Source organism: Cibotium barometz, chromosome 13 (genome assembly GCF_041138505.1).
Source record: "Cibotium barometz isolate CiBa-2024 chromosome 13, ASM4113850v1, whole genome shotgun sequence".
Taxonomy (NCBI): domain Eukaryota; kingdom Viridiplantae; phylum Streptophyta; class Polypodiopsida; order Cyatheales; family Cibotiaceae; genus Cibotium; species Cibotium barometz.
This window is the reverse complement of record NC_141058.1, coordinates 323,040-395,128: the sequence shown is the minus strand read 5'-3', so window position 1 is coordinate 395,128 and position 72,089 is coordinate 323,040.

The window sequence follows — 72,089 nt, the reverse complement described above, 5'->3', positions numbered from 1 at the left end:
GACCAAAGTAAATGGGGTGAATCTAATTCTTACCTTGTATGCTGTGTGGAATGCCCACAGTGCGGAGTGCAGTATCGCATCCCAGTTTGTTCTATTTTGATTGATTGTCTTTATGAGGATCTGCTTCAGCATAGACTCTACTTGACCGTTTGCCTGCAGATAGTAAACATTTGATTTTTTATGTAGGATCATGTGTTGTTGAGTCAATTTTTTAATCACCTCATTGATGAAGTGTCCTCCTCAATCACTTACCAACTCCACTGGGCATCCAAACCTCATCATGATGTTCTCATACATGAACTTGGCTACTGCTGCAAATGAATTATCTTTGAGGGCCTTTGCTTCCACCCATTTAGTGCAGTAGTCAGTTGCCACACGAGGATGTATTTGTTACTAGTCCTTATTACCAAGGGTTTGAATGGTCCCACAAAATCCATTCTCCACTTCTGAAAGGGTTCAAGTGGTAGGACTGGCTAATGAGGCATCCAATCAGTAGGCTGACGGCTGTCCGATCCGCTAACACACATAACATTGCCTGGTATGGTCCCATGCATCTTTAAGTATGGTGGTCCACCATAAGCCTACTTGAAAGACTTTTCTTCTTGTTCTTTCTCCAGAGTAATATCCGCTTTGATACTCTTAATGTGCTTCCGTGAGGATGACTTTTTGTTCATGGTCTGGAACACATCTATGGAGCACCTGATCAATCCCTTTTTTGTATAGGGCTCCTGCAATCTCAAGGTAATAATTGCTTTGGAGAGCCAATTTCTTCCACTGATCCCTGCTCATGTCAGAGGGCAATGTGCCTTCAGTAAGATGAACTGCAGCATGTCAAAGTACCAATTTCTTTGCATGGGTCTAGACTGAATAATAAACAGGCTTGCATCTGAAAACTAATCAGCCACCCTTTTAGGCTACTGTCGTGTGTCTATTTTACTAAGGAAATCTGCTACTGCATTTTGGTTGTTGGGGGTGTGCATGATGGTGAACTAAAATTCTTGTAGTAGAAGCATCCACAGCTTGCTAGCTTCTTAGTTAGATTTGGCTTATTCATGAGATACAATAGGGCTTGATGATCTACATAGAACACAAAGTGATTTCCCAATAGATAATGACATAATTTATTGACTGAGTAAATCAATCCCAGGACTTCCCTCTTAGTGGTGTTGTAATTTTTCTTGGCATTTGATAGCATTCAGCTAGCATAGTAAATGGGTCTGTACCACCCTTCCTCTGTTCTACTGCATCAACACACTTCTAATTGTTGTATCTGATGCATCCATGAATACATGGAGCGTTTTGTCCAATTCTCACGGTTGGATGATCGGTGCACTAGCAAGAATTATTTTTAGATTTTGGAAGGCATCTTGCACTCTTTAGAGGAATTATGCCCCATTCTTTGTGAGGTTGTACAGTGGCTATGCCACATCAGTGAGGTACTTGAGGAATCAGTTGTTCCATTTGATTTGGCCCAAGAATTTGTTGAGCTCCTTTAGGTTTTGTGGTGGATTTATCTTGCTTATCAACTTGACCTTGTCTGGATCGGACAACAATCCCGTCTTTAGACACTATGTGTCCAAGGAGTGTTCCACCCCTCACCCCGTGAACGCGTACTTCAATGGGTTCGGCTTTAACTTCGTTTGCCTACACCTTTCTAGGCATAGGTGTAGCTAGTGGGAGATGCTCCACACCTCTCTCTAGGCATACCCTTTGGTGACTAAATGAGCCTTATAGAGCGATCAATGGATCTGTCAGGCTTGCATTTCAATTTATACACCCACTTTGTGCCAACAACACGCTTGCCTAAACAAGTCATATAACTCCCATCAATGTAGTATTTTTTTCAATGGAGGCCAACTCTGAACACATGGCTGTAACCCAATTATCATCCTCCAATGCATCAAAATGAGAAAGTGGTTCCTCATTACATGTTATAGCAGTAAGGACTATATCAACAAAATGAGACGCATTTCTAGAGGCAATGCATGTCCGACCTAGCATAAGTATAGGCAACTTGCTGTCACGCAAGGTGGCACGAAGCCAGTGGAAATCTCTATGAGTCACAAATGGCTGCATCCTATTTAATTAATGCATCACCTAGGGCATCCTTGTTAAGCATCCGATAGGAGATGATTGCTAGGACCTGAAGAAATGGCCAGAGGACACATGCCGATAGTAAAAGGCTAGCACACTAACAATCATGCATAGATGGCAGCACACACGTGCGCCCATTGTAATCCTATGTACTTTATTGTAATAGTTTGTTATAACAAAATGAGTCTTGGGATAGTAGAGAAACGACTGGATGGGACAAGAAGAAGGTCCTTACAAGGTAGCAAAGAAGGAGACAGTTAGCAATTAGGAGATAGGTATATATAGAAATAGAAGAGAACAATAGAGACAGAGTTAGTCTCGAGCACATAGCATTGTACAAGTTTAACAGTAATACATAGCCCTTGTGCATTATTTCATTATGTATTGTCTAGCATTGACAATGATGAGACTTTTGCACCTACTTCATGTATGACCACTATCCGTACTATTGTTGCGTTGGCTGTGCATAAAGGTTGGAGTTGGATGTCAAAATTGCATTTCTGAATGGTGATTTGCAAGAAGAGGTTTATGTATCACAGCCTTCTAGCTTTGTTCAGAAAGATGCAGAGTATAAGGTATGCAGATTGCGTAAAGCGAGTATAAGGTATGCAGATTGCGTAAAGCGAGTATAAGGTATGCAGATTGCGTGAAGAACTTTATGGCCTTAAACATGCCCCTCATGCTTGGTATCAAAAGATCCATCCATACTTGATCTCTCATGTTTTTCAGAATAGTCCTATTGAGAGTACCCTCTATGTTTGCAAATAGGGGATGATTTGATAATCTTGAACCTTTATGTGGAAGATTTTCTTGTGATTGGCCCTGATGAGGGGCAAATTTCAGCTTTCATCATTGAATTATAGCATGCCTTTGATGTTACAGACTTGGGGATTTTTGGGTATTCAATTTATACCAGTTAAGGGAGGCATCATGATATCTTAGAGAAGATACATTGAGCAGCTCTTAGAACGGTTCCAAATGACAGATTGCAGACCTATTTCTTCTCTTGTGGAACTAGGCTTACGACTATCACTTGAGGACTCGTCCGAGCCTTTTGATGTTGCCACTTATCAGCAGGCTATCAGATGCCTTATATATCTATGCACTACCCATATTGATATTCAGTATTTATGCATTGCTTTGGTACTCTGCAATGGAGCAGTGAAGTGTGTCTTTCATTACCTTCAAGGAACTCAAGACTTTGCATTGTTTTATAGCAATGTGTCTTCTTTATGCTTGACTGCCTACATTGATAGTGATTGGGCAAGAGGTTATGACACTAGGGTGTCAAATCAGTTGTTGGTAATTGTTTCCTTCTTGGAAGTTCATGTATTTGATAGCTCAGCACAAGAAGCAGCCCAGTAGTGGCCACTTCTAGTTGTGAGATTGAGTAAAGGGTAGCATTCACATCTACTCTGGAGTGTGTATGGCTTTGTCGTCTATTGGCATACCTTGGTATTAGACAGTCATTTATACCACCATTTTCACTGACAGTCAGAGTGCATTAGCAGTCACGTGGAATCCGATTAATCATGCATGGACAAACCCATTGAGGTGCATTATCATTATATTAGCGAGAGGCTCCATGTACGAGAGATAGTCTTAACTTGCATGCCTAGACAGGCCAATGTCACGTAGATGGTTTATCAAGTCTCTTTCTAAAGAAAAGTTTGAAGCTTTTTGCAAAGCTTTAAACTTATTACCTCTACCAAGGTAGTTTGCTACACCTTGTACATGTTCACACCATTCACTTCAGGGATGTTTGTACACTTTCATACCATTCACTTCAGGGAGATTTGTTAGCCTTTGGTCTTCGAGAAGTCTTGGTGTGAACAATCTTACACACAGGCACTTTTTACCCTGTGCTGTGGGTAGGGGTTTTTTCCGTATGTGAACGCACTCTAGTGTGTTGGGAACGTTAGCCCTACAACTATAAGTACTTTGTACTCCACACATTTATCGTCATTCTATTAAGTACTTCTAGCTATCACATCTTGTCTCTCTCACTCTCTAAGCTTGATATGACTATTTGTGTGTGTGTGTGTGTGTGTGTGTCTCTGTGTGCGTGTACAATGCATCTACTCCCCCATCTAACAATAAAATCCCTTTATTAAATCTTGGAAAACAACACTAGAGTTTGTTGAGAGGTAGTAACTCTGCGGTTATGCAATGCTACATTTGTATGGGTGATGGGTGAGTTATAGAACACCTCAATTAAGAGGGGGTGTTGAGAGATGTAATCGCGGTGTATGTGTGTGTGGAATGCACATCGAAGGTGCATGATTTGTGTGGTGTGAGTTGTGGCCACTCATGTGGAGTGTGGTGTGCCATAAGTAAAGTTGAGTTATCTACAAAAAAGAAGCCTCACACATTGTATCTTATGATATTGCAATAGAGCTATTGTTGAGTGTGCAACTCTCTCTCTCTACTCTCTAGCTATGGAATTTCTTGTTTGGTATAATCCACCTTAGTTAAGTACGCTTAATCACTATTCACCATGATCAATCCCATCAACATGGTATTAGAGCTAGGATGGGCTCTTGATTATGGTGCATATCATGTATAGTTCTCTTGTTTATGAAGTTATTTGATTATGCAACATTTTTTATTTTATTATGAAAAAATCTAGCACACTCATTATCATTAGTATTGCATTTGGAGAGAGATTATGTTGGTGATTGGAGAGTCTTGAAGCTGTCCATGGAAGCTAAAAATGGAGATTTCAGTGATATGAAGACTATGAAGTCTTCATCAATATCAAAGAAATTTCCCAAGAGAGTTGCAAATGGGAGTTTTGCAACCTGGAGAGCCTGCTCATCATCAAAGAAGCTAAAATAAGGATTTTTAACAAGTATGAAGGCTATGGAGTCAGCGGTGTCAACAACGAAGTTGCCAAGAAGATTACCAAACAAAGAAGACATTTTGTGATTATTTTGCCTCATAATTTTAGAATTTGGGCATGGCAAGCTGCTCAATTCTTGTGAAGGGTTGTTGCGTGGGGAATTACAATTCCCATGGCTTTTGCATTTGGCAAAGAGCAAGTTTGAAGGTGCAAGCTTGTCAACTTGGTGGCAAGCTATGTGATGGGCTACTTGTAGCTTGTATTGGATCCTATTGAGAGGAGCGAGCTCAAATTTTTTTCCATGGAAGATGGGCATAATTTGGTGGATGCATTTGGGCTGTGTATTAGGTCGCCAAATAAAAGCTTGATTAAAGGTTTTCTCAGAGAAAGCAAGGGAGACGATCACCTCGTGATGCGAGGGCCCAAGGGCCAAGGCAGTCAAGGCAAGCCGTGTGCCGTTTGGCATGCAAATGACAACCAAAAATGCATTTAAATCAGCGTGCTGCAATGCTTTAAAATTGGATTTTTCACCCATTGTATAAGAGGGTAGCCATACCCAAGCACATTGAAAGCTCCAAATGAGATTTGTAATCACCCAGTTGCATGAGGGTTCTCCTATCCGAGCCGTGAAGAGCTCAAAAGCAAATGTGTATGCATGTGTATCTTGCAACTATTTGGTTTGAGACAAGTTGTGCAAGCAAACGGCTTGCCACATGGATTCCCTGCCCAAGAGGTAGTAGTTGAGGTTGTGCAATGCAACATTTGTATGGGTGATGGGTGAGTTGTCGAACACTTCGATTAAGAGGGGGTGTTGAGAGATGTAATCACAGTGTATGTGTGTGTGGAATGCACATCAAAGGTGCATGATCGGAGCATGTTTGGGTACGATGGTATGGGGAAGAGCGGGATTTTCCATGGCCTCTTAAGCACCTCAAGACTTGAAAAATCCATGCTGGGCGCTAATTACAAACCCAAACATACTCCAATGGGGAGAAAACTTTGCAAGAATGTGGGAGTGGGTCCCCCCCACATGCTTGCAAAGTTTGGTCCCCCCATCATCGAAGCATGTTTGGGTACGATGGTATGGGGAAGAGTGGGATTTTCCATGGCCTCTTAAGTACCAAGAGACTTGAAAAATAAGCACTGGGTACTAATTGCCTCTTAAGTTTGGTCCCCATCGAAGCATGTTTGGGTACGATGGTATGGGAAAGAGTGGGATTTTCCATGGCCTCTTAAGTACCAAGAGACTTGAAAAATAAGCACTGTGGGCACTAATTGCTAACCTAAACATGCTCTGATGGTGACCAAACTTTGTAAGCATGTGGGGGTGGGTCCCTCCCATATTCTTGCAAAGTTTGGTCCCCATCGGTGTTGGTTTGGGTATGATGGTATGGGGAAGAGTGGGACTTTCTATGGCCTCTTAAGCACCAAGAGACTTGAAAACTCCGCACTGGTGGGGGCTAATTACTAACCCAAACATGCTTCGATGGAGACCAACCTTTGCAAACAAGTGAGGGTAGGTCCTTCCCTCACCTGCATGCTTGCAAAGTTTAGTCCCCATTGGAGCATGTTTGGGTACGATGGTATGGGGAAGATCGGGATTTTCCATGGCCTCTTAAGCACCAAGAGACTTGAAAAATCCACACTGGGTGCTAATTACTCACCCAAACATACTCCGATGGGGACCAATCTTTGCAAGCAAGCAAGGGTGGGTGCTCCCCACATGCTTGAAAGCAAGCAAGCAAGGGTGGGTGCTCCCCACATGCTTGAAAAGTTTGGTCCCCATCGAAGCATGTTTGGGTACAATGGTATGGGGAAGAGCGGGATTTTCCATGGCCTCTTAAGCACCAAGAGACTTGAAAAATCCGCACTGGACGCTAATTGCTAACCCAAACATACTTCGATGGTGACCAAACTTTGCAAGCATGTGAGGGTGGGTCTCCCTCACATGCTTGCAAAGTGAGCATGTTTGGGGGTACGATGATATGGGGAAGAGCGGGATTTTCCATAAGCACCAAGAGACTTGAAAAATCCACACTGGGCACTAATTGCTAACCCAAACATGCTCCAATGGTGAACAAACTTTGTAGGCATGTGGGGGTGGAGCATGTTTGGGTATGATGGTACGGGGAAGAGCGGGATTTTTCATGGCCTCTTAAGCACCAAGAGACTTGAAAAATCCGCCCTCGACGACGCTAATTACTAACCCAAACATACTCCAATGGGGACCAAAATTTGCAAGCATATGGGGGTGGGTCCCCCCTATATGCTTGCAGAGTTTGGTCCCCCATCGGAGCATGTTTGGGTACGATGGTATGGGGAAGACCCGGATTTTCCATGGCCTCGTAAGCACCAAGAGACTTGAAAATCCGCCCTAGGCGCTAATTACTAACCCAGCATGCTCCGATGGTGGAGACCAAACTTTGCAAGAATATGGGGGTGGGTCCCCCCCACATGCTTGCAAAGTTTGGTCCCCAACCATCGGAGCATGTTTGGGTATGATGGCATGGGAAAGAGCAGGATTTTCCATGGCCTCTTAAGCACCAAGAGACTTGAAAAATCCACACTGGGCGCGCTAATTGGTAACCCAAGCATACTCCAATGGGGTGACCAAACTTTGCAAGCATGTGGGGTTGGGTCCCCCCCACATGCTTGCAAAGTTTGGTCCATCGGAGCATGTTTGGATACGATTCTATGGGGAAGAGCGAATTTTTCCATGCCCTCTTAAGCACCAAGAGACTTGAAAAATCTGCACTGGGCACTAATTGCTAACCCAAACATGCTCCGATAACTTTCAAAGTAAGCTAGTGTTGGTGTACTCGGGAGCTCACGAATCCCATAAACTGCTATAGTCCTCTCCCTCTCTCTACATCGTGCTACTGTAAGACGTCTCTGTCTGTAAACCCAAAATATGTAATTTGCAATGGTACGTACCTACCACTCTATGCGTGTAAGCTCCTCTGCTGTAAGGACATGCTGGCACCATCACCCGAGGTGCCACTAGGACCAGCACCACCCACACGCTTGTATGCTATGATCTGGCTCTTGTGAAGGACTCTCTGATATGCATCAAACTTGTGTGCACTCCACTCAATCTCTAGAGGCACCTCAGGCTCCTGATCTCTGTCATCGACGGCATCGAGTCCTAAGTCAGTAGTAGCTGAGGTAAAATCAAGAGCCTGCTAGTCCTAGCATCTACTCGAGTGAAGCATGGGTGAAGATTGTCAATGCCCAAAACTCTGTATGTCGCTAGGTCGACGCGTGCTCGGTAAGAGGGACATGTCGAGAAGCGTACTAGCTCCTCGGTGATGCAAGACAAATGGAAAAAATATTCACATCCTAGAGCATATCCACCAGTACTGTCAATGTCCTCGGACATAGAACGCAGCAGGCATCACGGAGGAATAGTGGTGCATCCTAAGGGAGAGGTCGTCGAAAACCTCTGTATTGTAACAGGCCGTGGATATAGAGGCAAGTAAGGCACTTTCATGTTTGAGGATCTACGGAACTCCCAAACATGCAGCATCACCTGCTCTACCCTATGCTGTGCAATCTACTCCATAATCATGTGCTGCTCCGCCTCAGCTTTAGAACTCTCTACCTCAGTCTAAGCCTACTCAAAAAGTAAAGCATACAAATAATTGATTAATCTCTCTCATTAGGTATTACTTAAACAAATTATAACTTTGGACCTTAATTATAACTCTTTTATATATAAGAGAAACCTACCTACTGGATGTCAGACTCTCCTGCATGACGTGCCTCTTAGTAGCTGCCTCTGCCATCCGCAATGTAGCTCTAAGGTGGTCAATCTCCACTCTCGCCTCTATCAACTCCTGAGTGAATCTCTTAGTGTGGTAGGTGTGGGACCCTACGTGACACAATCAACCATGCCGCTCATTTTAAAAATATAGAAAATTACATATTAACATGTAAACAAATGACTATGAAAAAACTTAAGTAATAAATGTGTAAATACCTCAACATTTGTTGTCGGTATTGATCATGAGAACAAGCGCACCACGTGCTGGATTCTCTTTGTGGTACTCCGTACATCGATGCCAACCTGGTGCCAAGAGCCTTGACCGTCGACATAGGCACACGCCGAATCTGTAGCAGCTACCCGAAGGGCTGGTGGAGGCTACCTACCTTGGTCCTGGAGATAGTCTCGGCGGCCAGTACCACCACCAAGCTGATGGCTAGTGTAATCCACCTCCTCCCCTAAGACAAACTCCACGTATAATTGCTTTGCGAAGTATATGGGAATCTGGCGGTTGTTCGGCATCCTCCCATATGCGGCAACATATCGACTATAGATATGTGCCGCCATATGAGGATGCGAACACCGCGAAATAATAAGGGGCTTGCCGCGCTCATCCCACGGCTATTTAGGAAAAGATCCAAGTAGGCTCCATCCCTAATCGGCGGACCAAGATCATAGACTTGACGATATGTCAGGCCATGTGACACAGGAGCAGTACGATGGTGGGCTATCCACTCATCTACAAAAACAATATCGTGAAGGCTACGAAGGGACGATAGCATTGCCTCCAAGTCTGACACGATATGTAATGTAGATGGTGTGTCTCTACTAGCAGTCCTACGGATAGCCACTAACTCGCGGTCTATCTCCACGATGAGGTCCACAATAGACGAGCGGCCCTCCTCGTGGCCCTCCTCGCACGACTCCATTCTAAAACCTAAGCCTAACACAAACGGGCAGGTCAATGTGAAAGGTCCAATGCTTAGTGCTAAGTAGCACTAATGAAGATATATAACAATGCTAATGAGCCCACTAATGCTAATCCAAATCAAGAGAGCAAGGAGAGTGAAAATGACATGTGACAATAAGGCGAAAAAAAACTTCTGGTTTTATAACCTCGATCGAGGTTCGGTGGCATGCATTTTAGGGTTTGCAAGATGTGCGCTTCCGCCGATGTACACACGATTTTAGGGTTAGTGAGACAAACGGCCAAGATACGCATTTGATTTTAGGGTTGGTGAAGGATCGACGGCTATGATTTGAATTAAGTATCTCGTTCGAGGTACATGGATGGCTTAGAGTTTGGGTCATTATCACGATCAAGGTATGTTTGAATGATCGAGATTCACTTCATACCTCAATCGAGATATTTAAACGGGCTAGGATTGCATCTTCAAATGTGCGCGAATGGGCAGGTCGAATTGTGTAGATGTATCTCGTTCGAGGTTTTTGAACGGCTTAGATTTCATCTTGTTATCTCGAACGAGATATGTGGACGGATGAGATTACATATCTATACCTTAAACAACGAGCTATTTCAATGGTCGAGATTATATTTCAATATCTCGTTCGAGAAATGTGGACAGTGGAGATGGCTTGATTGAATATGCTAAATGTACATCTGAGTGGGATGTCGAGGGGAATCCACCATGGCATTGACATGGATCCGAGTGGCATGCATATCTCGATCGAGATAGTGTGGTGGCGGTGACTTGTACTGGTGACATGGATGGTGACTTGAAACCCGGACCTGCTGGCATGGCATTAGTTGGTATCTCATTCAAGATATGTCGCTTTAGGTTTAGGAGGTACGTGTCGTGTTTTAATTGATGGCGATATCACGATTGAGGTACTCCACCCGAGTTGCGTGTTGATGTCCCAATTTCAGAGAGAGTGAACGAAAGTGAGTACCCTCATCTTGCAACCACCCATAATTGTCTTATGGCAAATTTGTCTCGATTTATTTACAAGGCATAAACTTGCTTGTATTATGTTTTTTGTGGGCTTATATGTATGAAATAGTAATCATTGGTTGATCTTTGATTCTCTTTGTTTTGATGGATTAGGATAAGTTTACAAAGAAGTACGAAGAAGAGATGTGCAAAGTAAATCGAGATGCCTTAAACACATGAGGAGTTTGAGGAGGCACATGGGCCAGAAATAAAGAAAGCGGAGGAAATAGTAAAAATAAAAGCATATAAGGTTGTTGCTTTGCAGATCCTATCCATGGTGAATGATTTTTTTCAAGTGCTATTCTCCATAAAACAAGTTACCAAAGATAAACTCGAGTACCTATGTGCAAGCAAGATTGGACCTAAGAAGTATATATAGTTCATTTACCCTTAACCCAAGTGAAGTCCTTTGTTTTGCAATTAACATGTTTATTGTATTATAATACTATGGTCACTATTTTGCATGTAACAACACTTGTTTAATAAATTAAATAGGAGAAACAGGTGTTGAATCTCCTTCTTTTGGATTCAGGCACACAAAAAGCTCATGGTATGAAGGTTGACAATAAAGCATTCCACAAGTATATCTCTAAGGAGAAATATTGGAGTCAAATGATTGATATTGTAATGGACATGATTGTTAGTATGATCCTTGATATTAGAGAGGATCAAGTGCAGTTTCTCATGATGTCCTTCTCTATTTTCAAAGCTATCAAATAGCTACATTTCAAGGATGAATTCTTCAACATTGAGGATGACATGAGACACCATGTTCTTGTAGACAAACAACCATATATGAATATATATGTCCCTCGTTTTGTTCATAGGTGACTTGTTTAGATGACTCTTTAATAAGTTCAATAATATGTATATCTTATGTATGATTAGGTAAAACTAAAGCTGAATTATATGTGGGTTATGCACCTACTCCAAGGTCAATATATTGTAAATATTTTGATGGAGTGTCATGATTGGTGGGTTATTAGGGATGGCTCCTCTACCATGTCTTTGCCAAGTCTTGTGGCTCAAATTGACATAAAAGGGGAGTTGAACATGTGTCCTTGGTGGATTGATTATCCATCAAGAAAGAGATACCCTTCAAAAGCTGACTTACTTAAAGGTAAAAACCATCTCTTGCCTATGGTGTCCACTTTACTATACATTCTTGATGAGATAGATGCTTTGCATGGTTGAGGTGGAAAAAGCAAAGTATGAAGGCTCTCAAGATCAAGGATTAGCTTCCATCCAAAAGGAGTTAAGATTCAAGAAAAAAACATGATGCCTTGACCAATAATAAGAACCTCTTTGATTTAGTACCTTATGACACAGATGAGCGTGGGGATGATGTGGAAGTCGTACATGACTATGAAAATGAGACTAGTGAAATGTAAGGCAAGTATCTTGAACCTTGGTCTAAAATGAAGTTGAATACTTGGTAAGGATATGTGTATTAATCCCTAACAATGTTCTTAGGTGATGGAGGAGGTTCTTTGTCAAGATTTATGTATCATCGCATCATAAAAGAAGACATACTAAAGGTTGTGAATGCCATTGAAAAAGTAGATGGCCATAGGTTAGTAGCTCTATGTGAACATCATCATGAAATGTATAAACCACTCTATTCTACATTACATGTACATGTGATTCTATATTCACAGGGTGCTTCGTAAAGTGTCAAACTTTTTGATTTTAAATAGCCCCCAAGAATTGTCATTTGCAAAGTGCAAGTAGTGATGAAGTGGCTATGTCGATGTAGGCGGACTTTCCGACATCCCTTCTAGTTGCACGGTGTGGAATGGGCCAAAGGCTTTTCAAATGGGATATATTTAGTAAAGCACTAGTAATTGCTACTTTTAACTTTGTAATCAAATTTGTAAAAAATGAGGGATGGATGATCACATCTTTACTAGAACATCTTCTTGTGATTCTCACAAGGCGGCCCACTACTCATGGATTTACTTTCTATCATGCATTGATGGTCTACATTCACTTGAGCTACATGTATAGGGATCCAAAAGAGACAGTAAGTCCAATGTTATTAAGAGGGATACTATTTCTTTGAAAGTTTTATATATTTATGAGCTAGAATATGTTTCATGCATAACTTTGGTGGGTTTCCATTCATGAAGGTTGAATGGCTAGTGTTGTAAGATCCCTGTCCCCACCGTGCAACGAATTCTGGGGTGCTAACAGCAAAAGTAGCACTTCTTGCGCGGGGCTAGGTCCCACACTTGGGCCCTCGCCCCCACAGATATCCGGACAAGAGACTAATCCATCGGTTCTTCCAAAATCGAACCCGGAAAAAACTTTCCTTGCCTGGAAAGCACGGGCGAGTCCTCCAGGATAACTTTTCTCTAACATAGTCAAAAGCCTTATCTAACAGAACTGATCCGACCGAACCCGTAAGTCCCATAGTCAGATCAGGGAAAAGATTGCACTTGGATCATAGAGACCAACGCTTTTTTCCTCAGACATATCAGGGAAAAGATTGCACTTGGATCATAGAGACCAACGCTTTTTTCCTCATTGAGAGGCACAGCCGTTGATTCTTTTCCATAGAACAATTTTTGTCTGGGATTTACTTCATCTATCGTACTGTAACAGAATTGAGTCTCAATTTAGGAATCCATCAGTCTAGCCTAACCCCAGTCCCATGGATTCGCCAACCGCCCAACCACTGTAGTGATGGGATCCAATTAGGAATTTGGTTAGGTTTTGTCCCGAGTACCAGGGAAAAGAGTTCCCAGGCCCCCTAGCCGGATATTCATGCAAACTTAAATTAGTCACACCACTTACACACCCAATATGAAATTGCCTTTTATACAGAATCAACTATCTTTAAAAACAATCATTTAATGAAACCATGGTGTCACTTGATCATAATCCTCAAAATCTCTGGTTAAATCCTTATTTCCAATCATTCCTTCATCGGTGTACCTATGGCATCATTGGCAACCAGAACACTCACCACCTGTCCACTCAGGGGCCTTTTCGATAGTTCCTAGCTCATAGTAACCGACAATATATTCACATATCAAAATGGAATCTCCGTTGAAGATCGGCAAGATCAACGACCGGATCCATATAAAAGAGCCATGGACTCATCCGTTGAGGACCAGCAAGGTCAATCAACCAGATCCATGCCCAAATTCAGAAAACAACTCTTACTCCTTATTCAATATCTTCCCCGACGTACTTGTGGGTATCTTCGGCGACCCAGAGCAGCCCGAGCACCGTATGGTCAGCACCCTCTAGGATCCTTCGCAGCAGCAGGTAACCTAGTGCTTCACTCATAGCCCGCTTCCTTGGTCTCTCATCCACAGTACTGAAAGCTCACCATTTAAATCGAACCGAGGTTGGTCAAGACCTCCGCCGACCTTGCTACGCGAGACATCCTCCGTTGACTCTCCGTCAGCTATTGCAACTTTATCAGCTAGGTCTCCACGACCTCATTCACAAGACGGTCAAAATGCTTCCCGAGCATTCTTGACATAAAACAGTCATTTAAAAACAGGTCATAAATACAATTTCTATAACAAACTCTCGTCTTTCCACATTAATCAACATTACTTAATCCTCATTCATTTCATATAAATTCCCATTCTCATAAATTCTTTCCTCAAATATCCTCATCAGATCTCATCCACTTGCATTTACCCATATCCACATCTTATCACATCACATTCATTCCACATCTCATCCATTCAGATCACATCACATTCACTCACATCACATCTCATTCAGATCACATTACATTCACTCATATCACATCTTATTCAGACCACATCACATTCACTCACATCACATCGCATTCAGACCACATCACATTCATTCACAACACATCTCATTTCAGACCACATCACATTCATTCACATCTATCCCAATTCACATCCCATCACATCCCATATCATTCATACACATCCTGATTCACATGACATCACATCCATTCACATCCATTCACATCCCATACCATTCATTCACATCGCGATTCATAGGCTATCACATTCATTTACATCCCTTATCATTCATTCACATCCTGACTCACATGCCATCACATTCATTCACATCCCATATCATTCATTCACATCCCAATTCATAGGCTATCACATTCATTCACATCCCTTATCATTCATTCACATTCCGATTCACAGGCTATCACATTCATTCACATCCCTTATCATTCATTCACATCCTAACTCACATGCCATCACATTCATTCACATCCCTTATCACTCATATCTATACAATTTACATCACATCTCATCGCCTCTATTCTCATTCATATTCATCACATTCACATCCACATCTATCCTTTCACCTACATCTACATCCATCCTTTCACATACATACATCCACATCCATTCTTTCACATACATCCACATCCATCCCATATCATTCATTTACATCCTGATTCACATGACATCTCATCACTTCTATTCACATCACATCTATCCATCCATCCATTCACATTTATCTGATTCACATCACATCTATCCATCCATCCATTCACATTTATCTGATTCACATTACATCTATCCATTGATTCATTATTTTATCAATTTCAGTGGGAATAACACTTTTATAAAAATCCTTTTATACATCTATTTATGCATAAATTGATTTTTAAGGAAAATAACACTTTCGAAATAAAAATAAATCCTTTATGTATCTTTCTATGCATAAAATAAAATTTAATGAGAATAACTCTTTTGAAATAAAAATAAATTTCCTTATGCATCTTTCTATGCATAAAATCAAAATTAATGAAAATAACTCTTTTGAAATAAAAGTAATTTCCTTTATGCATCTTTCTATGCATAAAATAAAAATTAATGAGAATAACTCTTTTTGAAATAAAAATAAATTTCTTTATGCATGTTTCTATGCATAAAATCAAAATTAATGAGAATAACTCTTTTGAAATAAAATTAAATTCCTTTATGCATCTTTCTATGCGTAAAATCAAAATTAATAAGAATAACTCTTTTGAAATAAAAATAAATTCCTTTATGCATCTTTCTAGGTAAAAATTCAAAATTAAATGAAAACAACACTTTTATAATAAAAAGAATTTTCAATAAGCATTTTTCTATGTATAGAAATTAATTCTAATGAAAATAACGCTTTTATAAAATATTTCCAATATGCATCTTTCTATGCATAGAAATTAATTCTAATAAAAATAACGCTTTTACAATAAAAATATTTCCAATATGCATCTTTCTATGCATAGAAATTAATTCTAATGAAAATAACGCTTTTACAATCAAAATATTTCCAATATGCATCTTTCTATGTATAGAAATTAATTCTAATGAAAATAACACTTTTACAATAAAAATATTTCCAATATGCATCTTTCTACGCATAGAAATAAATTCTAATGAAAATAGCGCTTTTACAATAAAAATATTTCCAATATGCATCTTTCTATGCGTAGAATGAAAATAACACTTTTAGAATACACAAACGGAGGGGATTACTCTTTTTGAATAACATAAAGATAAAACTTATTTCCACAAAATTTAAGAAAATTTTGCCATAACCTCCTTTATATGGCTGACCATTTTTCAATTTTTACACTCTAAATCTACTTAGATTTTACCCCAAGATGAATTTAGCATTCTAATTTAATCAATTCCCATTTTTTTAAGAGAAAACAATACGAAAAGTTTAACTCTATTTATTTGATTACACATCTTGGATAAAGAAGGGCTGAATTCAATGAAGAGAAGGGGAAAGCCTTTCCATCAAGGCATAACATCCAATTTCAATTTAAAAGAAGCAAGAAATCATAAAACCATAGAATAGAATTAGAAAAAAGTAGAATTTCTAACTTACATGGGGTTTTGTGAGCTATCCTTTGGCTTGAGGGATTGAGGGTTCTACTCTTGCTTGGATCAAGAGTGGCCACCAATTCTTTGTAGAGAAAAAAGTCAAAAACAAGTGAATTATCAATGAATTCAATGCTTTTGGCTCTTGGGAGGAGTAGAGTAATAGTGCATAAAACACTATTAACCTTTACAAAGGGGGAGGCTTCTATTTATAGGAAAAAGTTAGCCTCTAACCAAGCAAACTGATTCTAGAATTTTTCAGATTAGTTTGGTCACTTTTTGACCATTTTTAGGTCAGGTCAGTTTAGCTTACTTTTGGATCTAGTTGAAACAGGAGAGATGAAAATATCTCATTATTTGTGAGTTTAAAACTCATCCACACATGTGAAATAGGTGCCTCCTTCATGAGGGGAATTCCCCACACCACTAAGGTATCAAAAATGCATCATTTCCTCTAAATATCTCTTCTTTTTTAACTAATAACCTTGTCCTTAGTCAACTCTTCATCTTATGTGAGTATTTAGTCATTTTTGGGGGTTTTTCTATTGTTCTTCAATTTATCTCCTCCCTACATTTGGATTAATCTTATTGGTCCATAGGAATCTTAATCCAATTTTTTCTCAAAAAATCTGGACCCTCATCAGGGCTAAGGTCCTTTTTACCTATTTTCAATTTATTCCAATTGCACACTGGAAAGTTCTTTTTGAATTTCTGTTTCAGGGGAAATCATTTTAAGAAGGGATATTTTTCCATCCAAAGATATCTAGAAACTAAATTACCTCTCTCTAGAATATTTTCTCTCTCTAGGTCAAAACAGATAGAAACAAGATCTGTTATTATTCTGAAAAGGGGATTGATTATAGAGAGAGAAATTGGACATTTTGAGGGTCTGGGGGAGGAATCTTACATCCTACCCCACTTAAAAAATGCGAGATGTCCTCATCTCGCAGGTGGAGTATGATCTCTCTCATCTTCTTCTTCTTCTTCAATCACTTCCAGCATTACTGCCTTGGAAGTGGACGGTCGATTTGGGAACAACTCACTTTGACTTCCCCTATTTTGAGGCAGAGGTCTTGCATTACTTTGGTTTGAAACTGCAGGTTGGTTAGAGGGTCTACCTCTGGGATTTCCCTGATTTTGGCGGATAGAAACCTGATTACTCTGGAAGGAAGGAGCTGGAGTCTGGAATCTTGATCCCTGATTTTCCTGCCTTGAAAACTGATCCAAAAGGAGTTGGACAATCCATGCTGAGATGTCCAAATCCTTGACAGTTATAGCATTTCACTCCCTTGATTAAGGGTGGAACTTCTGTAGTTGAATTCCAGGGGATTGAGTTTCGGGAAAAGGATATTTTTTCCATTCTGGAACTTCCCATATCTTGGGCTTGACCCTGATATCTCTTAGGCGGTGGAAGGTTAGAATCACCTTCTAGAACTAAAAACCTTTTGAAAGGTGAAGATGCTGGCTTTGGTGGGACCTTGACATCAAAGGCCTTGGAGAAATCCTTCGCCATCCGCACTGCTTCGGCCATGGAAACTGGCTTGGCATTCTTCACCAAAATATTCAAAGGTTCGTTCAGTCCCCGAATAAACATGGCCATCAGCTGTTCTTCATTCAGCTGGCGAGTATTTGAGGAGGAGGAGAGCGAATGCTTGGTGATATACTTTAATAGTTCTGCTCCCCTGGGTTAACTCTAAGAATTTGTTCATCTTTGTTTCCAAAAAGCCGGGAGGACAGAACCTCATCCTTAGGTAAATTTTGAGATCATTCCATGTCTGGGTATTCTGATCCAGACGGTTTGTCTCGCAGTGGTTTCTCCATGCCACTTTGGCTGTTTCTACTATCTTCAGGCTTGCAAGAGCCATTTTGCTCTTCTCATTGTACCCGGTGACATCAAAGTACTCTTCCATTGCTTCGATCCACTTCTCCACAGCCTCGCCCAAGTTTTCTCCTTCACCCTTGAAAGGCCCAGGCTGCGACCTATGAAGAGTTTTACGAACATCCAAGTCGAGATCTTCCTCATCGAGTTGGGGGTTATCATTTCTACTAGGACGACCTCGATCGATGTTCCTATCAATACGAAACATCTTGTTAAGTCACTTTATTTATGATTCAAATCCGATTTTTGATTCATCTGATTCTTGGGTTCTTTAGATATGTCGGCTCCCCACAGAATCGTGGGATAAAGATACTCGCATTATCAGATAACAATTCATTCAGAACATATCAGTCATATCTTTAACACAATAATGATCTATTAGACCGAAATTTCCATCTGAACAGTACTCCATGGGGGATTTCAATTTTATAGATTTTTAATTTGCCATTGCTTAACTTGATCCACTGGATCAAGAGTTAACAGTAGCAATCTGTCAACACAATCCACTAATCGCATAGTGATTTGCTGAAGTCATTATCGTCATTCTAGTTTTACGAACATCAACACAAGGACTCGTCCCATTCATCCTCATTGTGGTTTTTGCTCAGTCTATCGCTTTTCAACCAAAAATTCAAGAATCATCATTTTTCAATCAGAATCCAATTAAACTCATGAGTTCTCAATCAAAATTTCAAAATCATATCAACCACATTCGAATTCAACATCTGGATAGCATTTTAGCTTATAATTTCAAGATCTTAGATTTACTCGTATATACTACTAGTAAGAGCTGCAGTTGTACCCTCGGTATATATGGGTAGTCACGGTTCTTGGAACTATAAGGTAAATACCATCATATCTAGGCCTCAAGTAAGTCAGGGATTCCATATAATTGCAGTACTTCCATCTGAAGTCCCAATTATTAATTTATGAATTTCAGTCTGAATAACAATTTGTATGAATTTCATCACACAATTACAACCTTTTACTGCTTCCTCATAAATTTTTGACATTTTTTCTTCTTGGTTGATCCACATTAGCTAAATTTGCTCTGATACTAGCTGTAAGATCCCTATCCCCACCGCACAACGAATTCAGGGGTGCTAGCAGCGGAAGTAGCACTTCTTGCGTGGGGCAGGGTCCCACACTCAGAGCCTCGCCCACCACCACGGATATCCGGACAAGAGACTAATCCATCCGTTCTTCCAAAACCGAACCCGAAAAAAACTTTCCCTCCCCGGAAAGCACGACGATTCCTCTAGGATAACTTTTCTCTAACGTAGTCAAAAGCCTTATCTAACAGAACTAATCTGACCAAACCCGTAAGTCCCATAGTCAGATCAAGGAAAAGATTGCACTTGGATCATAGAGACCAACGCTTTTGTCCTCATTGAGAGGCACAACCGTCGATTCTTTTCCATAGAACAATTTTTGTCCGGGATTTACCTCATCTATCGTACCATAACAGAATTGAGTCTCAATTTAGGGATCCATCAGTCCAGCCTAACCTTATCCAGTCCCATGGGTTAGCCAACCGCCCAACCACTGTAGTGATGGGATCCAATTAGGAATTTGGTTAGGTTTTGTCCCGGGTACCAGGGAAAAGAGTTCCCAGGCTCCCTAGCCGGATATTCATGCAAACTTAAACTAGTCACACCACTTACACACCCAATATTCATGCAAACTTAAACTAGTCACACCACTTACACACCCAATATGAAATTGCCTTTTTTACAGAATCGGCTATCTTTAAAAATAATCATTTAATGAAACCATGGTGTCACTGATCATAATCCTCAAAATCTCTGGTTAAATCCTTATTTCCGATCATTCCTTCATCGGTGTACCTATGGCATCATTGGCAACCAGAACGCTCACCACCTGTCCACTTAGGGGCCTTTTCGATAGTTCTTCCTAGCTCATAGTAACCGATAATATATTCACATATCAAAATGGAATCTCTATTGAAGATCAACAAGATCAACCAACGGATCCATATAAAAGAGCCATGGACTCATCCGTTGAGGACCAACAAGGTCAATCAACCAGATCCATGCCCGAATTCAAAAAACAACTCTTATTCCTTATTCAATATCTTCCCCGACGTACTTGTGGGTATCTTCGGCGAACCAGAGCCCGAGCACTGTATGGTTAGCACCCTCTAGGATCCTTCTTTCGCAGGTCACCTAGCGCTTCACTCATAGGCTGCTTCCTTGGTCCCTCATCCACCGTACCAGAAGCTCACCATTTAAATCAAACCGAGGCTGGTCAAGACCTCGGCCGACCTTGCTACACGCGACGTCTTCATCAACTGTTGCAGCTTTATCAACTAGGTCCCCACGACCTCATTCACAAGACGGTCAAAATGCTTTCCCAGCATTCTTGCCCCAGCATTCTTGACATAAAACAGTCATTTAAAAACAGGTCATAAATACAATTTCTATAACGAACTCTCGTCTTTCCACATTAATCAGCATTACTTAATCCACATTCATTTCATATAAATTCCCATTCTCATCCAATCACATCATTTTTCATCTCATCACTTCTTTCCTCAAATATCCTCATCAGATCTCATCCACTCGCATTTACCCATATCCACATCAAATCTCATCCACTCGCATTTACCCATATCCACATCAGATCTCATCCACTCGCATTTACCCATATCCACATTAGATCTCATCCACTCGCATTTACCCATATCCACATCGCATTTACCCACATCCACATCTTATCTCATCCACTCGCATTTACCCATATCCACATCCACATCTTATCTCATCCACTCGCATTTACCCATATCCCTACCCATATCCACTCGCATTTACCCATATCGACATCTTATCTCATCCACTCACATTTACCCATATCCACTCGCATTTACCCATATCCACATCTTTCACATCACATTCATTCACATCTCATTCATTCAGACCACATCACATTCATTCACATCTCATTCATTCACATCTCATTCATTCAGACCACATCACATTCACTCACATCACATCTCATTCAGACCACATTACATTAACTCATATCACATCTTATTCAGACCACATCACATTCACTCACATCACATCTCATTCAGACCACATCACATTCATTCACAACACATCTCATTCAGACCACATCACATTCATTCACATCTATCCCGATTCACATCCCATCACATCCATTCACATCCCATATGATTCATACACATCCTGATTCACATGACATCACACCCATTCACATCTCATACCATTCATTCCCATCCTGATTCATAGGCTATCACATTCATTTACATATCATTCATTCACATCCTGACTCACATGCCATCACATTCATTCACATTTCATATCATTCATTCACATCCCAATTCACAGGCTATCACATTTATTCACTTCCCTTATCATTCATTCACATTTCGATTCATAGGCTATCACATTCATTCACATCCCTTATCATTCATGCACATTCCGATTCACAGGCTATCACATTCATTCACATCCCTTATCATTCATTCACATCCCAGCTCACATGCCATCACATTCATTCACATCCCTTATCATTCATATTTATCCAATTTACATCACATCTCATCGCCTCTATTCTCGTTCATATTCATCACATTCACATTCACATCTATCCTTTCACCTATATCTACATCCATCCTTTCACATACATACATCCACATCCATTCTTTCACATACATCCACATCCATCCCATATCATTCATTTGCATCTTGATTCACATGACATCTCATCACTTCTATTCACATCACATCTATTCATCCATTCATTCACATTTATCTGATTCACATCACATCTATCGATGCATTCATTCACATTTATTTGATTCACATCACATCTATCCATCCATTCATTCTTTTTAAAAAATCAACTTTAGTGGGAATAACACTTTTATAAAAATCCTTTTATACATCTATTTTGCATAAATTTAATTTTAAGAAAAATAACACTTTCAAAATAAAAATAAATCCTTTATGCATCTTTCTATGCATAAAATAAAATTTAATGAGAATAACTCTTTTAAAATAAAAGTAAATTCCTTTATGCATCTTTCTATGCATAAAATCAAAATTAATGAGAATAACTCTTTTGAAATAAAAATAAATTCCTTTATGCGTCTATGCATAAAATCAAAATTAATGAGAATAACTCTTTTTGAAATAAAAATAAATTCCTTTATGCGTTTTTCTATGCATAAAACCAAAATTAATGAGAATAACTCTTTTGAAATAAAATTAAATTCCTTTATGCGTCTTTCTATGCATAAAATTAAAATTAATGAGAATAACTCTTTTGAAATAAAAATAAATTCCTTTATGCATCTTTCTATGCAAAAAATCAAAATTAAATAAAAACAACACTTTTATAATAAAAAGAATTTCCAATAAGCATCTTTCTATGTTTAGAAATTAACTCTAATGAAAATAACGCTTTTATAATAAAAATATTTCCAATATGCATCTTTCTATGCATAGAAATTAATTCTAATGAAAATAACGCTTTTACAATAAAAATATTTCGAATATGCATCTTTCTATGCATAGAATTTAATTCTAATGAAAATAACGCTTTTACAATCAAAATATTTCCAGTATGCATCTTTCTATGCATAGAAATTAATTCTAATGAAAATCACGCTTTTATAATAAAAATATTTCCAATATGCATCTGTCTATGCATAGAAATTAATTCTAATGAAAGTAACGCTTTTACAATAAAAATATTTCCAATATGCATCTTTCTATGCATAGAATGAAAATAACACTTTTAGAATACACAAACGGAGGGGTTTACTCTTTTTAAATAACATAAAGATAAAACTTATTTCCACAAAATTTAAGAAAATTTTGCCATAACCTCCTTTGTATGGCTGATCATTTTTCAATTTTTACACTCTAAATCTACTTAGAATTTACCCCAAGATGAATTTAACATTCTAATTTAATCAATTCCCATTTTTTTAAGAAAAAATAATACGAAAAGTTTAACTCTATTTATTTGATTACACATCTTGGATAAAGAAGGGCTGAATTCAATGAAGAGAATGGGGAAGCCTTTCCATCAAGGCATAACATCCAATTTCAATTTAAAAGAAGCAAGAAATCATAAATCCATAGAATAGAATTAGAAAAAAGTAGAATTTCTAACTAAAATGGGGTTTTGTGCGCTATCCTTTGGCTTGAGGGATTGAGGGTTCTACTCTTGCTTGGATCAAGAGTGGCTACCAATTCTTTGTAGAGGAAATAGTCAAAAACAAGTGAATTATCAATGAATTTAATGTTTTTGGCTCTGGGAGGAGGAGTAGAGTAACAGTGCATAAAACACTATTAACCTTTACAAAGGGAGAGGCTTCTATTTATAGGAAAAGTTGAGCCTCTAACCAAGCAAACTAATTCTAGAATTTTCCAGATCAGTTTGGTCACTTTTTGACCATTTTTAGGTCAATTTAGCTTACTTTTTGGATCTAGTTGAAACAGGAGTAAGGAGAGCTGAAAATATCTCATTATTTGTGAGTTTTAAACTCATCCACACATGTGAAATATGCTCCTTCATGAGGGGAATTCCCCACATTGAGGTGTCAAAAATGCATCATTTTCTCTAAATATATATTCTTTTTCAACTAATAACCTTGTCCTTAGTCAACTCTTCATCTTATGTGAGTATTTAGTCATTTTTGGGGGGTTTTCTATTGTTCTTCAATTTATCTCCTCCCTACATTCGGATTAATCTTATTGGTCCATAGGAACCTTAATCCAAAATTTTTAGAAAATCTGGACCCTCAGGTTAAGGTCCTTTTTTACCTATTTTTAATTTATTCCAATTGCACACTAGAAAGTTCTTTTTGAATTTATGTTTCAGGGGAAATCATTTTAATAATAAGGGATATTTTTCCATCCAAAGATATCTAGAGACTGAGTTACCTCTCTCTAGAACATTTTCTCTCTCTCTCTAGGCCAAAACAGATAGAAACAAGATCTGTTATTATTCTGAAAAGGGGATTGATTACACAAGGAGAGAAATTGGACATCTTGAGGGGCTGGGGGAGGAGTCTTACATCCTATCCCACTTAAAAAACGTGAGATGTCCTCATTTCGCAAGTGGAGTATGATCTCTCTCATCTTCTTCTTCTTCTTCAATCTTTTCCAGCGTTACTGCCTTGGAAGTGGATGGTCGATTTGGGAACAACTCACTTTGACTTCCCCTATTCTGAGGAGGCAGAGGTCTTGCATTACTTTGGTTTGAAACTACGGGTTGGTTGTTAGAGGGTCTACCTCTTCTGGGATTTCCTTGATTTTGGCGGATAGAAACCTGATTACTCTTGAAGGAAGGAGCTGGAGTCTGGAATCTTGATCCCTGATTTCCCTGCCCTGAAAACCTTGATCCAAAAGGAGTTAGACAATCCATATTGTGATGTCCAAATCCTTGACAGTTATAGCATTTCACTCCCTTGATCAAGGGTGGAACTTCTGGAGTTGAATTCCAGGGGATTGAGTTTCGAGAAAAGGACATTTTTTCCATTCTGGAACTTCCCATATCCTGGGCTTGACCCTGATATCTCTTAGGCGGTGGAAGGTTGGAATCACCTTCTGGAACTAAAAACCTTTTGAAAGATGAAGGTGCTGGCTTTGGTGTGGGACCTTGACATCAAAGGCCTTGGAGAAATCCTTCGCCATCCGCACTACTTCGGCCATGGAAACTGGCTTGGTGTTCTTCACCAAAATATTCAAAGGTTCGTTCAGTCCCTGAATGAACCCGACCATCAGCTATTCTTCATTCAGCGGTGGCGAGTATTTGAGGAGGAGAGCGAACGCTTGGTGATATACTTCAATAGTTCTGCTCCCTTGGGTTAACTCTAAGAATTTGTTCATCTTTGTTTCCAAAAAGCCGGTAGGACAGAACCTTGTCCTTAGGTAAATTTTGAGATCATTCCATGTCTGGGTATTCTGATCCAGATGGTTTGTGTCTCGCAGTGGTTTCTCCATGCCACTCTGGTTGTTTCTACTATCTTCAACCTTTCAAGAGCCATTTTGCTCTTCTCATTGTACCCGGTGACATCAAAGTACTCTTCCATTGCTTCGATCCACTTCTCCAGAGCCTCGCTCAAGTTTTTCCCTTCACCCTTGAAAGGCCTAGGCTGCAAGAAGCTATGAAGAGTTTTACAAACATCCAAGTCGAGCTCTTCCTCATCGAGTTGGGGGTTGTCATTTCTTCCATGATGACCTCGTTCCATGTTCCTATCAATACGAAACATCTTGTTAAGTCACTTTATTTATGATTCAAATTCGATTTTTGAATTATCTTATTCTAAGGTTCTCTAGATAGGTCGGCTCCCCACAGAATCGTGGGATAAAGATACTTGCATTATCAGATAACAATTCATTCACAACATATCATTCATATATTAATCACAATTTTGGTCTATTAGACCAAAATTTCCATCTGAACAGTACTCCATGGGGGATTTCAATTTTATAGATTTTTAATTTGCCATCCCTTAAATTGATCCACTGGATCAAGAGTTAACAGTAGCAATCTGGCACAATCCACTTATCTCATAGTGATTTGCTGAAGTCATTATCATTATTCCAGTTACGAACATCAACACAAGGACTCGTCCCATTCATCCTCATTGTGGTTTTTGCTCAGTCTATCGCTTTTCAACCAAAAATTCAAGAATCATCATTTTTCAATCAGAATCCAATTAAACTCATGAGTTCTCAATCAAAATTTCAAAATCATATCAACCACATTCGAATTCAACATCTGGATAGCATTTTAGCTTATAATTTCAAGATCTTAGATTTACTCGTATATACTGCCAATAAAGAGCTATAATTATACCCTTGGTATGTATGGGTAGTCACGGTTCTTGGAACTATAAGGTAAATACCATCATATCTAGGCCTCAAGTAAGTCAGGGATTCCATATAATTGTAGTACTTCCATATGAAGACCCAATTATTAATTTATGAATTTCAGTCTGAATAATAATTTGTATGAATTTTATCACACAATTACAACCTTTTACTGTTTTCTCATAAATTTTTGACTTTTTTTGCTTCTTGGTTGATCCACATTAGCTAAATTTGCTTTGATACCAATTGTAAGATCCCTGTTCCCACCGCGCAACGAATTCAGGGGTGCTAGCAGCGAAAGTAGCACTTCTTGCGCGCGGGGCAAGGTCCCACACTTAGGGCCTCGCCCACCACAGGTATCCATACAAGAGACTAATCCATCGATTCTTCCAAAACCAAACGTGAAAAAAACTTCCCTTGCCTGGAAAGCACGGGCAATTCCTCCAGGATAACTTTTCTCTAACGTAGTCAAAAGCCTTATCTAACAGAATTGATTTGACTGAACCCGTAAGTCCCATAGTCAGATCAAGGAAAAGATTGCACTTGGATCATAGAGACCCGTAAGTCCCATAGTCAGATCAAGGAAAAGATTGCACTTGGATCATAACCCCAGCCCCATGGATAAGCCAACCGCCCAAAACCACTATAGTGATGGGATCCAATTAGGAATTTGGTTAGGTTTTGTCCCGGGTACCAAGGAAAAGAGTTCCCAAGCCCCCTAGCCAGATATTCATGCAAACTTAAACTAGTCACACCACTTATACACCCAATATGAAATTGCCTTTTTCACAAAATCAGCTATCTTTAAAAACAATCATTTAATGAAACCATGGTGTCACCTGATCATAATCCTCAAAATCTCTGGTTAAATCCTTATTTCCAATCATTCCTTCATCGGTGTACCTATGGCATCATTGGCAAAAAGCAGAATGCTCACCACGTGTCCACTCAGGGGCCTTTTCGATAGTTCCTAGCTCATAGGTAACCGACAATATATTCACATATCAAAATAGAATCTCCGTTGAAGATCGATAAGATCAACCAACGGATCCATGTAAAAGAGCCACGAACTCATTCGTTGAGGACCAGCAAGGCCAATCAACCAGATCCATGCCCGAATTCAGAAAACAACTCTTACTCCTTATTCAATATCTTCCCTGACATACTTGTGGGTATCTTCGGCGACCCAGAGCCCGAGCACCATATGGTCAGCACCCTCTAGGATCCTTTGCAGGTCACTTAGCGCTTCACTCATAGGCCGCTTCCTTGGTCCCTCATCCACCGTACCGGAAGCTCACCATTTCAATCGCTGAACCGAAGCTGGTCAAGACCTCGGCCGAGGACCTTGCTACGCGAGACGGCCTCCGTTGACTCTCCATCAGCTGTTGCAACTTTATCAGGTAGGTCTCATGACCTCATTCACAAGACGGTCAAAATGCTTCCCTAGCATTCTTGACATAAAACAATCATTTAAAAAAAACAGGTCATAGATACAATTTCTATAAAACGAACTCTCGTCTTTCCACATTAATCAACATTACTTAATCCACATTCATTTCATATAAATTCCCATTCTCATCCAATCACATCATTTTTCATCTCATCACTTCTTTCCTCAAATATCCTCATCAGATCTCATCCACTCGCATTTACCCATATCCACATCTTATCACATCACATTCATTCACATCTCATCCATTCAGACCACATCACATTCACTCACATCACATCTCATTCAGACCACATTACATTCACTCATATCACATCTTATTGAGACCACATCACATTCACTCACATCACATCTCATTCAGACCACATCACATTCATTCACAACACATCTCATTCAGACCACATCATCATATTCATTCACATCCCATCACATTCATTCACATCCCCATATCATTCATACACATCCTGATTCACATGACATCACATCCATTCACATCCCATACCATTCACATCCCGATTCATAGGCTATCACATTCATTTACATCCCTTATCATTCATTCACATCCTGACTCACATGCCATCACATTCATTCACATCCCAATTCATAGGCTATCACATTCATTCACATCCCTTATCATTCATTCACATTTCAATTCACAGGCTATCACATTCATTCACATCCCTTATCATTCATTCACATTCTGATTCACAGGCTATCACATTCATTTACATCCCTTATCATTCATTCACATCCTGACTCACATGCCATCACATTCATTCACATCCCTTATCATTCATATCTATACAATTTACATCACATCTCATCGCCTCTATTCTCGTTCATATTCATCACATTCACATCCACATCTATCCTTTCACCTACATCTACATCCATCCTTTCACATACATACATCCACATCCATTCTTTCACATACATCCACATCCATCCCATATCATTCATTTACATCCTGATTCACATGACATCTCAGGGTGGTTGCAAGATCAGGGTACCCAGTTTTGTCCACTCAGGCACCCTGTAAATAGTAAAAAAACAGGCATTTGTTTACCTTTAGTGGCGAATCTCTCCTAGTAAATGAAGGAATTTCGTTTCAAGTTCTTTTGTTAGAACATCATATTCAAAGTTGGAAATATAGTTGCATAATTTGATTGAGCATTAGATAGTCAAAAGTCCTCATTTTCTTAGGTACAAAGTCAATGTATACACCCTGTCCTGAATTTGAACTAATTCCATAAAATGCTAATATCTTTTACATATAAACTCATATGAGATTCCCACTTTGTACCTTAGATCTTCGCATAATATGGAGCTTAACTTGATTTTTCGAGAAAATTTTAAGATATTTGTCTATTTTCTTTAAATATTTCAAGGTCTTTAAAGTGTTATAATATACGCCACTTTTTGTACCCACAATAGCTACCACTTAAAATCCTCAATCTTGTAGATCAAAAGAGTGGGTAGGTATTGAGACATTAGTAGAATGTGGTGGTTAGTAAAAATTGCAAATCCAATGGTTGGATTTTTAATGATCTCTTTTTCAAAATTCTTTCAGACTATCAGAAGGCCTGCAAATATTAATAATCTAATTAGTAAAATTACATTTTTGATGTGAATCATATAAAACCTATAGGGACTAGTGTGCTTGTAATGGTGCATCTATGGAAAAATAAATTGGATCACTCTAAGTATGGAAAGATCATTTTTTTTATCATTTCATCATATTTTTGATTAATTTTGATTAATTAGACTAATTTATATTAATTTAAGTTATATTGGGTTAGTTTAAGGGCAAGCGTATTTTCTATTATTTGCTTGATCTTATTTTAAGTACCTTGCCCCCCAAAACTTGCTCTCCAAGCATTGTCCCAGTCCAGCATGGATAAAACTGGACACCCTGATCTTGCAACAACCCCTCATCACTTCTATTCACATCACATCTATCCATCCATTTATTCACATTTATCTGATTCACATCACATCTATCCATCCATTCATTCACATTTATCTGATTCACATCACATCTATCCATCCATCCATTCTTTTATAAAAATCAACTTTAGTGGGAATAACACTTTTATAAAAATCCTTTTATACATCTATTTATGCATAAATTCAATTTTAAGGAAAATAACACTTTTGAAATAAAAATAAATCCTTTATGCATAAAATAAAATTTAATGAGAATAACTCTTTTGAAATAAAAATAAATTACTTTATGCATCTTTCTATGCATAAAATCAAAATTAATGAGAATAACACTTTTTGAAATATAAATAAATTCCTTTATGCATCTTTCTATGCATAAAATCAAAATTAATGAGAATAACTCTTTTTGAAATAAAAATAAATTCCTTTATGCATCTTTCTATGCGTAAAATCAAAATTAATGAGAATAACTCTTTTGAATAAAAATAAATTCCTTTATGCATCTTTCTATGCAAAAAATCAAAATTAAATAAAAACAACACTTTTATAATAAAAAGATTTTTCAATAAGCATCTTTCTATGTATAGAAATTAATTCTAATGAAAATAACGCTTTTACAATAAAAATATTTTCAATATGCATCTTTCTATGCATAGAAATTAATTCTAATAAAAATAATGCTTTTATAATAAAAATATTTCCAATATGCATCTTTCTATGCATAGAAATTAATTCCAATGAAAATAAAGCTTTTACAATAAAAAATATTTTCAATATGCATCTTTCTATGCATAGAAATTAATTCTAATGAAAATAACGCTTTTATAGTAAAAATATTTCCAATAATGCGGTTTTGTGAGCTATCCTTTGGCTTGAGGGATTGAGGGTTCTACTCTTGCTTGGATCAAGAGTGGCCACCAACTCTTTGTAGAGGAAATAGTAAAAAACAAGTGAATTATCAATGAATTCAATGTTTTTGGCTCTGGAGAGGAGTGGAGTAACAGTGCATAAAATGCTATTAACCTTTACAAAGGGGGAGGATTTTATTTATAGGAAAAAGTGAGCCTCTAAGCAAGCAAACTAATTCTAGAATTTTTCAGATCAGTTTGGTCACTTTTTGACCATTTTTAGTTCAGTTTAGCTTACTTTTTGGATCTAGTTGAAACAGGAGAGAGGAGAGATGAAAATATCTCATTATTTTGTGAGTTTAAAACTCATCCACACATGTGAAATAGGCGCCTCCTTCATGAGGGGAATTCCCCACACTGAGGTGTAGAAAATGCATCATTTCCTCTAAATATCTCTTCTTTTTTAACTAGTAACCTTGTCCTTAGTCAACTCTTCATCTTATGTGAGTATTTACTCATTTTTGGGAGATTTTTATTTAATTCTTCAATTTTTCTCCTCCCTACATTTGGATTAATCTTATTGGTCCATAGGAACCTTAATCCAAAATTTTCAAAAAATCTGGACCCTCAAGCTAAGATCCTTTTACCTATTTGCAATTTATTCCAATTGCACACTGGAAAGTTCTTTTTGAATTTCTATTTCAAGGGAAATCATTTTAATAAGAAGGGATATTTTTTCATCCAAAGATATCTAGAAATTGAATTATCTCTCTCTAGAACATTTTCTCTCTCTAGGCCAAAACAGATAGAAACAAGATCTGTTATTATTCTGAAAAAGGGATTGATTACAGGGAGAGAAACTGGACATCTTGAGGGGCTTGGAGAGGAATCTTACAAGTGTTATGCTCTTTCTTTTCACAATGATTAATGGCACTCGTCTACAAGGAAGATTGCCATTTTTTGAGACAAACCCCATAAGCTAGAGCAAGCTAGGGGGTTATAAAAGGTGGCGAACTAGATTTTTTGGGTAAAAATAGCATACTCCCACAAGCATATTTATCCAATAATCAAAGTGTATTATATATTTTAATGTTGCAAGAGGAGCATAGTACCATTATAAGGAGAATTAGTTATTTGTAATAGAATGATGCACTAGGTAAACCATTAAAGACCATTACACCATATGATGCTTGGAACAAAAGAAAGACCAATGTCAACTACATGAAAGCTTTTGGATGCTTAGCTTATGCTCATGTACCACAAGAGTTCAAAGCTAAGCTAGTTCAAAAGCGGTGAAGTGTACTTTTGTGGGTTATAATAAAAGAGGAATTTTTATGGTATTTTAAGTAGAAAAAGGTTTAAATTAATTTTGATGACAAAAGAGGAATTTTCACCAAGCATTTATCTGGACATCTCGACTCTAATCAATGGATCGGACCAAGTCAACGGTGTAAGGCAATCTTGTCCATACAAAGCTTTGAAAGGTCTCATCCCAATGCTTCGATGATAAGAAGCATTGTAAGCAAAATCAACCAGATGCAAATGGCTTAACCACTTCTTGGGTTCCCTACCGTACCATGACCAAAGGATATCTTCTATTACTTGATTCACTCTTTCAGTCTGACCATCTGTTTTGGGGTGATAGGCTATGCTGAGATACAAGAAAGTTCCTACTGCTTCCAAGAATGCAATCCAGAATTTCGATGTGAATTTGGGATCTGTGTTCATTGAAGATCTCTTTAAGGGAAACTTTGGCAACATCCAATGCAGTGTATGTTTCTTTCATTGGAATCAGATGGGCAACTTTGGTTAGCCTGTCAACTACCACAAAAATGGAGTTGTAACCTGATTGCACTGAAGGTAATCCAGTGACAAAGTCCATACTGATACATTCCCACTTCATCTGTGGAATGTCTAAAGGCTGTAGTTTCCCTGGCATCTTGACTCTCTCTCCCTTGACTCTCTGACACATTAAGCATTTCCACACATGATCAAGGACATCCTTTTTGAGTCTTGTCTAGAAGAAGCTTTTCTTCACAGACATATAGGTTTTTATAAACCCTGGATGTCTAACTATCAGGCTATCATGGGCTTCTCCTAGAATTCTTCCCTTTATTCCCTCATCATTGGGAATACATAGTCGATTATTATAATACATGCATCCTTCATTCTCATGTGTTCCGAGTTTTCTGGATTCATAGGCCACTGCATGACCTTCCTGCATAAGAGCACTGCCTAATGCAAACCCACTGGCATCAGTAACTACCTCAAACGGTTTGGTAAAATTTGGCAATTTAAGGACACGGTTGGTTACTAAGGCTGTCTTCAGTTTATCAAAGGCATTCTGACACATTGCAGTCCACTGAAAAAGTGTACTCTTCTTGAGAAGGTTAGTTAAAGGAGATGCTATCTGAGCATACCTAGGTATAAAGATCCTATACCATCTGGTTAATCCTAGGAATCCTTTGACTTCCTTTACTGTCTTGGGTTCTGGCCATTCTACGATTGCTTGGATCTTTGTGGGGTCAGGAGAAATCCCATCCTTTGATACTACAAATCCCAAGTATTCCACCAGGTCGACAGAGAAAGAACACTTGCTCTTTTTTGCAAAGAGTTGGTGTTTCCTTAGGATTTCCAAGACCTTGTGCACATGATCTTCATGATTTGCAGCATTCTTTGAGTATACCAAGATATCATCAAAGAAGACAAGAACAAAATCATCCAAGTATTCTATGAGAATATCCTACATAAGATGATTGAATGTCGCCAGGGCATTAGTCAATCCAAACGGCATGACTATGAACTCATAATGCCCATAGCGAGTATTGAATGTTGTCTTTGGGATGTCCTGCTCCTTGATTCTAATCTGGTAGTACCCGGATTTGAGATCTATCTTTGTGGACATTTGGGTCCCACTTAACCGATCTAGAAGTTCATCAATCCTAGGAATATGATACTTATTTTTAATTGTTAATTGATTTAATCCTCTATAGTCAATACAGATTCTTAGCATTCCATCTTTCTTCTTTTGAAAGAGAATGGGCGCACCCCAAGGTGAGACACTGGGTCGGGGTCAAGCTCTTCTTCTTCAGAGAGAGGGTCTGGCTGATGGCCACGGTTTCCTTGCCTCATGATTCTGCCAAAAATGATATATTATTGAATTTTTATTTTGATATCGTCCACGAGATCCTAAGACTTAAGAGGTTCAAAAAATAATTTCTTAAACAAGATAAATGATCTTATTGAAGATCTATGACATATGTCCAGTAATAGATTTTGCTTTATCAGTTCGTCCATAAACAATCACTTATACAACAGGGAATTCTCCTCCACAAAACATTTCTTTATTTATATAAAAGTTGCAATATGTACATAGAGCAGCTCGGCTCCAGAAGTCAAAATCTCCTTGGGAGACGCATAAGACGACGGTACTAGGCTATAGACATGCCTTGATACAAATGTTCCCTTACTGCCAAGGGAGCTACTATCTTCTCCTTAGGAATAAACCGACTAAGGAGTATATAGATTTGGCAGGAAAGTCTGAAATTTTGAGTCGTTGAGTGATATAAAAAAACACCATGTATCACTTTCAGTCTCATCAGAATCATGGTTAATGAGAGATTATGCCTCAACATCGCACGACGCTAGTCACAAGAGGCATGGACATACTGCCCTGGAAACCACTTGTGCTATTGTCTCTCTACTAGGTCACGGAAATATAGATCCTCAAAATGGCCTGCGAGTCTGGCTCGGCTCATTCGAGTTGTAGGGGAAGAGATGAGATGCTCGAAGAGGTGAACGCAGTCATGTCTTGTGACTGGGTGAGGTCGGGAACACCAGATAAGTGTGGAACTTCTATCTATAAAACCAAATTCTTTGATTAAAATTCTTCATTTATGAAGCTTATGGAATGAAAATACAATATGTAAAAGTTCGTTCTGAGTTTTTATTATCAATTTCTGATAAGAATTCATTTGTCCTTATTAGCTTTCAACAAAACTCTGATACCAGCTACTATGAGACCCCTGCCCCTCCTCTCCGTGGTGCCCCCTTTGAGGTCATTGGACGGAAGCAGCATCAGCCTCTCATGCGGGGCACGGATCCACACTCGGGGCCTTGCCCCCGTAGATATCCAGACAAGAGACTAGTTTGACGGTTCCTCCGAAACCGACGAACCCGAAAAAACTTTCCTCGCCCAGAAAGCATGGGCAATTCCTCTAGGGAAAATCTTCAAAAGGGGGAATTAATCTAACAGGTCAGTCTTAACTATTCAAATTGATTCGACTGAACCTGAAGTCACATGGTCAGATCAAAGAAGAGACTTGCACTTGGTCCATAGAATCACCACTTTTTTCCTCCTTTAACGAGGCACCTTTAACGAGGCACGACCGCCGATTCCCTCCCACAAAACAAGGGTCTTCTCAGGACTTAATCTAGCTAACGCAACTAATCTTATCTTAATGGTATCGCAGGAATCCCCCGATCCAGCCCCCAACCGGCCCATGGGTTATTGGTGGGATTCCTTTATAAAGATTTGTTTTTTTAAAACCCGAGTACCGAGGAAAAGAGTTCCCAGGCCCCCTAGCCGGTGTTTCAAGCAAAATTTAAAGTAGGCATATACCACGTACATACTCAATATAAAATTGCCATTTATAACAGATTTGGCTATCTTTAAAACAATCCTTCAATGAAAATCATAATATTATTGATCATCATCCTCCAAAATTATGGGTCCATTGTATTATAAAATGTGTCCTCTGGACTCTCCGTTGAAGACCAGCTGGCCAACCAACAAAATCCAATATCAAAATTTGATTCACAAAAGTCATTCTTCTTAGTCCATCCAAATCTTCCTCGACGCATGCATGGGTGTCCTACCGTGCAAGCCCATGCATCACCTGGTCAGAACCCTCTAGGATCCTACTTAGGTGTCCTAGCACTTCACACTTAGGGACCGCTTTGTCGGTTCTCGCCCATCTTACCGGAAGCGCACCATTTTAACCGTACCGAGGCTGGTCAAGACCTTGGCAGGCTTTGCCGCAAGTGACGTCCCTTGATGACTCCCCGCGAGTGACGTCCCTTGACGACTCCCCGCCAGCTGTTGCAACAAACCTCCTCTTAGTAAAACACATGTCAAATGCTTCCTCCAGCATTCTTGCGTAAAACAGTCCTTTAAATGAAAAACAGAGGTTCCATGCAAGTAAAATTTCCCGTTTGAGGTTGGTTCCACAAAACCCCTTTTTCCTTAATTCCTAATTTCATAATGAGAATCCTTGATCTCTCATCAGGGTAATCTACCCATGATTGTCCAACTAGATTCTTGGTGATTTCGGTCAAAGGAAAACTAGTTTAATTCAATGGTAGTCTATTCTTTGTATTTAGGAACTGGAATTGGTCATGAAGTTTTTGCTTGATTCAGATCGAGAGATGGACAAGTAGGTTTACTGTTTGTCCCCTAACCAAAATTATTCGGTTTAGTTCTAACAAGGATTTTCTTCAGATAAACATCTATTTTTGGGTAAATACCAATTTAGTAATTTAACCACATAAAATATCTAAAGATATTCTTTCTACCATTTAATTTCTCAACCTTAATTCCCTAGGTGGAATTATGGAGAAAATTCCTCTTTTGTCATTAAAAATTAATTCAAATCTTTCTCTACTTAAATATCATAAAAATTCTTCTTTTAATTAAATATAATTATCCATTTTTTTAAATAAGCTTAAAATTCCTCTTTTTCTCATTTAATGAGTGCAACCCAAATGTCATGGGAATTCCTCTTTTATCATAAAATAAATCTATCTAAAATTTCTCTTTAAATTAAATAAAAATATTCAATATTTTAATTATACCAAGAATTTCTCTTTTTCCATTTAAATGATTGAATTCCAAATATGATGGGAATTCCTCTTTCATCATTTAAATTTATTCATGCATAAAATAATTTTAACTAAAATTTTTCTTAAAAATTAAATAAAAATATCCATTAATTTAAATATGAGAAGAATTCTACATTTTCCATTTAAATGATTGAATTCCAAATATGATGGGAATTTCTCTTTTATCATTTAAATTTATTCATGCATAAAATAATTTATCTAAAATTTCTCTTTAATTTTAAATAAAATATCCATTTTAATATTTCAAATTTTCTCTTTCTCCATTGAAATACATGGATCTCCATTATCATGGGAATTTCTCTTTTACCATAAAAATGAAATTACTAAAAATTTCTATTTTTCTCTATCCATGGATGTGATGAGAATTATTCTTTTAGCATAGGATGACTAATCCTAGAATATGGTAGGAAGTCCTCTTTTCACATTATGCATAGAAATGACTTATGTATTAATTTATAAAAATTTTACCATAGCTCCACTGCTATTACTAAAACTGATAATTTTTAATAATTTTGAAAAGAATAAAACTTAGTAATACAATTATGATAGATTAACTATCAATAGATCTAAATCCAATTTGTGGATCTAAATCATAAGTTCATCATAATTTATGTAACATAAAAGCATTAAAAAGCCATTTCTTTAGCCTCTAGTTTAACTAGCATAGAGTTTGATTTTAGAATTAAGAATTGCTCCATGAGAAGCATCATTTGAATAGCGAATTGGTCATAGGAATGACCATTCTTTGGGGGGGAGAGAGATATACTTAAAAAATATCTTAAATTAAGCATAAAGATAATCTTTTTATGATTAATCATTAGAATTCATTAGAGAACTTCATTTTCATTGAAAACCCATTCATTTGAATACTTCTCAAGCTTGAGAGGGGTTGAGAAGTGAAAACATTTAGAATATTAGAGAAAAAACCATAAAATCACATCTTACCTCTTGATTTGCTTACTTCTCTATTCTTAGAAGAAGTCCCCAACCAATCAATTGGTTAGTATGTTGAGAGGAAAGCTCCAAGGAAGGTTGAAGAGAGAGAGAAGCTCCAATCTCTCCAAATTGTAGAGGATTTTTAAGGGATAATAGAAAATATGCTTATTTTAATGTAATATTGGCATGGTCTAGTTCTTCCACAGATGAGAATACAAAAGAATGAGGGTCTATTTATAGGTGAGGGAGCCACTAACTGAGTCCAACTAAGTTCTTAAATTTTCCAGGTTCAGTTTAGCTGAATTTGGACAAGATTTGGACCAGTTTAGCTCCCATTTTGTTCTAGTTTGATTCAGGAGGGAGGAGAGATAAAAATATCTTAATATTTTGGAATTAAAAACTCATTCACATGCGTGAAATAGGTGCCTCCTTAAATTCTCCCCCTCTCCTTACCAAGGTGTCAAAAATGTATCACTATACCAAAATATCTCATTTTTTTAAGTAATATCTCATAGTTTTTAACTAATAAACCTTGTACTCAGTCAACTCTTCATCTTATGTAAGAATTTACTCATTTTTGGCTATTATCTTTATTTATTGGATCTATCTCATCCCAACACTTGGATTAATCTTATTGGCCCATAAGAACCTTAATTGGACCATAATCCAAAAATTTCAAAAAATCTTGATCCTTAGGCTAAGGTCTTTTAAATCATTTTTAATTGATTCCTAATGCACCTTGGAAAATTTATTTTGATTTTATGTTTCAAGGAAATATATTTTTGATATTTGTAAAATTTTTATATCCAAAAATATCTCAATATTGAATTATCTCTCTCTAGAATTTTTTGTCTCAATATTAAATTACCTCTCTCTAGAAGTTTTTTATCTCTCTAGGAAAAAACAAGAAAAAATAATATTTTCTTGTATGCAAAAACAGGGAATGATTACAAGGGATTGAAGTAAAGCTTATTCGTTATTCAGGCTGAGGAGGAATCTTACATTCTTAATAAAAATGATATCATCTAATCTATTCCTTCCACAAAATGGTTTTCAAAATTCTCTTGAGACTTGGATAGACCGGAGGTGTATGCCAAAATGACTGGTGCAGACATTACATGATAGCAAATTAGCTATTCCTTTAGAGTAGGACATATGTAGGTTCTCATCATGTATCTTATTCTCTTGTGGATCTTGCTCTCATCTCACCAGTATATGCAATAATGAGGAACCTGTTTCCTTTGAGGAAGCATAGAAAAATAACCTTTTCCCTTTTCCCTTTTCTCTTCCCCCCCTCCTTTTTTTTCTTTTACTTTCTTTAAACGGTTGTGGATTATGGTTTTTGGTTTGGCCACCACAACTACCTGAAAAAGAGTGTTGTCGAGGTTTTTGAAATTTTTCTTTTTCCTAATTTGTATTCTTTCACTTGTGGCCTAAAAGTTTGCCAAAAAACATACCCACATTAAATGCAACCAACCAATCAAGGCTAATATCTAGTGGCCCAAATTACAAGGAGATTAGGTCCAACTAATTTGTGTTATTAGCACTAATGTAAAAATGCAAAAAAGAGGCAAAATGCATAAATCAATATGGTTTATAAATCTGCCCTAAATTGTTATTTCCTCTCCAATTTCTCTGTATAAGGAGTCGAAATTGGGATAAATCCTATACTTGAAACCCAATTTTGAGGTATGTTTACCCAATTGATTCAATTTCTAGCCCAATTTTCTATTTATTTTCTCTTCATTGCAAGAAAGCCTACGTCAAGGTCGACTCCATGATGCACAACTCGCCCTTGCTGAAGCGATTTACTTTTCTGGGAGTGCTATGATGATGGTGGACATTGAGCATTGGAAGAGAGCATGGAAGAAAAATGGTGAGTTTGGACCAGGGTTTTCACCGCCTACGTACCATGCTATGCGAAATGATCTATTAGAGAAATGTTATGCGCAAGTAAAAGAACGTGTACAAAGAATAATTCTTAGCAATATAGAGCTTTCTGGATGTAGTATAGTAAGTGATGATGGTCTAATGTGCAAAGAAAACCATTAATTAATATAATGGTTATTTCACCTAGAGGTGAGACTTTCATCCGTGCCGTGGATTCAGCTGGTTCAATCAAAATTGGGGCTTACATTGCTCAAGTCATTAGCTCTGTGATAGAGGAAGTGGGTGCCAAAAATGTAGTCCAAGTCGTCATGAACAATGCAAAAAATTGCAAAAATGCATCCAAAATCCTACAGCGACAATATCCACATATTTTTCCGGTAGGCTGTAATACTCATAGTTTGAATCTTGTATTAAAAGATTGGTATAAATCTGATGATACCAAATGGTTTGCCTCAATCGTTGACACTGCTCGCCAGCTTGTGAGACTCATGCTCAAGAGATAGAGAGTGTTAGATATTTTTCGACCTCGCATGTCAGTTATGTTAAAGCTTCCAGCGGAGACTAGGTTTTGCACTCACTTTTACACTTTTGAGTCTCTTCTTAGAAATAAAGATGCAGTTTGCGAAACATTTACATGCATGGCATTTCATGACTGGGAGAACACAACTTGAAAAAGTGAAAGAGAAAATCAAAGTCTTCAAGGGAGCGCTTACGAGAAGAAGTTGGTGGAACAGTGTGATGGATGCATACCATGTAATGATGCCTGTTATGTATGCTGTACGAAGTCTTGATCAAAGAGCGCCTAATCTCGGAAAAGCATGGATGCAATGGTGGACTGTCCAGCGGAGTTTGGAGTGTCCTGAGAAATTAGAGCATTCAGTGGTGGAAAAGCAATGGCGTGTACCATTCTCCAGTAGACAAAGAAAAGTTCTGTTGAAGTACTTTCATGCTAGATGGATTGGAGCGCATTCACCACTACACAGTGCTGCTTACATGTTAGATCCTGAATATTGGAATATGGATTTGATGTCCAACGTTGAGGTGGTGCAAGATTTTTATAAAGTGGTAAACACTTTCTATAATAATGATGATGATCGTGTACAGTGCATAAAGGAGATGACCTCATTTCGATTGAAAGAGGGTTTATTTTCCAACTCCCTTGTTCAACAAATGGCTAAAGAGCAACCTGCATGGAAGTGGTGGATGATGAATTGTGGTGAGCATTATGCTTTATTGCGCAACCTTGCGATGAAGGTTCTAAGTCAGTGCTCTTCAAACTCAGGCTCAGAAAGAAACTGGAGCATGTACAAATATATTCACAGTACTATTTGCAATCGACTTCTTGCAGATCGAGCAGATAAACTTGTTTACATGTATTGCAATGAAAAGATCTTGCGAGACATTGAAAGCGAAGAGTATGAAGAAGATATGCCCAGATGGATGTACAATTGTGATGATGTAGTAGACGAGAACTTTGATGTTGGACGCACGTTGTGCACCACCCTTGAGATAGAAGACAATTTAGACATTGACTTAGATGAGCTTAATTTAGCAGACGAGAGAGTAAACGGTGAAAGAATTTTGGAGCAAGATACTGACATAGAGGAAGAAGTCACTTCATTAATTTCATAAAAAGTACTTGTACAAATGATCGTATTTGGAGAAATTATCAATACAAAAGTAGGATTTGTTTTTCTTAGCTTTCATCTTGAAATAAATTACGAATTGCACTAGGAGTTGCATCTAAAGGTCCTGGTGGTTTATATTCGCTAGCCATGCCGAACACTGTATAAATACCTTGATTTATTGGGACACTACACAATGCACATGTGGAAGTATTTTGCATTTGCCTCACTAAACATATTAAGTGGTAGTAGTGTCCACAGGGTAGTATATACTGGCCGCTCCACCCATCGAATACTTTGTAACATACAGGACATTGGGGGGTGGAGGAACTAGTATCCTCAGCAGAAACTCCCACAAGATCAGGATGTATCAAAAAATGAGAGATGTGGTTTCCTTGGCGCACAGGAGCAATACGTGAAGAGATGCTCTGCACATCTTGGCTGATCTTTGTGAGCTGCTCTTGAATCCCTCTATTGGCCGGGGGAGGAGTTGACGCTTGAGTTAATCGCTCAGCTTCTTTCTCCTTCTCTGCTAGCTGTGTCCCTAAGCTTTCTTTGACCTTGTTTAACTCCAATCCAGCGCCCTCCACCATGAGAGCAAGTTCTTCCCTTGTGAATGTCACTGTCTCTTCACGTATGTCATGGGTGTTGACAGTGGCCTCTCTGGAGGCGAAGTCCACTGGAGTTTCTAGGATAAATTGAGCATATAGCATCTTAGCAAAATAGAGTAGAGCGTCGGCGTTATGGAGAGGACGACCATACACCTCCAAGAAAATGCGCTCGGCATTAGTTTTGATATCATTGTGAGTGCAACGTGAAATCTTCCATCTTCCCTTCTTAATCTCGCCATCTGGACATGGCCATATTTCCTTTATCATCTCTGTGGTTACGCGTTTGTTTATGTCTTTCCATTGGGCATAAGTTGGATTTGTCCATTTCGACAACCTGCATGCTGTTCTTGTTGCTTCGCGGGCTGTCAGGCCATGTGCAAGGGCCTTCATTCGCTCATATGCCTTCTTGGCTAACTCTTGATGCTCGTTTGCTTGCGCCTCTGCCATATCTGCATGAACATAAATGACTTTAGGATTTTAATGAACTGTAAAGATCAATGTAAGATAAATTGACCATTACTCTCAAAAACTTAAAGTTAAACACCACGAGAGGAGATATGTATTGCAAAGACTCGATGAGAAATATCCACTTGACTCCAAAAATACTTCAAAGAATGCGCGCACATCAAATTTTGAAGAGAAAACATAAACTTAAACACCACAAGAGGAGAGAGATATTGCAAAGACTCAATGAGATAATATTTCAAACAATGGACACATCAAATTTTGAAGAGAGAAACAAAATGCCATTTCTGAAACTTAATCTCCTGATACTGTATCATTACAAAGTTGGGGTGAATGACACCGATAGCTCTACAAGAGGACGTTGTGCCCTCGTTGGGTCAGTATTTAGTGATCTAAAAAATTCAACTACCTGCAAAATTGATTTTCGCTCATCGCGATTAGGCAGAAACATCCAATTTTTGACTCTATGAATAATAGTATCCATGGTAACTTTGTCATGGGAACTATTATCCATCCACAACTCTTGTACTTTCTGCCAAAAGTCATATAAAGTTTGTAATAAATATCCCAAGGCAAAAACATCAGATGCAGGAGTGTATGCATCTGCCAAAAATGGATCATAAAGCTCTGAGGGGCTATCCACGGCCGTTTATTTCGCTCTCTGTCTGCGTAGGAGACCGCATGTGCCACCTTCTTAGGGTTCTTTTCTGCTTCAAATACAAAATTGAGAGACACCCATTTTTTGGGCACTCTCAGCAGTAACCCCCAATCGATAATACCTATGCGTGGCTTCAACTCTTTTGTAAAATCCAACACTACATTGAATGGATGTAGGTCGGTATGTACTAGGGCATGCATAATATGTGGCATGGTTATTACTATTTGTTTTATTTTAGAAAGTTCTAGATGACTTAAAGGAATATTATCAGGCGGGGGTTGTCTCCATCCTTGATCCAAATGGAAAATTGCTCTGGTGAACTCACTGAATCTGAAGGGAACCTTCATGAGAGTATCACCAAGAGAGCCGCCATTATAGTATGGGAAAATAGTGATCCAAGGCGCTTCTTTTGTAAAGGCAATACACCTGACAATCGATGGGTGTAGAACTTGCATGCCCTGCTCTGCCTGGAAGCTCTCGAACTTGGCGCTGCCTTCTCCTTTGTAGTGCTTCCCGCAAAAAGTAATGTGCTCCGGTAAAAATGATATACCTTTAACTGTATACTCTTTTACTGTGCCAAAAACACCAGAGCCTATTGTTCGCCCTTCAAACAGAGCCTCGTGCGGGATGCCAATGAGATGTGTGCACATAGAATTGTAGATGGTACGATTAATGACACCTGTACCACTTGCATCTGCTTGGCTGGATGTTGCAGCGACGTCCTGGGCAATGCGCACTCTTTTGGGGAGGGACTCTGCATCCAACGCCTTCATGCGCTTGCTCTTGGCTCTTTGCTCGCTCCATACAACGCTCGGGGGGGTCACTCGTATAAATATGTAAGTATCACGTGGGTTCAACAGAAGGACATTTTAAATATTTAAAACTTACAGAAATATATTTACAGAGGGGATTTATTTATTGTATTTTAAAAAATTTTTACAGATTTGAATAGGAAAGGATACATTATATTCACTAAAAAATTCATAGATAAGGGACTTTTTAAATAGGCCTTGAACGCACGTGATATAGAGGATTTACATATAGTGACCCCCCCGAGATACAACGTCCCATAACTGAAGACGTTGCATATTAGCTTCAGGCGGGGCAGCATCTCTAAGATCACTGCATGCTACACGCATGCTCCCCAAAATGGTTCGTGTTATATGTTGATGGTTGAAATCTTCTATCTTCTGTCTATCAAGCAACTCAGCGTTGCCTCCGTCGAAGCCGACGCTGTGCATTTTCCCATATCTGGTCTATTAGATCTCGCATGAGTATCTCAGACTCATTGATCTTTTTGACGACATCATCAGCACATTGTGACACTGTGATGACTGCTTCAATGCGAATTGCTCGTAGAACGATTTTACGCTCTTCGGGAGAAAGCATGTTGGTCATCTTCGTAAATCTAGCAAATATCACTAAACACAAAAAAACAGAATATCAAACATTACTGAAATCAACATCAAGCAAACGTGAGAGAACAGCAACAAGTGTATCATTACTTATCAATGTTCAAACAAAAACGGAATATCAAATAATTTTAATGAACTCTACATCATCCAATACAAACGTGAGAGAACAGCAACAAGTGTATCATTACTTATCAATGATCAAACAAAAACAGAATATCAAACAATATTACTGAACTCAACATCATGCAATACATTATCGAACATGAGACAACCGCAAAAAGTGCATTATTACTTATGAAGTGTATACATTATCGAACGAGAGAGAGAGAGAGAGGGGGAGGAAGAGAGAGAGGTGTGACAGATAGAGAGAGGGAAAATTAAATGACATTTTTAATAGTTTTGTGAGTTCCTAAAGAGAGAAAAATAATGTTTTGTAATCCTAAAGCACTCCTCATCTACACACCTATCGTGATAGAGAGAGAGATGTGAAGTGTATCATGAGAGAGAGAGAGAGAGAGAGTTGTGAAGTGTATCATGAGAGAGAGAGAGAGAGAGAATTGTGAAGTGTATCATGAGAGAGAGAGAGAGAGAGAGAGGAGAGGAAGAGAGAGTTGTGACAGATAGAGAGAAGAAACATTAGATGACATTTTTAATGTTTTTGTGAGTTCCTAAAGAGGAAAATAATGTATTGTTTTAATTTTTAAGTAAATAGAGGGAGAAAAATGAAATTATTCAGAATTATGTATATTTTAAGAGAAATAAAAAGAAATCCTTATCTACACATCTATCGTGTTGTGAAGTATATCATGAGAGAGAGAGAGAGAGAAAGAGTTGTGAAGTGTATCATGAGAGAGAGAGAGAGAGGGGGGGTAGGAAGAGAGAGATATTCATATTTTTCGAGTTACGAATCACGATATTATAAAATAAAACGTTTAGACAATATGATGTAAACTTTGATCCATGAAATACTTATGCCGCGTTAGCAACCAAGTATCGCATGGATCAAACACAATAAAAACAATACAAGTCAAATCAAACAAATTTACGACATTTTTTCGACCGCGTTAACGATCATATGCCGTAATATGCAAGCAAATTTATGACATTTTTTCGACCGCGTTAACGATCAAATACCGCAATATGCAAAAAACAATTTATGCACTAGCGGATGACACCAACTTGCCGCGTTAACGACAAAATGCCGCCCGATTCTATGGGAATACGAATAGGATACGAACATACACTGGCCGCGTTACCGACCATATGTCCGCATTTGACAAAGGCAGGGATTTCATTAACGTCTTCACAATTTCGTGATCACGTTAACAAAACCTATTGTTAACATATTAAAACTTGTGATCACATTGTATATTCACATGACCTGAGCAATGACCTGCCAGAACCCACTAGTCCCGTAACACCTCCGGGCTTTTATCTTCCCCGGCGGGCCCGCCGGGAAAGATAAAAGCCCGACGGGCCCGCCGGGAAAAAGAAGGAAAACCGGCGGGGTACTATTGTGTATATAAACACTGCCTGACACCCATCGTACAACTTTTGGGGAGATAGTCCTTGTTTTGGGGGCGTGATATCTCTCCTCAAAGTACTTGTAGAGCTCTCGAGTTGCTAGAAGTGTCCTCTTGGGAAGAACGTCCTTATCTGAGGGGCTGTCGTCTTTCCTTGTAGGCACTCCTAAGGCTATTGAGCCACTCGTCCTTAGTTCTTTGAACTGGGGACAGGGTGTGGTTCGTAGCTAATACTTGCAGAGATTTAGGGACAAATTTGGAGTCATTCAGCTTTGCATTTGAGCCACGTACGTAATCTACCTCATTCTGCTTTATGAATGGTTTGATGGAGCCAAGAGTCCTGCTTAGGGGCTTGTATTGGTTCTTGATACTTGATATAGTTTAGAGTAGACAAGGGTCTATTGTCCTATACTAGAGTATTGGGCAAGCATAGATCTTTGATTTTTTTTGTGAATGTTAGAGAAGGTCTATTGTCCTATACTAGAGTATTGGGCAAGCATAGATCTTTGATTGTGTAAAGTATCCTTAATTGGGTACAAAAGGCATCCTTCATTGGGGGTGCAATGTGCATGATAGTTTCGAAGTAGTTTTGTAGTAAGACCTTGCAAGATAGTTTGAAGTAGTTTTGTGTTATGTGATGATCTTTTGTATTTGTCAAGATAGTTTCGAAGTACTTTGTCTGCTAATGTATGTTTTGTTATACGTGAGTGATTTGTTGTTTTTTCATTTGTGTATTCATTGTTATATGCTTGGTTGAATAGGTTATTCGTTGAGATGGAGGACAATGTTGGATCCAGTGATACCTCCAATAGAGTCCAAATTTCAAATGGCAGGAAAAAAAAGGCACCTGGGATAGAGTGGCAATATGCAATTAACGTTGGTGATCGATTCATAGATTGGGAGTGTAAACTATGCCATGCAGTAAAATCAGGTGGGGCGCCTCGACTAAGAGAACACTTTTTAGGCGGACCGAAGAAAAAGTCATGTACCCACCCCTCTGCACCTATAGTGCCCAAACGCATAAGAGAAGAAATTCAAAAGAAAGATTCAAGAAAACGTGACACTCCTACCGTTAATGTATCAAGGCAGCAAGAACACTGTTGTTCTAATCATCAAACTCCCGCTACATCGCCTACCTCTACCCCGAACAGCAATGTGCAACCAGAAAGTAACCTACCCAGTGCATCTTCTTGCAAGCGAAACTTTGACGTAGGAAATATACCCATGCGTCAAACTTCATTGCAAGAAAGCCTACGTCAAGGTCGACTCAATGATGCACAACTCGTCCTTGCTGAAGCGATTTACTTTTCTGGGAGTGCTATGATGATGGTGGACAGTGAGCATGGAAGAGAGCATGGAAGAAAATTGGTGAGTTTGGACCAGGGTTTTCACCGCCTACGTACCATGCTATGCGAAATGATCTATTAGAGAAATGTTATGCGCAAGTAAAAGAACGTGTACAAAGAATAATTCTTAGCAATATAGAGCTTTCTGGATGTATTATAGTAAGTGATGGATGGTCTAATGTGCAAAGAAAACCATTAATTAATATAATGGTTATTTCACCTAGAGGTGAGACTTTCATCCATGCCGTGGATTCAGCTGGTTCAATCAAAACTGGGGCTTACATTGCTCAAGTCATTAGCTCTGTGATAGAGGAAGCGGGTGCCAAAAATGTAGTCCAAGTCGTCATGGACAATGCAAAAAATTGTAAAAATGCATCCAAAATCCTACAGCGACAATATCCACATATTTTTCCGGTAGGCTGTAATACTCATAGTTTGAATCTTGTATTAAAAGATTGGTATAAATCTGATGATACCAAATGGTTTGCCTCAATCGTCGACACTGCTCGCCAGCTTGTGAAATTCATGCTCAAGAGACAGAGAGTTTTAGATATGTTTCGACCTCGCATGTCAGTTATGTTAAAGCTTCCAGCGGAGACTAGGTTTTGCACTCATTTTTACACTTTTGAGTCTCTTCTTAGAAATAAAGATGCAGTTTGCGAAACATTTACATGCATGGCATTTCATGACTGGGAGAACATCAACTTGAAAAAGTGAAAGAGAAAATCAAAGTCTTGAAGGGAGCGCTTACGAGAAGAAGTTGGTGGAACAGTGTGATGGATGCATACCATGTAATGATGCCTGTTATGTATGCTGTACGAAGTCTTGATCAAAGAGCGCCTAATCTCGGAAAAGCATGGATGCAATGGTGGACTGTCCACAGCGGAGTTTGGAGTGTCCTGAGAAATTAGAGCATTCAGTGGTGGAAAAGCAATGGCGTGTACCATTCTCCAGTAGACAAAGAAAAGTTCTGTTGAAGTACTTTCATGCTAGATGGATTGGAGCGCATTCACCACTACACAGTGCTGCTTACATGTTAGATCCTGAATATTGGAATATGGATTTGATGTCCAATGTTGAGGTGGTGCAAGATTTTTATAAAGTGGTAAACACTTTCTATAATAATGATGATGATCGTGTACAGTGCATAAAGGAGATGACCTCATTTCGATTGAAAGAGGGTTTATTTTCCAACTCCCTTGTTCAACAAATGGCTAAAGAGCAACCTGCATGGAAGTGGTGGATGATGAATGGTGGTGAGCATTATGCTTTATTGCGCAACCTTGCAATGAAGGTTCTAAGTCAGTGCTCTTCAAACTCAGGCTCAGAAAGAAACTGGAGCATGTACAAATATATTCACAGTACTATTCGCAATCGACTTCTTGCAGATCGAGCAGATAAACTTGTTTACATGTACTGCAATGAAAAGATCTTGCGAGACATTGAAAGCGAAGAGTATGAAGAAGATATGCCCAGATGGATGTACAATTGTGATGATGTAGTAGAGGAGAACTTTGATGTAGGACGCACGTTGTGCACCACCCTTGAGATAGAAGACAATTTAGACATTGACTTAGATGAGCTTAATTTAGCAGACGAGAGAGTAAACGGTGAAAGAATTTTGGAGCAGGATACTGACATAGAGGAAGAAGTCACTTCATTAATTTAATAAAAAGTACTTGTACAAATGATCATATTTGGAGAAATTATCAATACAAAAGTAGGATTTGTTTTTCTTAGCTCTCATCTTGAAATAAATTACGAATTGCACTAGGAGTTGCATCTAAAGGTCCTGGTGGTTTATATTCGCTAGCCATGCCGAACACTGTATAAATACCTTGATTTATTGGGACACTACACAATGCACATGTGGAAGTATTTGGCATTTGTCTCACTAAACATATTAAGTGGTAGTAGTGTCCACATGGTAGTATATACTGGCCGCTCCACCCATCGAATACTTTGTAACATACAGGACATTGGGGGGTGGAGGAACTTGTAGCCTCAGCAGAAACTCCCACAAGATCAGGATGTATCAAAAAATGAGAGATGTGGTTTCCTTGGCGCACAGGAGCAATACGTGAAGAGATGCTCTGCACATCTTGGCTGATCTTTGTTAGCTGCTCTTGAATCCCTCTATTGGCCGGGGGAGGAGTTGACGCTTGAGTTAATCGGTCAGCTTCTTTCTCCTTCTCTGCTAGCTGTGCCCCTAAGCTTTCTTTGACCTTGTTTAACTCCAATCCAGCGCCCTCCACCATGAGAGCAAGTTCTTCTCTTGTGAATGTCACTGTCTCTTCACGTATGTCGTGGGTGTTGACAGTGGCCTCTCTGGAGGCGAAGTCCACTGGAGTTTCTAAGATAAATTGAGCATATAACATCTTAGCAAAATAGAGTGGAGCGTCGGCGTTATGGAGAGGACGACCGTACACCTCCAAGAAAATGCGCTCGGCATTAGTTTTGATATCATTGTGAATGCAACGTGAAATCTTCCATTTTTCCTTCTTAATCTCGTCATCTGGACATGGCCATATTTCCTTTATCATCTCTGTGGTTACGCGTTTGTTTATGTCTTTCCATTGGGCATAAGTTGGATTTGTCCATTTCGACAACCTGCACGCTGTTCTTGTAGCTTCGCGGGCTGTCAGGCCATGTGCAAGGGCCTTCATTCGCTCGTATGCCTTCTTGGCTAACTCCTGATGCTCGTTCGCTTGCGCCTCTGCCATATCTGCATGAACGTAAATGACTTTAGGATTTTAATGAACTGTAAAGATCAACGTAAGATAAATTGACCATTACTCTCAAAATCTTAAAGTTAAACACCACAAGAGGAGATATGTATTGCAAAGACTCGATGAGAAATATCCACGACTCCAAAAATACTTCAAACAATGCGCGCACATCAAATTTTGAAGAGAAAACATAAACTTAAACACCACAAGAGGAGAGAGATATTGTAAAGACTTAATGAGATAATATTTCAAACATTGGACACATCAAATTTTGAAGAGAGAAACAAAATGCCATTCCTGAAACTTAATCTCTTGATACTGTATCATTACAAAGTTGGGGTGAATGACACCGATAGCTCTACAAGAGGACGTTGTGCCCTCGTTGGGTCAGTATTTAGTGATCTAAAAAATTCAACTACTTGCAAAATTGATTTTCGCTCATCGCGATTAGGCAGAAACATCCAATTTTTGACTCTATGAATAATAGTATCCATTGTAACTTTGTCATGGGAACTATTATCCATCCACAACTCTTGCACTTTCTGCCAAAAGTCATATAAAGTTTGTAATAAATATCCCAATGCAAAAACATCAGATGCAGGAGTGTATGCATCTGCCAAAAATGGATCATAAAGCTCCGAGGCTATCCACGGCCGTTTATTTCGCTCTCTGTCTGCGTAGGAGACTGCCTGTGCCACCTTCTCAGGGTTCTTGTCTGCTTCAAATACAAAATTGAGAGACACCCGTTTTTTGGGCACTCTCAGCAGTAACCCCCAATCGATAATACCTATGCGTGGCTTTAGCTCTTTTGTGAAATCCAACACTACATTAAATGGATGTAGGTCGGTATGTAAAATTCCTGCCATATGTGCTGCCGCTAGGCCTTCCACACCAGGGCATGCATAATATGTGGCATGCTTATTACTATTTGTTTTATTTTCGAAAGTTCTAGATGACTTAGAGGGATATTATCAGGCGGGGGTTGTCTCCATCCTCGATCCAAACGGAAAATTGCTCTGGTGAACTCACTGAATCTGAAGGGAACCTTCAAAAGAGTATCACCAAGAGCGCCGCCATTATAGTACGGGAAAATAGTGATCCAAGGAGCTTCTTTTGTAAAGGCAATGCACCGGCCAATCGATGGATGTAGCACTTGCATACCCTACTCTGCCTGGAAGCTCTCGAATTTGGCGCTGGCTTCTCCTTTGTAGTGCTTTTCGCAAAAAGTAATGTGCTCCGGTAAAAATGATATACCTTTAACAGTATACTCTTTTACTGTGCCAAAAACATCGGAGCCTATTGTTCGCCCTTCGAACAAAGCCTCGTGCGGGATGCCAATGAGATGTGTGCACATAGAATTGTAGATGGTACGATTAATGACACCTGTACCACTTGCATCTGCCTGGCTGGACGTTGCAGCGACGTCCTGGGCAATGCGCACTCTTTTGGGGAGGGACTCTGCATCCAACGCCTTCATGCACTTGCTCTTGGCTCTTTGCTCGCTCCATACAATGTCCCATAACTGTAGACGTTGCATATTGGCTTCAGGCGGGGCAGCATCTCTAAGATCACTGCATGCTACACGCATGCTCCCCAAAATGGTTCGTGTTATGTGTTGATGGTTGAAATCTGCTATCTTCTGTCTATCTAGCAACTCAGCGTTGCCTCCGCTTCGAAGCCGACGCTGTGCATTTTCCCATATTTGGTCTATTAGATCTCGCATGAGTATCTCAGACTCATTGATCTTTTTGACGACATCATCAGCACATTGTGACACTGTGATGACGGCTTCAATGCGAATTGCTCGCAGAACGATTTTACGCTCTTCGGAGGAAAGCATATTGATCGTCTTCGTAAATCTAGCAAATATCACTAAACAAAAAAAAACAGAATATCAAACATTACTGAAATCAACATCAAGCAAACGTGAGAGAACAGCAACAAGTATATCATTACTTATCAATGTTCAAACAAAAACGGAATATCAAATAATTTTAATGAACTCAATATCATCCAATATATCATCAAACGTGAGAGAACAGCAACAAGTGTATCATTACTTATCAATGATCAAACAAAAACAGAATATATCAAACAATATTACTGAACTCAACATCATGCAATACATTATCGAACGTGAGACAACCGCAACAAGTGCATTATTACTTATGAAGTGTATATATTATCGAATGAGAGAGAGAGAGAGAGAGGGGGAGGAAGAGAGAGAGGTGTGACAGATAGAGAGAGGAAAAATTAAATGACATTTTTTATAGTTTTGTGAGTTCCTAAAGAGAGAAAAATAATGTTTTGTAATCCTAAAGCACTCCTCATCTACACACCTATCGTGATAGAGAGATGTGAAGTGTATCATGAGAGAGAGAGAGAGAGAGAGAGTTGTGAAGTGTATCATTGCGAGAGAGAGAGAGACCTCATCTACACACCTATCGTGATAGAGAGATGTGAAGTGTATCATGAGAGAGAGAGAGAGAGAGTTGTGAAGTGTATCATTGCGAGAGAGAGAGAGAGAGAATTGTGAAGTGTATCATGAGAGAGAGAGAGAGAGAGGAGAGGAAGAGAGAGTTGTGACAGATAGAGAGAAGAAACAATAGATGACATTTTAATGTTTTTGTGAGTTCCTAAAGAGGAAAATAATGTACTGTTTTAATTTTTAAGTAAATAGAGAGAGAAAAAAGAAATTATTAAGAATTATGTATATTTTAAGAGCAATAAATAAAAATCATTATCTACACATCTATCGTGTTGTGAAGTGAATCATGAGAGAGATAGAGAAAGAGTTGTGAAGTGTATCATGAGAGAGAGAGAGGGGGGTAAGAAGAGAGAGATATTCATATTTTTCGAGTTAAGAATCACGAATCACGATCTTTGATCCATGAAATACTCATGCCGCGTTAGCAACCAAGTATCGCATGGATCAAACACAATAAAAACAATACAAGTCAAATCAAACAAATTTACGACATTTATTCGACCGCGTTAACGATCATATGCTGTAATATGCAAGCAAATTTACGATACTTTTTCGACCGCGTTAACGATCAAATGCCGCAATATGCAAAAAACAATTTATGCACTAGCGGACGACACCAACTTGCCGCGTTAGCGACAAAATGTCGCCCGATTCTATGGGAATACAAATAGGATATGAACATACACTGGCCGCGTTACCGACCATATGTCCGCATTTGACAAAGGGAAGGGAAGGGAAGGCGACATCGCCATAACGATACTATGCTTGCCGCGTTACCGACTAGTACCACTACGGCGTGCCATACTTACCATAGGACACAGACTAGCCGCGTTACCGACTAAGTGCCCCAGGGTAAGCACCATTCCGAAGAATGGCCTTACACACACACCAGTCGTGTGTGGTGGGCCACCCACATCCTGTCGCGCATTGCGACAATGGGCGGCTTCCCGCACGAACTCACCCACACACACATCCCTCGTGTGGCGGACCACCCACATCCTGCCGCGCATTGCGACAGTGGGCGGCTGCCCGCACGAACACACACACATACACACACACACACACACACACAAGTTTCATTACCTGTGTATGCTGTCAGCAATGAACTCCCAAAGGGCCCCCCGGGCCCATATATATAGGAAATTGTACCCCGCCGGGCTAGATGACGACCCCGCAGGGACCCGCCGGGTTTAACTTTATCCCGGCGGGCCCTCCGGGTATAGCAAAAGCCCGGCGGGATTTTATCCGGTTACCAGGTCGCTTGCCACCGGCTTTTTTGAGAACATGTTAATAACATGTTAACACATGTTATTAACAAAAAAAATTTTGTGATCACGTGAATATAAAATCAGAGGACAAAGGGAAGGAAAGGGAAGGTGACATCGCCATAACGATACTATGCTTGCCGCGTTACCGACTAGTACCGCTACGGCGTTCCATACTTACCATAGGACACAGACTAGCCGCGTTACCGACTAAGTGCCCCAGGGTAAGCACCATTCCGAAGAATGGCCTTACACACACACCTATCGTGTGGCGGACCACCCACATCCTGCCGCGCATTGCGACAATGGGTGGCTGCCCGCACGAACACACACCCACACACACATCCCTCGTGTGGCGGACCACCCACATCCTGCCGCGCATTGCGACAGTGGGCGGCTGCCCGCACGAACACACCCACATACACACACACACACACACACACAAGTTTCATTACTTGTGTATGCTGTCAGCAATGAACTCCCAAAGGGCCCCCCCGGGCCCATATATATAGGAAATTGTACCCCGTCGGGCTAGATGACGACCCCGCCGGGACCCGTCGGGGTTTTCTTTTCCCCGGCAGGACCGCCGGGTATAGCAAAAGCCCGGCGGGATTTTATCCGGTTACCAGGTCGCTTGCCACCGGCTTTTTTGAGAACATGTTAACATGTTAACATGTTAATAACATGTTAACACATGTTATTAACAAAAAAAAATTTGTGATCACGTGAATATAAAATCATTGGCAACAAAACACTATTGATGACCTCAACACTCACTGTCCTCTCCTATTGATGCTCACTAATCCCAGTAATAACCCTACACTCGGCTAGGTCAAGATGGTCAATAAGGGATGTGAGAACAATAGATTGTGACAAGGGAGTGAGATCCTAAAAAAAGTTATAAATGATCTTGGACACACGATGACATATGTCTAGCTTGCCTGTTGGTGGCTCTTGCATCCACACCCTCACTGGAAGGAGAAAAAGGAGGAGGAGGAAAGGGAGGCTCAAATGCTTCATCCAAACCAAGGGAGAGGCAGAGGAGGCTCATGTGGAGGAGAGTGAGGGTGGTGTTGGCCCACCAACATTAGAGGCTACCCCCGTTGGCATGCTCTCCACTCTCTTTTTTGCTCATGAGCTATCCTCTTTCTCTCAACTTCTTAAGTCTCATGAGTAGGGGGTTTCCTACTTCTATTAGATTTATTACTCTTATGGCTTTTGTTGAGATGTCAAGCTCAACACGAGCTGACATTTATGATATGCTTGGGTGATCATTTTCGCCACGTACATCATTGCTGTGTTTGGTAGGATGCTGATATGATAGATCTTTACTAGTGATTCTATAGCCAAAAATGATCCTCTTCCCCCTCTGCGCACCGGATTCCCGGTTGCTAGAGCAGCAGCGACTTCCTCTTGCACGGGGCAGGGTTTCCCACTCGGGGCCTCGCCCTTGAATGTCCGAACACGAGACTAAACTGGTGGTCATTCCGAAACCTAAATCGAGAAAATTTCCCTTGCCCGAAAAACGGGGGCGATTCCACCTTTTTGATTTTCGGGGGTGGAATCACCCCCGAAAAACGGGGGTGATTCCACCTTTTTGATTTTCTTAATAAATTTTCTAACGGGGTCAAGAGACTAAACTATCCTTCACCTGACATCATTTGAAGAAATCAACGCTTTTTTCCTAACCGAAATCAGGCACAGCCATTGATTTACTCATTTTAGTATGTCCACGCCTCTTGCGAGAGCGAGCACGTGTGATGCTTGCTGAGGGAAAATATCTCATCGGCCATTATTCTGATGAGGCTAAGAGTGATTCATGGTGTTATTCTATATCACCCTACGCCTCAAGATTTGAGACTTTCCTGCCATATCTATAGACTTCTTAGCCACCTTGTTTAAGAAATTATTTTTCGAACCTCTTAAATAAGTCTTAGGATCCCGTTGATGAAATCAAAATAAAAATTTAATAAGGTATCATTTTTGGCAGAATCATGAGGCGAGCAAACCGTGGCTGACAGCAGCCAGATCCTCTCACTGATGAGGAAGAGCTTGACCACGACGTTCACAGAACTCAGCTAGGACCCTTCAAGGGTGAAGGGGAGAACTTGGGCGAGGCTGTGCAGAAGTGGTTTGAGGCCATGGAGGAATATTTTGATGTCATCGGCGGATACAACGAGAGGAGAAAAATGGCTCTCGTGAGGCTAAAGATTTTGGAAACAGCTAGGGTGGCATGGAGAAACCATTGCGATACCAACCATCTAGATAGGAACACCCAGTCCTGGAATGATCTCAAAGCTTATCTAAGGAAGAGATTTTGTCTTCCCGGATTTTTAGAAACCAAGATGAATGAATTCTTAGAGCTAAACCAGGGGAGCAAAACTATTGAAGAATATCACCAGGCATTTGCTCTTCTCCTCAAGTACTCATCACTGCTAGACGAAGAGCAACTCATGGCCAGGTTCATTCGGGGAATGAACGAACCTTAGACACCCTGGTCAAGAATGCCAAGCCAGTTTTCATGGCTGAAGCTGTAAGGATGGCAAAGGACTTTGCCAAAGCCTTCATCGTTAAAGTCCCGCCAAAGCTAGCTCCCTCATCCTTCAAGAGATTCCAAACACTAGGAAGTTCTTCCAACTTTCCGCCTCCGAAGAGACACCAAGGTCCCAATGAGAATCTGGAGATAGGAAGTTTCAAGAATGAAGGAAGACCTTTTCCTCGAAGCTCTTTCTCAAGAACTCCGACTCTTTCAAGAATGCAAAGGGAACAGCCTCAAATTGAGAATAGGTGTTTTGGTTGTCAGGGGTTTGGGCAGCACCAGCTCAAGGATTGTCCATCTCCTTCTGTGGGCCAAGGAAGCCAAGGTCCCAGAGTTCAGAGATAGACTCCTTCGTATCAGTCTAATCAGGGGGTCCCCCGCGCCAAAAAATCAGGGTAACCCTAAAAGAGTGCCAACTCAGCCTATAGCCTCCATGCAAAGTAATCTCCAAACTCCCTCCCAGAATTGGGAAAACCAAAGAGGGAGAGTTCCACCTCAGACTGCAGCAGCAGCTAGAGCCGTCACTATAGCTGAGGAAGTGGAGGAAGAAAAAGGACAGATCTATGCCACGATTGAGCATCAGGGAAGAATCGTCAATTTTCAGTCCTCCAGACTCCAGCAGAGTACCAAGGTAAGCAATTCAAGCTTTTGATTGATTCATGCAGTACTCATTCTTTTATTTCCCTAGGATGTTTGCGTAAGTTAGTCCTAAATCAAAAATTAGGGAAACCTATGCAAGTGGAATTGGCTAGTGGAAAGATTCTTTTCACACACCTTGAGACAGACCTTATTCAGTTTAGTCTAGATGGGAACGTAACAGATTGCCAATTCAGAGTCCTAACATTGGGAATTTATGATGGAATCCTTGGAATGGATTGGCTCCATAAGAATCAGGCTGACATTCATTGTCACAACAATGGAACCATCTCTTTCCTTGACCTTCACGGGAATAAGGAACTAGAATTTTCGGATCCCCAATGCTGCAATTAGTCAAAGCTTCTAAATTGTTAAAAGGGCTCAGAAAGAGGCAAGCTGTTTATGTCGTTAAGATGAATCCGATAGACATAAAATGCAAGGCTAAAGAACCAGAGTGGTTAAGTGAGTATGAAGATGTGTTCCCAGAAGAGCTGACTAAGATGTCTCCATCTCGCGAAGTAGATCATGAGATCAAGTTAACCCCTCGAGCTCAGCCACCAGTAGCCTAGCGTGCATACAAAATGCCAGTCCCTGAAAGCCATAGAACTTAAGGAGCAGTTAAGACAACTGTTAGAGCAAGGATTCGTCTCTCACCTTGGGGTGCGCCCGTTCTCTTTCAAAAGAAGAAAGATGGAACGTTAAGACTGTATCGACTACAAAGGATTAAATTAATTAATAATTAAAAATAAGTATCCTATCCCTAGGATCGATAAACTTCTGGATCGGTTAAGTGGAACACAAATGTTCACAAAGATAGATCTCAAATGAGGGTACTACCAGATCAGAATCAAGGAACAGGACATCTTGAAGACAACATTCAATACTCGCTATGGGCATTATGAGTTCACAGTCATGCCGTTTGGATTGACTAATGCCCCAGCGACATTTAATCGTCTTATGCATGATATTCTCAGAGAATACTTGGATGATTTTGTTCTTTGATGACATCTTGGTATATGCAAAGAATGCTACAGATCATGAAGATCATGTGCGCAAGGTCTTGGAAATCCTAAGGAAGCACTAACTCTTTGCAAAAAAGAGCAAGTGTTCTTTCTCTGTTGACCAGGTGGAATACTTGGGATTTGAAGTATCAAAGGATGGGATTTCTCCTGACTCCGCAAAGATCCAAGCAATCGTAGATTAGCCAGAACCCAAGACGGTAAAGGAAGTCAGAGGATTTCTAGTATTAATTGGATGGTATAGAATCTTTATACCCACGTATTGTAAGATTCCTCCCCAGCCTCTCAGGATGTCTAATATCTTCCCCTGTAGTCAAATCCCTCTTCAGAAATATAAAAGATCTTGTTTCTACCAGTTTGGCCTAGAGAGAGAAAATCTTCTAGAGAGTGGTAATTTAGTTTTTAAATATTTTTGGATTGAAAAATATCTCTTGTTATTAAAATCAGTTCCCCCGAAACAGAAGTTCAAAAAGATTTTCAGAAGGTGTATTAGAAATCAAGTATAATCTGTTCAAGAGGCCTTATCCTAAGGGTCAAGATTTTTTTCGAAATTTTAAATTACGGTTTCTATGGGCCAATAAGATCAATCCATGTGTGGGGAGGAGATAAATCTAATTTGTAAAAGAAAATACCCAAAAATGAGTAAATGCTCGTATAAAATGAAGAGTTGACTATGTACAAGGGTTATTAGTAAAAAACTATGAGTATTACTAAAAAATGAGATATTTTGGGTATAACGATTCCATTTTGACACGTGTAAGGAAGGGGAGTCCCTTCAAGGAGGCGCCTACTTCACATGCTTGAATGAGTTTTAAACTAAAAAATAATGTGATATTTTTATCTCTCCTCTCTGTTGGATCAAACCGAATCGAAACCGAATAAAAAAGGAACTAAACTAGGTCCAAATTTGGTTCAAATTCAGCCAAACTGAAATCTAGAAAATTCTAGAAATCAGTTTGTCTTGGTTAGAGCCTCCCTCTCCTATAAATAGAACCTGAGCCTTTGTAAAAAATAGGAGAATTTTACTATACCAGAATTATGCTGAAATAATGATAATTTTTACTATTCTCTAAAATTCTCTCCAAATTGAAGAAATTGGAGCTTCCCTCTTTCTTCAATCTCCATTGGTGGCTCCATCAGCATACCAAACCAATTGATTGGTTGGGAGCCTCTACCGTGATCAAAGAATCAAGCAATTTGTAAGGTAAAGTGTGAATTTTGATCTTTTTTCATAAATTCTCAATGTTTCTCTCTTCTCAACCCCTCTCAAGCTTGAGAAGCTTAATTGGAATGGTTTTTGAATGCTATTGAAGTTAATTGATGAATGGTAGTGAAGAATTACATAAATTTCCATTTATGCTTAATTTTAATGGTTTTTATGTAATTTCTCTCTCACTCAAAGAATGGTCATTCTCATGACCTATTCTCAACCCAAATGAAGCTTCTCATAAAGCTTTTCCTTAATCCAAGATTAATCTATGCTTGTTTAATTGGAGGCCAAATTAATGCCTTTTTTATGCTTTTAGTTTATGTATTTCATGAATATGGATGATTCAATCCATTATTGGGTTAATGATCCAATTAGGGATCATTCTAATCATTCCCTTAATGTTAAGCTTTATCCTTTAAAATAATTGAGATTTATCAGTCATAGTAGCGGAGCTATGGCAAAATTTCTGTAAAAATTACACATAAAACCATTTCATTCAAAGCATGAAAAGAGAACTTCCTACCATATTCTAGGAATTATTATCCTAGATTAATTGAAAGAATTTCATTGTAATCATGGAGAAATTGATTTTTATGTTATGCATAATTGATGAATTAAGAAAAAGAGGATTTCTAGTAATTAAATTTTATGTTAAAAAGAGTAATCCCCATCGTATGAGTATTCTTAAAGGGTTATTTTCATTCTAGGCATAGAAAAATGTATACTAGAAATATTTTATTATAAAAGTGTGATTTTCATCATAATTGATTTTTATGCATAAGTAGATGCATAAAGAATTTTATTTTTAATTCAAAAGAGATATTCTTACCAATTTTGATTTTATGCATAGAATGATACATAAAGAATTTTATTTTTAATTCAAAAGAGTTATTCTTATCAATTTTGAATTTATGCATAGATAGATGCATAAAAGATTTATTTTTTATTCTAAAAGTGTTAATTTCATTAAGATGGAAATTTATGCATAGAAAGATGTATAAAAGATTTATTTTTATTTCGAACGTATTATTCTCATTAAAATGGAATTTATGCATAGTAAAATACATAAAAGGATTATTATAAAAGTGTTATTCCTACTAAAGTTATCTTTATGCCTAATAAGATGTGTATGAGAAGTGATAGGATGTGATAAGATGCGTATGGGAAGTGATAGGATGTGATAAGATGTGTATGAGATGTGATAAGATGTGATAAGAGGTGTATGAGATGTGCTAGGATGTGATAAGATGTGTATAAGAAGTGATAGGATGTGATAAGACGTGTATAAGATGTGCTAGGATGTGATAAGGTGTGTATGAGAAGTGATAGGATGTGATAAGATGCGTATGGGAAGTGATAGGATGTGATAAGATGTGTATGAGATGTGATAGGATGTGATAAGAGGTGTATGAGATGTGTTAGGATGTGATAAGATGCGTATGGTAAGTGATAGGATGTGATAAGATGTGTATGAGAAGTGATAGGATGTGCTAGGATGTGATAAGATGTGTATGAGAAGTGTTAGGATGTGATAAGATGTGTATGAGAAGTGATAGGATGTGATAAGAGGTGTATGAGAAGTGATAGGATGTGCTAAGATGTGATAAGATGTGTATGAGAAGTGATAGGATGTGCTAAGATGCGTATGAAAAGTGATAGGATGTGATAAGATGTGTATGAGATGTGATAGGATGTGATAAGAGGTGTATGAGATGTGATGGGATGTGATAAGATGCGTATGGAAAGTGATAGAATGTGATAAGATGTGTATGAAATGTGATAAGAGGTGTATGACATGTGCTAGGATGTGTATGAGAAGTGATAGGATGTGATAAGAGGTGTATGAGATGTGCTAGGATGTGATAAGATGTGTATGAGAAGTGATAGGATGTGATAAGATGCATATGATAAGTGATAGGATGTGATAAGATGCGTATGACAAGTGATAGGATGTGTATGAGATGTGATAGGATGTGATAAGAGGTGTATGAGATGTGATAGGATGTGATAAGATGCGTATGAGAAGTGATAGGATGTGATAAGATGTGTATGAGATGTGATAAGATGTGATAAGAGGTGTATGAGATGTGCTAGGATGTGATAAAAGTGATAGGATGTGATAAGATGTGTATGAGATGTGATAAGATGTGTATGAGAAATGATAGGATGTGATAAGATGTGTATGGGAAGTGATAGGATGTGCTAAGATGTGTATGAGATGTGATAGGATGTGATAAGAGGTGTATGAGATGTGATAAGATGCGTATGGGATGAGTTAGGATGTGATAAGATGAGTTAGGTGTGATAAGATGTGTATGGGATGAGGTAAGAAGTGTATGATTCTAAAAAGTTAAAGGCCATTCTCAGTTGGGATATTCCCAAGATGGCCCAAGAAATCGGCCCATTTGTGGGTCTTTGTTAGGCCTACAACACACACATCCAAGTCTTGTGAACTTGTAGCACCTCTTGCCGATTTGCTCAAGGGGGTGAAGATTCATCTCGCCAAAAAGTGTCCTTTAGAGGCATTCGAGGCAATGAAGAAAGTTGCCTCTAAGTCACTAGCCTTGAAGTTGGCATCATGGTATGATCCTTTTGAGGTGATTACCAATGCTAGTAACCTCGCCATTGGAGTTGTTTTATAGCAAAATGAAAGGCAAGTAGTCACAAGTTGAATACGATGAAAGGAATTATTTGATATATGACAAAGAGATTTTGGGGGTGAGCACAATGCTTAAACATGGGAAACACTTCCTTTACAGAAGATATTTCATAGTAAGATAGATCACCAGGCACTTAAATGGTTGCAAACCATGCCTAGTGCCCACAATGGAGTGACAAGCAGTCCAGATGGAGTCAATTGTTTCAAAAATTTAGGGGAATGATTGAATATGTCCCTACTAATAACAACCCCATTGACCAACGCTCTTAGTCAAAAAGGCACAATTCAAACATTACAAGACTCCACTATGCTAGAAATTCAAGGCATAGTATTTGGATTCGAAAGAATTTGGGACTCAGTATCGATTAGCCCTTAGTTTAGAACTAAGACATTATAGTACATAGGATGGTTGGTTGTTTTTCAAGAACCATCTCTGTGTACTCAAAGAAAAGTGCTAAGTCCTTCTCCATGATGCCCATGACTCTCTTGTTGGAGGTCATTGAGGTATCAACAGTACCTTGGAGAAGTTAGAGAGGTCATTTTATTGGCCCAAAATGAGACAAGATGTCTACCAACATGTCCAATCATGTCATATATGTCAAAAGGTGACAGTTTCACATACAAAAAAAGTAGGGTTACTTCAGCCTTTGCCTATTCCCAGAGGGACCTTTTCACAACATGGGTATGGACTTTTTGTAGGCTCTCTTCAGATGGATCTAGAAACACACAGTGTATGACAATTATGGATAGATTTAGTAAACTTTTGCATGCTCATTCCATGTAAGTAGAGAGTCACAACCGAGGACTTAGCTCGTTTGTCCATTTGGTTTTCAACAGACAGAGATCCTAAGTTCACGTCCTATTTTTGGAGAGCATTGTTTGAGAATTTTGGGATTAAGCTGTAGATGTCGCATTCCATCCATAAATAGATGGCCAAATAGAATAATAGAATCAATTGGCCTTTGACGTTCTCAAATCATACTACCATGATCGGCAGTCGAAATGGGAACAATATCTTCCATTGGTTCAGGAAATCATGAATGATACTCACTCATCGAGTATTGCCGGGTTAGACACCATATGAGGTAGCATTTGGTCATCGGTTCTCATCTCTTTTGACGAGACAAGTTTCACTATATCTAGAGGCCAAAAAGATAATCAAAACATTTTTTAAGATCATTGAGTCAGTTAAGGAGCGCCTTACCAAAGTTCAAGAAGCTTATACCCGACAAGAAAAAATCCACGTGAGATGTCAACTTTAAGGAAGGGATTGGGTATGTCTCCACATCATAGAGCAACAACTAAATCAAGTGGGCAAGCATTGTCCCAAGCTTTCATTCCAAAGTTTTGGCTCATTTCCTATCATTAAAAGTTAAAGTTGCCGAGAAGTTTCACTATTCACAATGTCTTTCATGTTTCTTGGTTTAAGCCATATGTAGGTCCAGCATTACAGGATGTATCAAAAGAGCATTGCAGTTTAAGCGATGTCTAAGTTAAAGTTAAAGTTGCCAAAATGTTGGACTATGCACAATGTCTTTCATGTTTCTTGGTTGAAGCCATATGTAGGTCCAACATTGCAAGATGTATCAGAAGAGTAACAACTAGATCTGATCGACGAGGCATGTCATAGAGCTAGAACAAATTCTCCTCCACAGATGGAAGCATGGTTTTGGTCAAAGAATATGATAGCTTTATACAAAGTTCAAGGACCAATGAACCCATCACGCAATATGGCTCGATGATTGAAGAGCCATGAACCTGCCACCAAGTTGGAATGTCACATGCACCCTGCACTAGGGTACACAATGACACACTAGCATGATTATAGTGCAAATATTTATAAAGTAGTAATTCCTTTTTCTAGGAATATCTATCATACATTGTGACCCCATTGTGAGCCCTTAGTCCAAGGACAACAAGAACGAGCTACGTAGGTCAGTATCTGAGCCATAGAGGCTAGTCCTCTTAACCCACTTGGAGAATTCATCTGATCATTTCATGTAGAAGTTGGCCTAGACCTTGCATTAGCAATCATGTAGATGAATTAATGGCTCTATGGGCTAGCCCACAACATGGCCATGACATAAGGACAACATCAAGGCCATGGAGGGATATAGGTATCCACTTAGTAGCCTACACCTACCCCTACCTGTAGTTGGCCAACAATGGATGCCCTAGTGCATAAGGCGGCCAATAGTAAAACAATCAACATCAAGTCAGCCAGAGTGTGTTCACTTGCCAGGATCAAGGGCAGCAAAAGAAGAAGTGCAGCATTTAATGCTACTGTGACACAAAGTTGGGGTTTTGACTTCGGTCACTTCTTAGAATCAAAACACACTTGCATGAAACCTCACAGCCTCCTCACCTCTCTTTCTCTCCCTAGGTTAAGATAAAGATAAACACATCAAAGGTGAGGTCATAATTCATGGAAAGAAAGATGAAAGGCTCAGGAGAAGCAAGAATTTCTGCCAGTCTTGCAGCTCCAAACAAGAGGGCAATTCTTTGTTGGAAGAAAATCTTCTGACTCAAGATTATGTGAACGGAAACATACTGGTAAGGTTCATCCGTTCAAATTGGGCGATTTGGACGGAACATATTAAAGTAAAAGAATATAGCAATCACTTACAAGAGGATAAGATACATGGGATTTGCTTTTTGATAAGAGATTAAGAGGAATTAATCATTATTAAGAAATAATGGCCAAAAGTCTATAAAAACAGAGATACACAGAGAATTGCAATTTTAAATCCATATAGACTATACAAAATAGGATTACATAGGTATGTAGAGCTTGAAGAGAGCTTCGCGTCTATATAAAAACTTTTAAAAACGGGAAACCGAGCGAAAAGTTATGAGCATTTTACTACAAGACTATAAAACTGCCAAAATTCGCCTAAAAGTTAGCAACTTTGGGAGAAATTTTGATCATCAATGAAGTAAAGGATTAAGAAATTAGTTATATAAGTGAAAAGAGCATATAAAGAGCTTCCTATCCACATGATCAATTTTAGAAACCAATACCCGAGTGATGAGTAATTACCAGTTGAAACTTGGGTATTAGACCACAAAAACTACACTTCCCTCTGTTTGCATGAAACCTCAATTTTCACATAGCCTCTTGCCTTTCATCTCCTTCATGATTCAAGCTAGAGAGTAAGGGTTAACATTGCATGGATAATCGTAAATATTTACCTATGGTCCCCAAAGTCTTTCTACATGCTCATTACCGCTAAAACCATTGGTACCTCCAAAGGAGGGCGGCAATAAGGCAAGGGCTACCTTGAGAAGTCACAGGCCCACCAAGGTAATAACTCCTTATCCCACTTATCATGAATCATCAAATAGGTCCAAAATTGGGTTAAGCATGAGGAGCTAATGCTAAATGAGACATTCACATATAAAGAGAGTGCTTGAATAAGGGTTTGAAGATAAGAGAATGGCAATGACACAAAATGCTCAATTGAGGAGGCTTCATTCATTTTTTTGAAAGGGAGAGAAGGGCTCCTTTTATAGGTGGAGAATCACCCTCTCTTCTACTGTTACAAATTACAACATAAAAATCTTCAACCCTTCAGTGGTGGTGACATAAGGGTAGATGTCACCATCAATTGTCCTCTTAGGCTAAGTCTTCTATTGATTATTAAATTGAAGACTTTTTGACTTTGAAGGTGTGATGAGATAATAGCCAAGTCTAAGTGGCATGTAGGTGGAGATCCCACTTATACATGGCAGAATTCTCCTCTTCCATGTAGGCATTCTAGAAGAATCTTTCTCGATGCCTTCCACACTCCCCAACTTGTAGCCTTATGGTGAATACTATATTAATAATACAATTAAAATCCATGTGAGCATGAAGGCCTTCTCTAATTTTTCACATCACTAGCCTATCTAACCATACCAAAGTATTTATCAAGAATACTTGTGGCATTTACAATGTGTGTACCCTAAATCAAGTAAAACCATTATATTTGAAGATAGAATGCTGTTATCAGGGTAGCCGCCAAGCCGTCGCATCACCACGCCGTTATTCCACTGTGGGCGTCGGAATCTTCTTGGACAAGCTTCTACCTTATTACCATTGAGAAACCATCAAAATATGTACAAAATTGAAAATGAAAGATATCAATTTCTCCTGTCACATCTTCCCCCCCCACAGCAGATCCTCAATTTTTCTTGTCACATCTTCCCCCCTCCTCCATGCTTGTCTTGGGGGTCTGCTCGCCATGGTGCTCGAGGGTAAAATATCTTTAGCCGGTACTCATTTTGGCATGTCCGGGAACCTCCTGGCCACTTGCATCCTCTAGAAGATAGGTGTTATTTTTGAACTTTTGCTTTATCCTGAAGGGGTCTTCCCAGCGTCAAAGAAGCTTCTTATCTAGCCGTTTCTCCACACAGCCATCATACCTCATGACTAAGCTTCCTTGCTTGAGTTCTGGCTTCTCCTTCTTCTTCATGAGAGTGTCATGCCTTGCCTTCTTGTGCCGTTGTTTTGCAACCTCCAAATTTTGAAGTGCTTGAAGTCGCCTCTCATCCAAGGTCTCTAGTTGCACTAGGCATTGTGCATGTGTTTCTTCTTCATTATTCAAGCGTGCAAAAGATGTGCGAAGCCTTGTGATTTCCAATTCTATTGGCAAAATAGCCGCATTCCATAAACTAACTGAAAAGGTGTGAAACCAAGAGAGAGTTTGTGAGTTGTCCTATAGGCCCATAGGACCTCTGGCAAATGCACATCCCACTTTCTCTTCATAGTATCCACTAGCTTAGACAAAGATCCACAAAGCAGTCCATTAGTTTTTTCTACTAAACCATTACATTGGGGATAATAGGGAGTTGACATAGCATGCTTTATTTTTAATTTCTGCACCAAAGCTTCAATCAAGTCATTCCTGAAAGACCTCCCCCCATCCATAAGGATTTCTAATGGGCACCCAAATCGGGCACATATGTATTCCCTGAGAAAGGATGCCATAGCCATTGCTTTATTATTGACCATGGACTTTGCTTCTGCCCACCTTGTTGCATAATCTGTGGCCATCAGTATTTAATACTTCCCATGTGAGAGGAACTAGGAAGTGGGCCAACAAAATCTAATCCCCACCTTTCAAATGGACCATATGTTGGGATAGGGTTTATGGGTCCGGGAACCAATTGCTTATGCCCATATGCCTGGCATACTTCACAGCTTCTACACCACTCATAGACATCTTTGCTGAGTCGAGGTCAATAATAACCTGTGTTAAGGATCCTCCGAGTTGTGCTGGCTGAGGCAAGTGACCTGAACATTCATGACATAATTCCATAATCCTTTTAGATTCTTCCAGGCTCACTACCCTCCTTAGAATCTTATCCTTACCTTGCTTGTAAAGAACATCCCCTAGAATTGTGTAAGGATGAGCTTTCCTTGTCAGCCTTTTCTTCTGTTGAGGATTCAATTCAGGAGGGAAGTATCCTGTACCTAAATAGTGTTGAACATCTTGGAGCTCAACCTGTATCCATTAATGCAAGAATAGCTACTTTGAAAGAACCCAAAGTTTTAGTAGCCAATTCATCAGTTTTTGATTATCCTTCCTGTTAACATGCACAAATTTACAAAACTCAAAAGATTCTTTTAACTCCATTGCCCTTTTATACAATTCTTGGAGATTAGGACTCCTTGCCTTATATTCTCCTTTCATTTGTCGAATGACTAATTGCGAATCCCCTTTAACCTCTACCTCTTTAATTCCATCTTTTATGCAATCTTCTAATCCCCAAATTAATGCATTGTACTCAGCCACATTATTTAATATAGCCTTTGGAAATTCCCTACCCTTGGCCCATACCTCTTTTCCTTCTGGATCAAATAAAACTATCCCCCCAGCCCCACATTGCCTGGAAGGGCTAAAGGATCTATCAAAAAGCATAGTGAAAGCAGTTGGTAGTGTCTCCAAATCTTCATATACTTCTTCCTTTTTTCATGTTCCTTCTTCCTCTTCCTTCCTTGTTGTAAGCAAATCTGCAAGAGAGGCCCTGGTGTTTTCTGTAAATAAAAGTGAAAGAGAATTCTTGAAGCTTACAAATCCACTTTGCAAACTTCCCTCCTCCTGAGGATTGGGTTTGCGGACCAAGAATTATAAAGAAGGTTGAGATGTGAGGAAGAAAAAAGGGCGAGGTAACAAGTATGACCTGAACTTCTTTACTGCAAAAACAAGAGACAAACCACCTTTTTCCATTTCACCATACCTCTCCTCGGCATCAGTGAGTTGGTGGCTTACATAATACACTGGTTGCATACGCCCTTGCTCTCCCTTTTGCAAGAGTATAGCACCCACTGAATTGTTGAGATATCGAGCTCATCTAGTGAGGCGGTGGACACTGATGACCCGCCTGGGGGATAGGCCCCACACTTACACCACTGGCATGGTTGGTGAGATCTTGGGTGATATGCGGCCAGTGGGATGACAGGCTGTGTGACAGCCATTCTAGAAACTGGCATAGTTATAGCGCCAGCTCATTTAGTTGGTTTCACACTATAGAGAACCCTTGTATGTATTTGGTTGAGTACCTTTCATATTGTGTGTACTCTTATCTTGTATATGGTGTGTTGAGTGTTGAGTAGAGAAGAAGAAGATTTTCAGCCTCTCACCTTGTGTGTTCTCTATTAGGGTTTTGTGAGTGTGTGTGCGCTTGCAAGAGCTCAAGCTCTCTTCCCCCCTGCATCTTTTCATGGTATCAGAGCCTGGTTCGTGCTAAGGGCTGAGCTGTAAGCAAGAGAACCACAGGAAGCGGTACGAGGGTAAGAGTTTCAATTACTCTTCCCTAATTTGTGTTGGTGACTACACCCTTGTCGAGAGCTCTACGGGAGGCACCGGTAAACGATCTCTGATTGAGGAGATTTCTTCGCAGAAGTAAAGCTATAGGGCAACTATAAGGTCTTATCGGATAAAATTTTTTGGGCCGAAAACGCGTTTCGGGCGCGTCTGGACCTCCATTTTTCAAAAAGCAGGCGATTTCGAGCACTGCGGGTGTAAGATTCCTCCCCCGGCCTCTCAGGATGTCCAGTGTCTTCCCTTGTAATCACAAATCCCTCTTCAGAAATATAAAAGATCTTGTTTCTACCAGTTTTGGCCTAGAGAGAGAAATATTCTAGAAAGAGAATATTCAAATTTTAAATATTTTTGGATAGAAAAATACCTCATCTTATTAAAATAAGCTCCCCTGAAACAGAAGTTCAAAAAGATTTTCAGAAGGTGCATTAGAAATTAAGTATAATCTGTTCAAGAGGCATTATAGGGGGTGAAGATTTTTTTGAAATTTTAATTTAAGGTTCCTATGGACCAATAAGATTCATCCAAATGTAGGGAGGAGATAAATGAAGAAATAAAAGGAAAATCTCCCAAAAATGAGTAAATACTCACATAAGATGAAGAGTTGACTAAGGAAAAGATTAATAGTTAAAGAAGAGAGATATTTAGGTGAAACAATGCATTTGTGATACCTTTGCATGGGGGAATTCCCCTCATGAAGAGGGCGCCTATTTCACATGCTTGAATGAGTATTAAACTCCCAAATAATGAGATATTTTTATCTCTCCTCTCTCCTGTTTCAACTAGATCCAAAAAGTGAGCAAAACTGACCTAAAAATGGTTAAAAATTGACCAAACTGATCTGGAAAATTCTAGAATTAGTTTGCTTGGTTAGAGGCTCACTTTTTCCTATAAATAGATGCCCTCTCCTTTGTTGAAACTTAATAGTGTTTTATGCACTAATACTCTGCTCCTCCCAAGCCAAGAACTGTGAATTTATTAATAATTTACTAGTTTTTGACATTTCCCTCTTCCAAAGATTGGTGGCCACTCTTGTTACAAACAAGAGTTGAACCCTCAAACCATCAAGCCAAAGGAAAGCTCCAAGAAATTATGTAAGTAGAGATTCTTGTATTTTTCTTTATTGATTTTATGTTTTTCTAATGTTTATGATTGTTTGAAGTGATAAATGGATGTTATGCCTTGATCGAAAGGCTTTTCCCCTCTCTCTTCTTAGAATCGACCCTTCTTTATCCTAGTTAAGTGAAAATTGTTGGAATTAAACTTTTTATAATGTTTTCTTTTTTATAAGTGAATTTTGATTAGTATAGATTACTTTAAATCAATTAGAGTTAATTTTTAAGATAAAATTAAGTAAGAAAATTTGAAAAATGGTCAGCCATACAAAGGACGTTATGGCAAAATTTTTGGAAATAAGAATTATCTTTTATTATGCTAAAAGAGTAATTCCTATCAATTCTATACTCTAAAAGTGTCACTTTCATGCATAGAAGATGCATATTGATCAACAAAATAGATTTTTATGCATAAAGAAATAATTTTCTTTTATTATGAAAGTGTTACTTTCATCAAAATGAATTTTTTGGCATAAAAGACTATGTTTTTATTATAAAAGTGTTATTTTTATCATATTTGATTTTCATGCATAGAGGTATGCATAAAAGATTATTATTTTATTGTAAAAGTGTCATTTTTATCATATTTGATTTTCATGCATAAAGGTATGCATAAAAGATTATTATTTTATTGTAAAAGTGTTACTTTTATCATATTTGATTTTCATGCATAGAGGTATGCATAAAAGATTATTATTTTATTGTAAAAGTGTTACTTTTATCATATTTGATTTTCATACATAGAGGTATGCATAAAAGATTATTATTTTATTGTAAAAGTGTTATTTTTATCATATTTGATTTTCATGCATAGAGGTATGTATAAAAGATTATTATTTTATTGTAAAAGTGTTACTTTTATCATATTTGATTTTCATGCATAGAGGTATGCATAAAAGATTATTATTTTATTATAAAAGTGTTATTTTTATCATATTTGATTTTCATGCATAGAGGTATGCATAAAAGATTATTATTTTATTATAAAAGTGTTACTTTTATCATATTTGATTTTCATGAATAAAGGTATGCATAAAGGTTTATTATTTTATTATAAAAGTGTTACTTTTATCATATTTGATTTTCATGCATAGAGGTATGCATAAAAGATTATTATTTTATTGTAAAAGTGTTATTTTTATCATATTTGATTTTCATGCATAAAGGTATGCATAAAAGATTATTATTTTATTATAAAAGTGTTACTTTTATCATATTTGATTTTCATGCATACAAGTATGCATAAAAGATTATTTTTTTATAAAAGTGTTACTTTCATCATAAATGATTTTATGCATAAATTAGATGCATAGAAGAAATTCTTTTATATTAAAAGAGTGATTTTCATCATAAATGATTTTATGCATAAATAGGATGCATAAGAAAAATTCTTATATTCTAAAAGTGTTATTCCTACTAAATTGGATTTATGCATGGAAAGATGCATAAAGAAATCTATTTTTAGTTCAAAAGAGTTATTTTCGTCAATTTTGATTTTATGCATAGGAAGATGCATTAAAGATTTGATTTTCTATTCAAAAGTGTCATTCTCATTTAAAATGAATTTATGCATGGGAAGATGCATAAAAGTTTGTTTTTTATTTCGAAAGTGTTAGTCTCCTTTAAATGGAATTTATGCATAAATAAATGCATAAAGAAATCTTATATCGAAAATAAGAATTCTCTTGTATTCTATAAATAGATATGAGGATGTGAAACGAATCAATAAGATGAAAATGAACGAGGAATAGATGTAGTTATATGTATGTGAAAGAAATGATGTAGATGTGGAATGTGGATATGGATGAGAATGTGAATGTGGATGTATGTGAATGTGAATGTGGATGTGTGAATGTGGATATGGATGTAGATATGGAATGTGGATGTGGATGTATGTAAATGTGAATAAGGATGTGGAATGTGGATATGGATGTCTGGATGAGAATGTGAATGTGAATGTGGATGTATGTGAATGTGAATGTGAATGTGTGAATGTGGATATGGATGTAGATATGGAATGTGGATGTGGATGTACGTAAATGTGAATAAGGATGTGGGATGTGGATATGGATGTCTGGATGTGAATGTGAATGTGAATGTGGATGTATGTGAATGTGAATGTGGATGTGTGAATGGGGATATGGATGTAGATATGGAATGTGAATGTGGATGTATGTGAATATGAATGTGGATGTGTGAATAGGGTTATGGATGTAGATATGGAATGTGGATGTGGATGTATGTGAATGTGAATGAGGATGTGGAATATGGATATGGATGTATGGATGTGAATGTGAATGTGGATGTATGAATGTAGATGTGGATGTGGATGTATGAATGTGGATTTGGGTGTGGAATAATGAATGCAAATATGAATGTGAATGGATATGAAGTCGATATGAGCGAATGGATGAGATGAGATGTCATGTGAATCATCAGAATGTGAATGAATAATATAAGATCTGAACGAATGAGATATAATGAGAAATGGATGTGATGAGACGTAATGTAAATTAAGAAAGATAGGAATGGATGTTATGTGAAGTGAATGAATCCGATGTGATGGGATGGAAAATGATGTATCTGGTCAAGAATGGATACACATATGATTTGGGATTGGATTAAGTAATATGGATTGATATGGAATAATGTGGAATGACGAGAGTTCAATATAAAAACTGTATTTGTAAACTATTTGCAAATGACTGTTTTATGTCAAAGATGCTGGGGAAGCATTTTGACTGTCTTGAGTATGTGGTCCTAGAGACCTACT